General features: G+C 36.1%; 1 protein-coding gene and 1 long non-coding RNA gene across 2 annotated transcripts; both read left to right on the forward strand.

Annotated features, from left to right (window-relative positions):
- The first annotated feature begins 4,519 nt into the window (after positions 1–4,519).
- Positions 4,520–46,407, forward strand: PGAP1 (post-GPI attachment to proteins inositol deacylase 1). Its single transcript, XM_070956829.1, has 27 exons — positions 4,520–4,819; positions 13,854–14,007; positions 15,672–15,847; positions 16,394–16,565; positions 18,740–18,900; positions 19,875–19,927; positions 20,054–20,120; positions 21,180–21,285; positions 23,442–23,497; positions 24,833–24,916; positions 25,761–25,810; positions 29,494–29,545; positions 29,745–29,822; positions 30,216–30,291; positions 30,615–30,688; positions 30,787–30,838; positions 32,285–32,351; positions 34,739–34,844; positions 36,425–36,463; positions 38,799–38,892; positions 39,928–40,018; positions 40,196–40,381; positions 42,821–42,956; positions 43,606–43,656; positions 44,601–44,824; positions 45,406–45,510; positions 46,269–46,407. Exons 1-27 carry the CDS (start codon positions 4,520–4,522, stop codon positions 46,405–46,407), a joined length of 2,949 nt encoding a protein of 982 aa, XP_070812930.1.
- Positions 46,408–61,161: 14,754 nt separating this feature from the next.
- LOC139327122 (uncharacterized) lies at positions 61,162–70,269 on the forward strand. Its single transcript, XR_011601651.1, has 3 exons — positions 61,162–61,375; positions 69,188–69,238; positions 69,733–70,269. It is a non-coding gene; the product is annotated as an uncharacterized lncRNA (long non-coding RNA).
- The last annotated feature ends 1,338 nt before the right edge of the window (positions 70,270–71,607 follow it).

Here is a 71,607-nt window from a genome sequence, read left to right on the forward strand (position 1 = left end):
TGAGCCTTCAGTCTGGTCCTTAAAGGCAGCCCAATGCGGACCAAGTTGCAGTAATTTAAATGTTTCAATATTCCAAAAGCAGAACTAACGTAAATTGCAGGAAATAAAAAGAGTAGACCACATACTACTTTGAGTCAATTTTATACAGGTCTTTGAAATAATTTAATAAAATCACTCATTGCTATATTCAGAGAAAGTCAGAGATTAAGAATAGTGAATCTATCTTTTTGTTGCTTGAAGGCCCATAATCAATTTGACTTGAAAGCCCATAATCAATTAATTATTGGATTGTTAATATGTAAGAAAGGAAGTTACAGCTATCATTTCCAAACAAGAATAATTTGCTGGAAAATTTCTTATATTATTTTGTTTTGCAATTGTTTTTTCTTTTAAATCATCTGTTGAAATATGATTTCTATTTTTAAGGGTCATCTTTGAACATAACTAAAAAATGTCTGATTGAAACCCTTGTAATCCTGGTCAGAAAGTACTTTTTTAACTGAGTTTGCCTCATTTTTGGGATAAAAATACTGTAAATAATAGGGAAACTGTTTGCAAGCTTCCAGAAGACATCAGGCTGACTGCTGCTGGAACCATAATGTTGGATGGTTTTGCATTACCAAATTATTTGGTACATAAGCCAATTGTACAGAAAGTTACTGTTTGTAAGAAACAATTTTATATTTATGTTCTCTAAGCTTCATGGTTGGAATTTTATGTATCATTAAACTCTTAAGATTAATTTTTCATCATTCTAATTGCCTGATTTCTTCATTTCTTCCTACAAATGTGAAGCATGGGTATTTGATTTTTACAACAAAATAATTCATTGCACATTTAGCAATAGCACTTAAACTTATATACAGCCCCATAGTGCTTTACAGCACTCTTTGAGTGGTTTACAGAGTCAGCATGTTGTCCCTAACAATCTGGGTCCTCATTTTACTGCAGTCAGAAGGATGGAAGGCTGAGTCAACCTTGAGCACATCAGGATCAAACTCCAAACTGTGGGCAGAGTTAGCCTGCAATACTGCTTCTAAGCATTGCTCCACCAGTGCTCTTTTAGACAGAGCATTTTCACATAGTGATTCTATACTGGTTTGAGAAAAACAAGATCAAACCTCTGTAATGCCATGAGGTTGGCTCATTCAGGGACTGAGCTAATTTATTTCTAAACCACAAATATCTAGATAATTTAGATAGATAATTTTATTTCTATACCGCCTCTCTCCCGAAGGACTCAGGGCAGTGCATAGCCAAATCCCAATTAAATTTTAAAATTATTAAAATTATTACATTTATGGCCAAGTTTCATTAAAAACCCAAAAATTTAAAACTCCGAATTTAAAACTACTTTACAAAGATAGCCCTGCCTGTCAGAAGAGCAGGGTCTTGAGGGCACAGCGAAAAACTCGGAGGTCAGAGATTGTGCGTATTTCCGAGGGCAGTTCGTTCCAAAGGGCAGGAGCTCCCACAGAGAAGGCTCTCCCCCTGGGTGTTGCCAGCCGACATAGTTTGGCTGACGGCACCCTGAGGAGTCCCTCTCTGTGGGAGCGAACTTGTCGGTGGGAGGCTATCGATGGCAGAAGGCGGTCTCGTAAGTACCCAGGTCCTGAGCCATGGAGCGCTTTAAAGGGGATAACCAACACCTTGAATTGCATCCGGAAGACCACTGGAAGCCAGTGCAGCTCGCGCAAGAGAGGTGTTACATGAGCGCAATGGGTTGCACCCATAATCACCCGCGCGGCCGCATTCTGGACTAGTTGGAGCCTCCGAGTGCTCTTCAACGGGAGCCCCATGTAGAGAGCATTACAGTAGTCCAGCCGAGAGGTAACAAGGGTGTGAGTGATCGTGTGCAAGGCATCCCGATCCAGAAAGGGACGCAACTGGTGGATCAGGCGAACCTGATAGAAGGAACCCCTGGCCACGGCCGTCATATGCTCTTCTAAAGACAGCCATGTGTCCAGGAGGACACCCAGATTGCGAGCCCTCTCTGTTGGGGGTAAAGATTCACCCCCTATAGACAGCGATGGCGACAGCTGACTATACCAGGACTACGGAAGCCACAGCCACTCAGTCTTGGAAGAATTGAGCTTGAGCCTATTTCTCCCCATCCAGACCCGCATGGCGTCTAGGCAGCGGAACATCACATCAAGGGCATCATTGGGGTGGTCTGGGGTAGAGATGTACAGTTGCATATCATCAGCATACTGATGTACTCTCACCCCAAAACCACGGATGATCTCGCCCAGCGGCTTCACATAAATGTTGAACAGAAGGGGCGAGAGGACCAACCCTTGCGGCACCCCCCAAGCGAGGCGCCTCGAGGTCGACCTCTGCCCCCCTGCCAACACAAACTGCAAGCGGTCGGAGAGGAAGGAGGAGAACCACCGCAACACGGTTTCCTTCTATTCCTAACCCCCTCAACCGCTGCAGCATGATACCATGGTCGATGGTATCAAAAGCCGTTGAGAGATCTAATAGGACCAGGACAGAGAAGCAACCCCTGTCCCGAGCCCTCCAGAGATCATTGACCAATGCGACCAATGCCGTTTCCGTGCTGTATCCCCGCCTGAAGCCCAGCTGGTACGGGTCTGAATCTTCAGTACAACAATGATCTTTTGGTGGGAAACACACAACAGCTCTATGACTTTTTCTCAATTACAAAATCTTCTGCCTCACCCTGATTCCTGAATTTGCACATATTTCAAAAAGAAAGGACGCCTTTCCTTCTAGTAAGTGGAGGTGTTTTGCACACACCTCTCATAAAGAACATGAGCAGAGAATATGTGTTTCATTTATTTGTTAAACAGGCCTGATATTAACTAAGGGATGGGCAGAGATTTTTTTCACCATGATATTTGCATTTCAAGTTTGGCAGGTTTCAAGGTAATTGTGGAATGTCTTCAACTATCTTTTGAGAAAAAAGAGGGAGCAGAATTCAAGTAGAAGCATATACATAATTTCTTTTTAATCTAATGAAATTTATACAGTTCTTACTTTGAGGGCATTTACAGTAATTTTTTAATTGGTCGTATTTATTATTATCCAGCATAGTTTGAACAGAGATATGCTTATGGCGCAAATGAAATCTGATTATGCATTGCATATGATTTGTTTTGATTTTGCCTATTTCATAAATTTCTCCATAGTAGATGTCAACCACGATATAAAGCATAGGACAGTAGGTTGTGTAAATCCAGTCAATTGTGGCTCAGTCAATAGAATGCAAGTAGTCCTCAACTTGCAACCATTTGCTTAGTGACTATTCAAACTTACAAAAGCACTGAAAAAAGTGACTTATGACCGGTTTTCATACTTACACTGTTGCAGCATCCCCATGGTCACATGGTCAAAATTAGAAAACTTGGCAACTGTCATGTATTTATGATAGTTGCAGTGTCCTGAGGTCATATGATCACTTTTAAGATAGAAGCAAATTCAATAGGGAAGCTAGATTCACTTAACAACTGTGTTAGTAACTTAACAAGTGCAGTGATTCACTTAACTGTGGCAAGAAAGATCATAAAATGGGGCAAAATTCACTTAACTGTTTTGCTTAGCAATGGAAATTTTGGGCTCATTTGTGGTGGTAAATTGAGGATTACTGTATAGTCAAGCATAGTATGATGTAGCAACTCATCTATTCCAGATGTGACTCAGCCTTTTCAGTGAGCCTCAGTGTCCTTTTTTTCTCCTATCATTTTATCAACTTTGATTTTGCTATCGATCATTGTTCATGTTACTGCCAACAAGTTGCAAGCAGGGTTAATTTGGGTTAAACGCCACTAAATTTAATTTCTACACAACATGTGGCTTTATATAGTCAGGTGAAGGATTGGCCAGTAAGAGATTAGGAGGAAAACGGGTTTGATGAATCCAAACGACCAGATGACAGCAAAAAGTCAAAAGAGTTTCATAACTCTAGCAGATTGTCCGAATTTTTTGCAATCTAGCAGCCACAAAGCAAATTAGCTTCGCTCAGGGGTGATGTTCAAGAGTCATTCTTTCCTATGTGTTAATTATTATTTTGTTATTAAATAGGTGTTACGATTCAATAATACACGCTTCGTCCAACAAGCCGCTCGCGTCATCTTTCAAAGATGTGGCTTAATTTCCCAACGATAGTCGGAACTCTTCCTCCTTCCCGTTTTTTCATGTCCGTGCTCGTTTACGATTCGGGCTTAAATTGGTATTAGATGCAAGCCTCCGCAGCTGCTAATCGGGCTCCCCAACCTCCGATTCCCAGTTAGCGACCTCCGCGAAATCTTCCCCGCTGGAAGTCTATGGAGATTCTCAGTCATCCAGGTCACGGTTGTCCCAAAGGTGCTTAAAACAATAAAAGCACCTTCGGGGTTGGTTTCCCGCTGAAAGCCGCCAAGGCTCAGCCACCGGCCGTCTCGGCAGCCCACTCGCCCCGCCCACCCCGATCCGAGTGACCTTCCCAAAATGGCGGACGGAAAAGCTCCCTGAACCCCGCCCGAGAATTCCGAGGCGGTTTTGGGCCGACCTTCCAAAGATGGCGGAAGGCCGGGCTCTTTCCACGGCTTCGCCCCGCCCGGCGAGGGAGGAACTCGGGGCGGTTCCCCGCCTCTTGGCGGGTGTGGCCCGCCGGCGAGAGGGCAGAGGCGGCCCTGGCGGCGAGAAGGCAGAGGCGGCCGCCGATGAAAACGACATGTGGACGGCGGGAAGGGTGACCGGAATTTTGTTTCACGGGGTCTTGGCAGCTCTGGTGCTGCTGGGAGCCCGGGACGTCTTCTTTCAGTATGAAGAGAACCGGTGCAGCATGACCTACATGTTCGACTACCCGGAGTACCTGGTGAGTGGCTGGGTGACAGGCGGCGGCATCCTGCAAGGTGTCCCGTTCTGCCTTCCCCTCCGCCAGTTCTCCCTGAGCGGCTGGATCCGTCCGTCCGTCCCCCCCCCCCTTCCTATAAAGAAAGACCTGCTTTCTCTATAATGGAGTTCCTGAGGAACTTGGTCCCCGGCGAGACCAGAGCCCGCGAAGGCTCCTCTCCGCAGCCGACGGCAAAGCATCACCCCGGTCTCAGGGACAGCTCCTTCGGAGGAAGAGCGCCTTTGCCTTGTGCCCTTCATCCGCACATAGCAGCGGTAGCGGTCCCTTTTCAGCCCCTTCTCATCTTCGTAGGCTTGCTTGGTTTCCTTCCATCGGCGCCTGTCCGTCTGGGGTGTGTGTGTGTGGTCTCGCCTCTGTTCAGTGGGAGCCTATATAGCACCTATGTAGGATGCCCTAAAGCAGCGGTTCTCCAAAGGTGGCCGGGGGACCCCCGACACCATTTCAGGTGGGGTCCGTGAAGCGAAAAATAAATATTTTAAAATGTTTTGGGTTTTTTTATTATTATTATTTATTTGATTTATATGCCGCCCTTCTCCGGAGACTCAGGGCGGCTTACAGTGCGTTGATGCCTAATAGGGTAAATATTGATAGACATAACTACTTTAACCAAAACTCTTTGGGGTCCTCACTCATTTATTTTTTTGAATGCAAAGAGGGTATTTCTGTGGAGATTCTCAGTCATCCAGGTAAAGGTTGTCCCAAAAGTACTTTTTCAACAGGCATCTGGGCTTTGTGGGAAAAGTCCAGTTGCCTCTTGAAAAAGCACCTTTGGGATAAAGAGAGACCAGTTTGAGACCCACTGCCCTAGAGCAGGGGTCAGCAACCTGCAGCTCTGGAGCCGCATGTGGCTCTTTCACCCCTCTGCTGCGGCTCCCTGTCACTCAAAATATGCATCACAACCACCAATTGTGACACCCGCCAGCACGCGATTTATAGAGCTTTTCAACCCCCAGTAGGAGAATCATGGATAAATCCAAGAAATTAAAAGATTCAGAAGAAAACAGAATGTTTACATATGCCAGTTTTGTGGCTGCTCAAGAAATAGTCAGGCATGGGAAGGGTTTTGTGGCTCCCTGTATTTTCTTTTCTGTGGGAAACCGGGGTCCAAATGGCTCTATAAGTGTTTAAGGTTGCAGACCCCTGCCCTAGAGGAATAAAGCCTTCAGTAAATTGCTTAATTGTTATGAAAAACCAGCCCAGCTCACCTTTGTGGAGAACATGCTTTTCAAGTTGGCTTGACACTTGGCTCTCAAGAGTCAATGTTTCTATTTCCATGCACTAAGCCAAAAGTCAAAGCTGCATTGACCCTTGTTAACTCGCTAGAAAGTTACCAATTCGTTTGCTGTTTAGTAATTGCTTAATAGTGAGAGAATGTGGATGTTGAACTGTAAGGTTTCATTGGATTCATAGCAATAGTCACAAAGTATTTTCCCTGTGAATGTTGATAAAACTTTTCTTTTTCCTTGAAGTGAGTATTACAGGTAGTCTTGACTTACAACCACAACTGAGCCCAACTTTTATGTTGTTAAGTGAGACATTTAAGTGCATCTTACCCCATTTTACAACCTTTCTTGTTTCAGTTGTTAAGTAAATCACTGCCATTGATAAGTTAGTAACTCAGTTGGTAAGTGAACCTGGCTTCCCCATTGACTTGGTTTGTCAGAAGGTCGCAAAAGGTGAACACATGATCTTGGGACACAGCAACGGTCATAAATCTCAACCAGTTGCCAAGCATCTGAATTTTGATCACTTTATCATGGGGATGCTGCGAAGATTGTTACTGTGAAAAATGGTCATAAATCACTTTTTTCACTGCCATTGTAAGTTTGAACAGTCACTAAATGTATTTTGTTTTGTGGCTTCCTGGTTCTCAAAGCGTTCTACTATCATTATCTTTTTCTGAGGATAACTATGATGAAAAAAATGCAATGGTCTTTTCAAAAGCAGAATAGGTCAATTTTATCCTGAAAAGATTTGTGCTGGACATAAATCCTCCTTTCTGTCAGTTTTTCATATCTTCCTTTTAAAGATGTCTATAATGTCAGCAGTTTTACTATTATGAGTAATGCAATGCAAAATTTACAGACCAAAACCAGTGTAGACATGTATCACAAGTAATTGGTGTGATGGTATGATAAGAAAGCAAAAGCAGAAGTTCCTGAAACTCTTTTTCTTCAGTATCATTTTCTTTTCATGTGGTTGTTTTAGGCTTGGGAAGTGAACCAATTAATTTGCCTTTATAATTACAATATGTGTTATTCAAAAATTATTTTTGTCTATCTTGAAGTGATATTCTTTATATAGCATATTTAGCAAGCAAAAAACTGGAGGTGTTTTTTTTTCTTCCCAAGTTGTTTGTTTAAAATATCCCACATCCACAAAAAATGATTATTTCTAATGTAGGGAATGAACATATAATGAACATTAATACATAGAATAAAATATTAAAGCAAACAACTATGTAATAAATTGTAATTTGAGAATGCAGGGCCGCCCCTAATAATGTAATACTTTCCCCAGAAGAATACGGATTTGACTCCAAGGAATGTGCCTTGGATAGCATTCTGATTTTATAATTAATTTTTCTGGCAAAAGGATCTCAGAGATGGCCCTTATCCAGTGTTCATAATAAATAGGCAGGTTAATGTGAGAAGAAGTGGTATACAAGCTTTTTGGATCCCAAGTTGGTCGTCACTGAGTTACTACAGAATACACAATGTTGTTTTTCTAAAAGCATGTTCTTTCTGAGATGCCTTAAGAACTTTGATACTTAGCTTTAAAATGCAGGTTACTTTGTATTTGATATCTCCCATGCTATTTCTTGCTGATGCCTCTAATGGAAAAGGATCTTGAGAGATACGCTTCATATGGACTCCTGTAATAAAACAATTATAATTTTGTTTTTGGGGAAAAAAATGATTTTTTTTGTGGAAAGTATTTTAAAATATGTTATTTGCAGTGTAATATATGGAACTGATGCCACAATGTTGACCAGGACTCAATTTGTTTGATTCAATTTGTCAAAGCAAAAGTTTGGTTAACAAAGTAAATATTTAGCATGCTTTCAAATATAAAACTTATATAGGAAACAGTTCTACACTGTTAAAGTAGTCAATAGTAATAGTTTCAGTGAGATTTATTCCAGGCAAATGGGTATCAGTCTATAGGCCCTTGCCATATTCATATATATATATGCGGGAGAAAACCCGAATAACCAAAGACACATATATATATACATACATACATACATACATACATACATACATACATATACATATACATATACATATACATATACATATACACACACACACACACACACACACACACATATATATACACACACACATATGTGTGTGTGTGTGTGTGTATTTATTATTTATTATTTAAATTTCTATACCGCCCTTCTCCTTTCGGACTCAGGGCGGTGAACAGCCAAAAATAAAACATTTGTACACAAAAGTTAAAATAGTTTTAAAATAATTAAATAAAGTTTGGCCCATAATTTAAAACATTTCAATTAAAATTAGTATCAATTTTAAAAACTGATATAAAATCAGGCCAGCCCGGCTAACTGAAAGAAATAGGTTTTAAGGGCCCGACGAAAAGTCCGGAGGTCTGGGATCACTCGTATCTCTGGGGGTAGATTGTTCCAGAGGGCAGGCACCATCACAGAGAAGGCTCTCCCCCTGGGGGTCGCCGACCCCCTGGGGGTCAGCCGACATTGGCTGACGGCACCCTGAGGAGGCCCTCTCTGTGGGAGCGAACTGGCCGGTGGGAGGCAATTGGTGGCAGAAGGCGGTCCCATAGGTAACCCGGCCCTAAGCCATGGAGCACTTTAAAGGTGATCACCAACACCTTGAAGCGCACCCGGAAGTCCACCGGAAGCCAATGCAGCTCGCGCAGGAGAGGAGTCACATGGGAGTGCCCCGTTGCTCCCATAATCCCCCGTGCGGCCGCATTCTGCACCAGTTGGAGCCTCCGGGTGCACCCCAAGGGGAGCTCCATGTAGAGAGCGTTACAATAGTCCAGACAAGAAGTGATGAGTGCTTGAGTGATCGTGCGTAAGGAGTCCCGATCTAGAAAGGGGCACAACTGGCGTATCAGGCGAACCTGATAGAAAGCCCCCCTGGCCAAGGCCGTCATATGCTCTTCTAAAGACAGCCGTGCGTCCAGGAGGACGCCCAAGTTGCAGGCCCTTTCCGTGGGGGCCAATGATTCGCCCCCAATAACCAGCGATGGCGCCAGCTGGCTATACCGGGACACCGGCAGCCACAGCCATTCGGTCTTGGAAGGGTTGAATCGAAGCCTGTTTCTCCCCATCCATATATATATTCACTAGTTTCTAGGCTTTTTTTTTTTTTCTGGCAGCCAGCAAACACTCTGCTGCCCATTGGGAGACTAAGGAGACGAAGATAGATCTATTTCTATCTCCCAATGGGCAGCAGAGTGTTTGCTGGCTGCCAGAAAAAAAAAAAAAGCCTAGAAACTAGTGGATTGTGATTTCACTGAACTAGGGCTGCATAAAAATCTTGCCTTACGTAGGAAGAACCTGGCTAAAGAGAAATACACATAAAGCCTACAAAAAGGAAAGAATATATATATATAAATATATATATATATGTATATGTATATGATATGTATATGTATATGTGTGTGTGTATATGTATGTATATATATATATATATATATATATATATTCTTTTTTCATAGGCTTTTATGTGCATATTCTCTCTAGCCAGGTAAAACCTGGCTAGAGAGAATATATATATATATATATATATATATATATATATATATATATATATATATATATATATATATATATATATATATATATATATAGTTGTATTTCTTGTTCTGGTCCTTTTCATTGTTTATTTTATTGCTCTGTTATTTTACTTCTATTCACATTCTTTTCATTTCTTTCTTTTTATTGTTGTAAGCCAGCTAGAGCAGCCCCACAGCAAGATCGGTGGCAAACAAATTTAGCAAATAAATAAATAAATGATATACCTTGTGGTACAGCTTCCTGGTAATATATATCTACAGTGTTATTACCTAAAACAACAGAATTTTTTAAACAACACAATGAAATGGAGACTATTAAAAGACTTTAGAGAAGAGTTCTGCAGATGTTGTACTCATGACTTAAATTGGTAGTTGGAAGCTGCTGTGGGCTAAATTTGTTAAGTATAATAAATAGCTAGTTTAACATATGGTGGGTGTGGGAATGTCAGTATAACTAGAATTTTGCAGCAAATTCAACAGGAAAGACAAGTACTGGTTATCTTTATGATGTGTTTATCTGATTTCTGTCAAACTTAAAAAAAGCTATTGTGTTGTTTAAAATACTTTGGGTGAAATTAAGTAAAAGGCAGAAGATGTTTAAATATTAAGAGTTAATAGAGCTATGCAGTAATGCAAATTTGAAGTGGAAAATTGCTCAGAAAACGGCCAGAATTCTTTTTCTATATGCCTTGTATAATATGGAATCTCAAGGCAAGGAAACCATTTTATTTGCTATTTTTGTATGTAGTTTCAGATTGATTCTATACCAATTCTTATGATGTCATCCCTGATTGGTATAAAAATTGTTCAATTATAATAGCAAACATGTGACCAGGGTTGACTTTAGAATAGTAGAATAGATAAAATGCAAGTTACAATTTAAGCTAAAGTGGAAAAAGAAAACCAGACAGTTTCCAGTATATAATCTTGAGCATATCCCACCATTTTCAAGGAGACTATCAAGAATTACTTTGAAGGGTTGAGCCTCATTAATGAGGAACTAGAAGAATTATGGAATGAAATCAAATAAATTATTAAGGATGAATGTTAAAAGATGCTGACAATGATCAAGAAAGAGAAGAAAGCAAATGGATTATGAAATAAATGTTGGAAATTGCCAAAAATGCAAGAGAAGCCAATCAGGATTTCACGAAGAAATTTAACAAAGAATTCTTAATAATTCTTAACTATATGCTTGCTAGAAGCAAGAGAAACAATATTACATGAACATATTGAAATTGAAAACAGACATGGAAATACAGGGAAAACTTTGAAAGATCTTCAAACTCACGAAATACCAACCTCATGCTGGTGTAGAAAAGGATATCAATGGATAATTAATAACCAATTCCAAGAAAACCAACAAAGATGGAAGGAGAATTCTGAAATTTGATAGTAGATATGTCAACATGCAAGATAGCTTAGAAAAGTCATGTTACTTAACAAGAATATCTAATATAAGAAGATGAAATTAGATCAGCACTATGATCATTACCAAGGCATAAAGTTACAGAGAATTGATGGAATATCTACAGAAATATGAAGAAGAATCAATAAAGGTTTTTACCAAACTATGCTTAAAGCTAAGATAAAGTAGAAAAACATTACAAAATTTAATTACACAAAGGTATTGCAATATTAAATTAAAGCCTTTCATAGATCATCTTCATTTTATGTTGGTTTGATAAAACAAAAGAAGCTAGTTGTAATAGTTAAGGCTCAGACTTGGTAAAACTGCCTAATCTAGTTAATAGCCAAATTGGAATAGGTAGATTGTGTACCTCCAAAGAGTAAATTCCCATTAATCCACATCGGATTCTGAAATATACTATAGTCTTATTGCCTCGTTATCTCAATGTCATTTGGCAGGAAATAATTTTTATAAAGAATTGTTCTTTTCCCATGAATATCTTGAAAATCACATTTTACATAGAGCAGCATATGAAATTTATATGATTGTATACAAAGATATCTATACATTTACTATATTTACATATATTTATATATGAGGGGGTTTAGCATGGTGACTTGAGAATCCCAGAAATTAATAAGAGGTAACATAACAGCTATTGTTCCTTTTCAGAAATGTAGAAACTGAATTTATTTTAAAAAATATTTAATGATTATATGCCATCTAAGTTGGTCTCAAGTCTTAGCAACCACATAACAGATTTTCTTTTCTCAACCTGGTACTTCAAGTCTTATAGCGACACACCCTTTGGCTTTATAACTGAGTTCATCCACTTTCTTGCTGGTCATCCTCTTCTTTTTTCTTTTTGCCATTAAAAAATGCACCATATACAGTATATGATTCAAATAGTTTCTGTCGGTTTTCACAGGTGATTTTACTGTCTTTTGGGATTTCCTCTTTGCACTTTGTTTTCTATTTTGCGTTTTGTGTATTTCTACCCTGTATTTCTACAGGCACTTTCAAAATAGATCAGAATCATAACATAACAACATAGAGCTATTAAATATTGTACAATGTATAGCTTGTGTACATAAAAGCTAAATAACAATCCCCCAGAACAATTCCAATCAACTGGAATAGTTATTATTTTAATAGCAGAATTTTAAATCTGTGTGATGGAGTGTCTAACAGACTCTGGGGAAACAAAAGAGGAAGCAGAACCATTATAGGAAAGATTACATACAACCAGGAAAGGGGGAGGGGTAAATGGGATTCAGAGTGACTTATCTTAATTATTTTGGTTATAGATGGATCCGGAAAATTGCTTTGGCAAGCAGATTATGTTACACCACCCTACTAGCAATAAGTAGCATTCCAGCAATTCAAGTATTCCTTGATTCCTGAGTCTGATAGCTATGAAGGGCTTGGCATTTCTACAGTTTTTGCTATTCATCTAAGGAGTAGTGAAAAGACAAATACAAGTAGTCCTTGACTTTCAACTGTTCATTCAGGGATTGTCCAAAGTTACAATGGGATTGAAAAAAAAGTGATTTATGACCATTTTTCACACCACCATTGCAGCATCCCCATGTTCACATGATCAAAATTCAACCAGTTGGCAACTGGCATGTATTTATGACAGTTGCACTGTTCCAAACTCATGTGATCACCATTTGTAAACTTCCCACCTGGCTTCCAACAAGTAAGGTCAGTGGCAAGGGCCAGATTCACTTAACAACCACATGATTCAATTAACAACTGCAGTAATTCCTTTAATGCGGGCAAAAAAAGTCGTAAAATGGGGCTCAACTCATTTAACAACTGTCTTGCTTAGCAACATAAATTTTTCGTTTAATTGTGGTCATAACTTGAGGACTATCTTTACCCTTCTTTTGCTGTAATAATCTGCAAGTAGGCTTCATCTGCCTACTTCTCATAGCATGATTGCTAATAGAAAATAGTACACACAAGCATTAGATCTGTATGAGTATTAGGGTAGCTTTCACTGCTACGATTTGTGTTACACATTTCACTATTTCTGGCTGTTCAGCATGGGTCTATGACAATTTGCCATGGCCAACTTGCCACAGCTAATTCACCACGGCCAATTTGCCATGTAACAACTCACTGTGGGAAAAGAGTTACACTAATATCAAAGAAATGGTGGAACAGCATCGTTAAAGGATGCAAAAAGAGATGACAAAAATATTTTTTTATTTATTTTAAATAATTGAATTGTTAAATTGCCCTGTGGCAAGTTGTCTCGTGGTGAGTTGGCCATGATGAGTTGGCTATGACAAATTGGCCATGGTAAATTGGCCATAGTGAATTGACCATGGCGAGTTGGCCCATTCCAATTCAACATGCTGTCTACAGCTAATGAGAATTCCAAAAAAAGATTGGCTTGGGGAAGGCTGAACTATGTGTTTAAATCTGTTGGATGTGGAAAATAACACTTCCCCCTGCTAGTGCCATAAAGTTTATATACATACTTGCAAGATTACCTGTGTAAGCAAAGTTAAGTTTTGGTTCTCCATTTCAGAGTCTTCTCCAAAGTTACTGTCAGAAGGAAGAAGAATGCAAATGTTTCAGATTTGCAGTTCTTTAGTTACATATAGAAGATAGTGAAATATTAAAAAAACTGTCTTATTGTTTCAGACTTTTTTAAAGTATCTCTACTTCATATTAATAGCACAGTACAATTTATTATGTAAATTCTATTTACGTTGTGATTGTTTTCCTGTTAATACCAAAATGTTACCTTTCTTCTGCTGAAATACATCTTTTTTTCAGAGAATAAAATTACCTAAGAAAATATCCAAACGTTACCCAGCCTACGAGCTATATCTCTACGGGGAAGGAATTTCTGCAGAAGAAAACAGAAATCTAATCTTAACAGGAATTCCTATCCTTTTTCTTCCTGGCAATGCTGGGAGTTTTAAGCAAGGTAAGGTATCTCCGAAGGAATAGAAATATCTCTGTAGAATACCTAAAGAGGAAATAACATGGGTATAATAATCTTTACATGAATCTGTGTTTACCTGGATAATAAATGGCTTGCATTTACAGTATTTTGTTACATTTATTAATTACATTTTTAAAATGCCATAATTAAAACTAAAAAATGCAGAATAAAATGAAGTAACAAAGCCAGGCTATGACCTTACCAAGATGGAATCAAGGACCAAATGCCAACCAAAAGAGATCACTTTTGAAATATTTCCAGGTGGTAGCCAGATGAGTAGTCCACTGAAAACCATTCCAAAAGCAGTGCTAGGGAGCCACTCTGCTACTATATCCTTAAAGCAGAGGTCCATTTGTAGTTTCTCCTGGTCAGCTTGAGTTAGCTGGGCAAATTCCATTGAGAAAATGCAATCCTGCAAATAATTTGGAGCCAAACCACATACATTATGTAAGTTATCAGGAGCACTGTAAATTGCATTGGGAAATCTGTCTGTAACTATGTAGCACCCATAGCATTGGTGTAATGTGTTCCCTCTAGCAAATTCTGGTTAGCTGCTACATTGTGAATGAACTGAAATATCTGAGTAGTCCTCAAAAGAGCCCCATGTAGAGGTCTTTGCAGTAAGGTAAATGGATGGTAGCAAGGGGATGAGTCATTATAGTAAGATCCAAGGTAGGGTCCAAAACACCACCCAAAACTGGGAGAAGCCAGCACTGGCTGCAGTTTTCACCTTCTGTTTTAAATGGAGCCACAATCCAGAAAGACCAAAAAGTCACAGGCTTGCTTGTTAGTCCCTGTCAAGAGACTACTGGAGCAGACAAATATCTCTGTTGGACAATAAGTGTCTTGTTAGGATTCTCAATTTAAGCCTCCAAGCATCAGGATAGAGCTTCAATAAATTCTAGTTTGGTCTGGAGTTGATACTTAATGATATACAGTTGTGAATCATTAATGATACCCAATCCCAAACTATTGTATGACCTTTTCCAGAGGCTGCATGGGAGAAGACTGATATCTGGCTTCCACAAAGTAGTAGCCACAGGTCAGTCCCTCCTTCCCTGTCCTCCCTTCCCCTTCTCTGACTGGTACCACTACAATATATTACCCCCAATCTCTCATAGGCAGTCCAAAAGTATACCATGGATTACAATATTGAAGGCCATGGAGAGACCTAATATGGCATAGATAGGATACACTATCTTCATCTTGAGCATGGTAAAGATAAATTACTACTATCATTGCTGTCTCTGTTCCACAGCCAGGCCTGAATTCTGACTACAAAGGTCAGATAATCCACTTTCTTTGGAGTACCATACATTGAATCCCCACCACTGTTTCAACTGCCTTTCCCTGGTATTAATTGTTTAACATCTCTGAATCCATGGAGCTCACTAAAATTGCTGAGAATGTTTCAACTTTTCTAAGGTTCCATTTCAAAATAACATTGTTGTTCTCAAATTACACTGCATAGTAAGCATGGATTTTTAGAACTTGGAGTTTGAAGACATAAAAATTAGAATGAGGATTTTAAAAACAAATCCTCATAGTTTTGTTTTCTGCCTCCTCACTGCCTCTTTTAGGGATTTACTTCACCATCCAAATCCAGGGTTTTAATTATCTCTGCTTCTAATATATGCTTTTTTCAGTACGTTCTCTTGGATCAATAGCACTGAGAAAGGCAGAAGATATGGATTTCAAATATCATTTTGATGTCTTCAGTGTGAATTTCAACGAGGAACTTGTTGCACTATATGGTGGAAGCCTACAAAGGCAGACGAGATTTGTGCATGAGTGTATTAAAATAATTCTTAAATTATATAAGGTATGAAGATAAACACAATGTTAACTTTTTACTGTTTTGTGCCATTATCTCCATGATGCAGAAAATATGGAAGATGGCCTTGATGAACAGAGAGAGCCATTATCATGCAGTGATCAAATATATGTGGCTTGAGCCCATACCAAGAAAGTGATTTAAGAAGACACCTCAGACAGGTCCTCCCCCCGATTCACCTGAAAATAAACGGAGCACGGGAAGCAGATTCAAACTTGAAAGACTCTTGTTATTATAGCAGGGGTGTCAAACTGGCAGCCTGTGGGCCAGATGTGTCATGCAGACCATGCTCACCCCAGCTCCATGAATGGGAAAAACATTGCAAAATGTCACATGACAGCAACGTGACGCGGCGAGTTTGATGCCCGTGTATTATAGCTATTCTAATAAAGATAGCTTTAGGCAACAGTGTCTGTTCCTTAGTCTGGTCTACCTTAAAAGATTGACATAATAACTATTAAATGGGAAAGAATTTTTGCTTTTATATGTTTTCATTGTGCCTGATGTGAGATTATTTTTCTTTATTTTTTGAAGGGTCATGAATTTGCTCCCCGCAGTGTTGCAGTAGTAGGTCATTCCATGGGTGGTCTTGTTGCAAGAGCACTAGTGATTCTTAAACATTTTAAACCCGAACTTCTCAATATTCTTATTACTCAAGCGACACCTCATGTTGCACCTGTATTGCCTTTAGATCAATATCTTGCTGGTAAGTTCACCCCTAAGAATTTTTGGATTGGTCAAGTTTCGTTTTGCCTTTCCCCTCTATTTTGCTTTTGCTTTTTCACTTTTGAGTAACTGAATAAGCTTCATTCCCATTGATTTAATGAAAAACACTATTGGAAATTCTAGAAACTTCACCTTCTGTTATTATACTTACTATTATTAGCAGTTTCACCAGAAAAGTGTTGTAGAGTAGAATAATGTGGAAGATATCAATATTTTCTCTCAATACATACTTGTTTAATCATGGTTTGCATATACAGGTAGCCTTAAATTTTATGATGAAAATAATTGTACTTAAATATGTCCTGGCAGCATCAATGATGGCCACTTATGTGCCTGCACTTAAGCAAGACAGGGGCTTAAAAACAATCATATTCTATTTCTACATAGTGTTTGGATTGGATCACTAACTTTGGATTCTGAAAAATCCAAGGTACTCCAGAATTCTTCAGATATTATTTTCAGATCCCTCACTTCTGTGGGCAATTGGATGATATTGTGACATATCCATATCCAAGACTCTTAAAAATTAAAACAAGGGTTATTTCTGATATTAATTGGAAACAGACTACTAGGAGAGTCTGAGCATGAATATTAAGTTCTTACATATCAAACTAGAGACCACTTCTGATAGTTTATCTATTTGATAGCAAGGAATATCTCCAACAGTATCCCCAATTTTTCTTGTTAACCCAAAGCCAGTTTCTTGTAGCTAATCCTGTTTCTGGAGAATAGCATTTCTTCTGACCCCACAGTCTAGGCTTCACTTAAAAAAAACTAGTTTGGTAGAGTTAGACCATATCCATGCCATTAGCTAACTGATCCATGTTTCAGTATTTTATCTTTCATTTTTGAAAGAATCATATAAAATCATATAAAAGGGGGACAGAAAGAAAATTCTTTTGAAAGCCCACATCAAGTAGAATTTCAGTGTTTCTTATTGTTTCTATTTCCTGATCTGATCTACCTTGAAGCACTATCATGCATGTTGAAGGTAAATTATTTTTTTTTAATTCTCAAAATTTTCAAAATAGCCAGCTAATTTAAAGTATTTACCCCTTGCTTAGCACTGGCATTTCAGTAGAATATCTTCCCCACTATATTTAGTAGAATTGGGCTGCATCTCTTCTGGGGCCCATCGAAGAATATACCTTTTAAGATCTCGAGCAAGTAAATCTTTGGGGGGAGCCCCTTATCTTGAACTGTGAAGGCAAATTAATCAACATTTCATGTATTGTGGATTGCTTTACTTTAGACTTCAATAAATTTTTTAGCAGAATTCAAACACAGGATCTCAGATTCATTAAGATAAAGCTACATTTTTCCATCTCTATTATATTACAATTGCACCATCATTCAGGACTTACCCAGACTATCTTTTCTAAGTTCAGGCATACTTCACATAGGAGACATTTTTCTCTGGCCCAATTTGATGCATTATCTATTAGGGGAACAACTGGAATATATTTCAATCTCCCACATCAAAATGTTTTTTGTATATGTTCAAATAACCCCTTGGTCTATAAAAATGCCCACTTTATACACAATAGCAATTAAAACATATAATCCAAATTATTGCAATATATGTATGCATGTGTGTGTCTATGTATGTATGTATGAATGTATTGTATGTATGAGTAGGATTTAAAGTTTGTTTGATTTTTATAAAATACATGGATTTATATGTTGAAATATGTTTAAATCTATAGAAGTAATTTGAATGGATATGGTGAAATGTCACATTGGGATAAGATTACTGCTGTTAAAATGATTACAACTTTGAAATTAATGCATATCAATATGAATTTTCATTAAATATTTCTTACATATAGATAATAAAATGTTTATGGCAAGCAAAATTCTTTAGAATATCTTTAACCAACTTGTGATTATATTATATAGAATAGAGGTTTTAATCTGCCAGATTTAAATTATCTTAATTCTACATTTTTCTAGAATGAGATTTATTATTTTGCCTTATTGGTATGCTGAGTTGGCTTAGTTTTTTCTTGTTTGAAATTGGATAGTGGAAAAATGAGGAATTATAAGATATGCTGACATGTGCTACAAAATGATCTATATCTATACTGAAGATATTGCTGAACCTCAGGAAACAAAACTGCTAAAATGATATTTAAAAGAACATTCTTTTCATAGATTTTTACTCAACTGTGAACCATAACTGGATTCAGAAGGCTCAAGAAATAAGGAATCTAACAACCCTTTCTGTAGCAGGAGGATTTCGAGATTATCAAGTTCGCTCTGGATTGGCTTTTCTGCCCAGTTCAAATAGTCAAAATTGTGCTTTATCTGTTGCGGTAAATTCTTTAATTGTTGCTTTTAAGCCTCAGATTTTGATGACTGTTAAATATTACTGTTCATATTCCTGAATAGTTTAGTCCTTTCTTGCCCTAACATCTGCCGTAATTGAATGTGACATTCTAAATTGAGATCTCAATTTGAGTGAAAGCAGTAGCATTCATTGCTACATTTATCTGGAGATTCTTCCATCCTCAAGAAATAGCACTTTATATTTGATTTAGAATTTTATCTATAGAAGAAAATATATGTAGCTCAGAGTTGAATTTGATTGTTTTCTTACAGACATTTCATTACCCAACTAGTAAATGGAAACTACTATATATAAACAGGGAGTAAAACACACCTTCACTAGCACTGGTGATATTATCTAGTTGGGGAATGAAATGTTTGCAAGCAAAGAAACTCATAGAACAAAGATTCCACAATGTTCTTATTTTTTTGCCATGTCTAGCTTGGATTTTACTCCAAATCCCTTGAACAAAGAACCTGTTTAAAAGAGGATGTCTAAATCATATTAGCTGTAACTAAACTGTTGGCTCATGCTAAGAATTAGTTTGTATCCAATTTATATAATTGTACTCAGTTTTTAATCTTTATTGCTTCAGTGAATGAGGCGTCTCAAAAATTCATTGAATTAATAAAGAAATATGAATCTGCACCCAGTTTAAATTAATAATACAGAACTCTTATGTGAAGTATACAAGACCATATTTTCCTGGTGCTTCTCAAGCAAGAGTACAGCAGCATCCAAATGGAAAAATCAGCAGACATTTCAAAGTACAATAAGGCAGAATTGTCTGCTGTTCAAAGAGGGAGGAAAGAGTCACATGTTCTATATAACATGCTTGGTTTTTTGATTTTAGTCATAACAATGTAAGCAGGATTTCAGCAAGATATTAGCTTCTAGTAAATAAATAAATGTTTGGATGTTCAGTTTTAAAATGAATAATACAAATCTTCTTTTAATCAGAGTTCAGCAGTTCCTCGAGTTTGGGCTTCCACAGATCATCTTTCCATTGTTTGGTGAGTAGTTAAAAGCTTTTTGGTACAAGGACTGATATACTGCTGTTCAGATATTTTTATTTGACTATTATTTGCCTTTTAATTTGTCTGTTTTTTATAAGCTATTTCCCTTGTATTCTTTTTTAGGTGTAAGGAATTGAACTTGGCTACCGTCAGAGCATTTTTTGACCTTATTGACGACAATACTAAACAGGTTTGCATTCCTTGAAGATCTGTGCATGCTTTCTGGAAAAAGCATTTGTTTGATTTTTTTTTTTTTTTACATTCCTGCAAGTAAAGGAAGATAGCAGTGTTAGGAATATTACCTACATTACAGATCTCATTAGAATTATAAATACATTTTTCATTAACCAGGCTGTTACTGCCATTGTAGTGGCAGGGCTGAGTTCATAAAAGTGTAAGAGTCTCAGCGTGCTTTCTAAGAAGCCCACTTCATACCTAACTTTCCTCCAGCCTTGGTGTAAATATTTTTCAATCTAACGAGATATAGACAAAATTAACAATTAAAAAAGAAAACATAAAAATCCCTTTTCAACTTCCCTTTCATATTCAAAATACCCATCAGTAGTGGAAATAGAAATAAAAGTTATTCAAAAATCACAGATTTATACTGAAAAGGAAATCACATAGAAAAATTATGAAAGGCACTATAAGGCTCTGGGCAGATGCCACAGATTATAGATTTGCTTTTCATTTAGGATAACACTACTGTAAAAGAGCTTCCAAATTGCATTAAAATATGTAATATTCCAAATATGTATGGAGAACATAAACACCAGGAAAAAAAAATGAAGCAATGACCAGGCAACACAGAAATTAAAATTAGTACAAAATTAGTTACCTTTTCTCTATTCCTTTAAGGAATAGAGCAGCCTTGGAAATAATACTACCTCTATGTTAATTTTCTGCTGGAAAATTCTGCTACCTGCAGATTCCAGTTTAAATTTAAGCCTGAGGGAAAACAATCAATCCTCTTGACTTCCAACCTGTAATCCAAAACATTTGCTTTTTTTTTTTTTTTTTCAAAAGGAGAAACTTTTCTGTCTATCTTAGAAAGGAAAGGGGCTGGGGAATTGTGGTCTGCTTTTTGCAAATGTGCCCAAACCCATGTGATTCTACTTGAAGCTGAAAAGTTGTTGATCTTGTGTCTGGGAAGTATTATCTCCCAATGTTATTAATAATGGTTAGCCTCACATTAGGCCTCAAAAGCTTGTTAAAGTTTTTCTTTATGTGTTTGTTTGTTAATTGATAGATAACAGAAAATCCCCAAAGAAAAATTCTGGTCCTGAATCACCACTTTTTAAGGTATCCAGGAAAACTCTTTGAAGAAAGACCTGAATCACTTACTGAGTTAACAGGTTAGTGTGTCCAGTGTTACTGTGTGTGTATGACTTCCTTTGATGAGTAAGAGTAACATTAAATCCAAAGGAATTGAATCAATATATTCCATTCAGTTTTTTCCTCTTAAGTTATGGGAAGTAGCATAGGAACATTTTCTGCTGCAAAGCTCAGATCATTAAGCCATTCAAATGATTTAAAATCTTCTATTCAAAATCACTATTGTTAATTTAAAAGCTAATTGAAAAAAGAATAGGAGACTGAATTACAACACTCAGGTAGTCTTTGTTTAGTGACTGTCTTGTTTAGTGCTAATTTACAGTTACAACAGTGATAAAAAAAAAAGTAACCAATCCTCACATTTATGACCTTCACTGGCAAAGGAAAGCTGAAATACGATCATAAACATAGCACTGGTTTCATTTAGCAACTGCTTTACTTAGTGACCAAGTTGTCAGTTTCAATTATGGTCACTAAATGAGACTACCTGTAGGGTATCATAGATCAGATCTTGTCTCAGCTCTGAACTTGTTAGATAGCTGCTTCTTTTTTGCTAAGGTTCTCATGTGCAATGCTGGCGTAACATTGTAGCATTACAAAGCTCAAAGGCAGGGAATATTACTATGGTAAAACCCAAGCAATTTATTTCAAGATCAGGCATTCAAGTTTATAACTGCAGTTTTCCAGTATGAATACAAACCATTTTATTTAAAAAAAGCAATGTGTATAGGGTATGAATTGAGATTCCCCCCTATGGAAGACCGCTGGTAATATTTTCTTCTTATCCTTAGTTTCTACAAGGAAAGCCTCTAGGGATCCCCAAATAGTTTTGTGCCTGAAAAGGGAACTGACGCTAGACGCCATTTATGTCTAGCATCAGCCTGCCAATGGCGTAGCCACACTAAACGTCGGGCTGCGATGGAAGAAGCCAAGGATTTTGCTGCAAAGCGAGCTGCATTTAAAGTAGCATCTGCAGAGAACTGCACTGCAGCTACAGTCTTGTTCACGTCCTGTTTTATTCTTGAGTCATCTGGTGAAAGATTTTCCTGTAGCTGGCGAAGCCACAGAAGAGTTGATCGATTGAAAAATGATGCTCTGGAGGCGGATTTGATCGCCCAGGCCGCCCCTAAATGAGCCCGCTGCAGAACTTGCTCCGACCTGCGCTCTTCCGGCCGAAGTCCTTCCTCTGGATCACCAGGATCACCATGTTGAGGTTAATAAGGCTGCCACTGGTGTGTCGATGGAAGGCACTTGAAGCAGGGCAGACAATTCAGAAGATACAGTGAAATTCTTTTTGTCAATAGAAGAAGGTACCGGGACTGAAGCCGGAGAGAACCACCGTTTCTTAATGACATCTAGAAAAAGAGGTGGTGTTGGAATGGCCATCACATGTTTTGGTGGTTCGGCAAACAATGGGTTTAAGGCACCCGGAGCCGGCATAGGCTCTGGCTGTGAAATACCTCCGAGCTGTGCTGTATTCACTGCTTTAAATAACAGAGACTTAAATAGAGCTTGTGGAAACAAGCCTATGAATGTCAGTTGATCACAGCCCGACGTTTAGTGTGTCTACGCCATTGGCAGGCTGACGCTAGACATAAATGGCGTCTAGCATCAGTTCCCTTCCCTAATCGTAAGGTAGCTTTTTGTTTCCTTTCTGTAAATGCTGGAGTGTTTGCTAGGAACGTTTATCTCTCTGTATCTATGCTTATTCCTTCTCTGTATGATGTCTGGGCCTGGGCAAATGCATAGGTTAAATAAGTGTTGCTGTTCCATGTTTTCTCATAATGTTGTTCTAAGCAGACAGCATGATGGTATGACCAAAAAAAAAAAACCTTTTGAAGTAGGTTCCTATGTTGTTTTCATCATTTCAACCACCAGTGTTTCATGATTTAATGTTTGTTACTCCAGCTAAACTATTAAATATAAAGATGTAAAAGCTTTATGTATTTATAAAAATCTTGAAAAAGAATATTTGGTAATGTTTTACTAATTTGCCTACTCCGAACTAAAATCAGAGGAGAAGAATTTAGTTTTTATCATTTCAAAAATATTTGTTTTTCTGTTAAAAAGAGGCATGCTATTTTAGATTACACAACAAAATTATTGTGGTGTGGTACTGCAGGACAGCAGAAAAAAAATAATCCACTATGAAGAAAAGTATTGGTTTTTTTTCCAGAAGCATCAGTTTGGATTAATATAAAAACTTCAAAATGGTCCTACAAAGGATACAATGTAAGTAATATTTTTCACTTAAAATGGAATTATTTATTAGCTTACGTAAACATTTTTTTTATGAGGTCCTTTTTAAGTTTAGGCAGGTTTATTTTTCATTTCTAGTAGTGCTACTGTTTGAATTTAGCACCTTCCCTATGAAAAATATGTGCTCTACCACTTATTTACAGCTTTTTCTCTGATGGAAAATCTAGAATTGAAAATAGTATTGTAATTATTGAACCAAGGTTTCCACATATCCAATCTAGCCGTTGAGATGTGCAAAATCTTTGTAGGTTTGAAAAGTTTACAAGTCAAAAAGACAACCAAATGTTCCAAGCTCAGAACAAATCACTCAGGACAAATCACTCATTTCATTTTACATTTCACATCTGCCTGGATGTTTTTAAAAAACTGTCCAAGTCAACGAGATTTGACAAGTGGATTAGTGAATAAAAACAGCAGACATAATAAAAACAGCAGGGGAAAGCATGAGGGAGAATTATGTTACATCATCATAGTGTTCATAGGTAGGTTTACTGATGAATTAAATTCTTTGCTATGGAATTCATGAGTTGTTAAAGTACATTATTGTCCCTCTATATATTCCTTTTATATTAAACTGTCTTTTTCAGGCTTGTTTCAAAATGTAAAAGCATGTAATAGTCACATGCCTTACAGATGTTGTTGGTGCCCTGTTGAGCTTTCAGATTGCAAATAAAAAAGCTATTTTGCTTCATTGAATTTTGCAAGCAAATATAGAAGTTCTCTGTGCATATTGACGGAAAAGATGCCTCAAGCCAGTTGTCAAAAGAAGTGCAACATTGTTTGTGGGCTAGGTTGAAGCAAATCTATTGCTACCGGTATCAAATTTTAGCTTAGTTTAGTTTCATGGTTGTGCAGGCATCTGCTGCAACAAACTTGCTTAATCGTTGTTTCCATTTTTTGCTATGTAAATTAGAAATATTTTAATGATTCACTTAGCTGATTTTTCTGTAGTTGGGTGATAAGTACCCTGTTTTCCCCGAAATAAGACATCCCCTGATAATAAGCCCAATTGGGCTTTTGAGTGCATAGCAATAAGGCCAAGCACTTATTTCAGGGTTCAAAAAAATATAAGACAGGGTCTTATTTTCAGGGCAACACAGTAACATTTAACATGAGTTATCACTATATATTTGTGGCTTTTGCATGGAAAACAAAGCAAATAACATCCTTCAATTTCTCATTGTTGTCTATGATAAAATACTTTCAATGTTTAAATGTTTTACTCTATCATTTAAAATATTATAGCACAATTTCTCAGTGTAATAGTTTATTATGTTCAACTAAACATTTATGTCTTTTTCTAAATAGGAATCAGATGGAAAATATTTTAGTTTTTCCCTCTCAAGCCAAAGAAAATCATTCACTCATATTTACTGCCAAAACAGTATATTGGTGAGAAATTATTTCCTTCCTAACATTCATTTTAATTGTTATATTATAATGCATCTGTTTTAAGGAATTTTAAGGCAACAGCTTCTCTTAATCTCTACGTAAGATGGATGATGTCATAATGGGAAACTAGACCACAAACTTTCCATGACATCGTCTTTTTTTAAAAAAATTGGATGTTGTTTCAAAGTATTAGTAGCACTTGGAAGCATTAGGAAATGTTTTTAATGCCTGCTTCAACAGAATGTTCAATTGTTCTGTTCTTTTCACTCTTAGAAAAAACTATCACTATCCTAGCAGCACTTCAACAGTCCTTGACTTACAGCAGTTCATTTAGTGACATTACAATGACACTGAAAAAAGTGACTTATAACCATTTTTCACACAATCATTGCAGCATCCTCATGGTCATGTGATTAACATTCAGATGCTTGCAAATATCTCATGATGGTTGCTGTGTCTCGGGGTCATGTGATCATTTGCGACCTTCTGACAAGTAAAGTCAATGGGGAAGCCTGAGTCACTTAATAATCATGTCACTAACTAAACAACTACAATGATTCACTTAGCAAGTGTGGCAAGAAAGGTCATAAAATGAAGCAAAACCCATTTAATAACCATCTCACTTAGCAACAGAGATTTTGGGCTCAATTGTCATCGTAAATCGAGGACTACCTATATTTACAAAAGCTGTTTGCACCATTGCTAGTAGCCAGGGCTGCTTTTGATAAATATTTTCAGGAAAATTTAAAGTAAATTATTGATAGGTTATGTTAAAAAAATACAGTAGGAATCTACATACATTTTTATTTTCTCTTTATTGTTTTCTTCTCCTCTTAAATAAAAGGATACAAATAGCTGGATATTTGGTTGTGTAAACAGTACTTCATCAAAGTGGTAAGCATATTTTATTTTTATGAGATTATGAAAATAATTTCCTTTTAAAAATATTTATTTAATTGAATGAAAACCCCCTGGAAAAGATATGATATCTCCACAGGTATATGACTAGACTTTTGTCAGAAGTAGGTAAGATATGTGTTGTGTGGTCTCATTGAAAACTGATATTGTAGAAGCCATTAAGTCACAAATATTTTTCTACCCCTCGCTTAATGGATGAAAAATTTCAGTGTTCTTTTTTTATTCATGTCAGAAGTACCTTCAAATTCTAGATATTTAACCTTCAATACTGAGAAAATAAAATAGGTGTAAAATAGGTCATAAAAGTTTAGCACATGTAAAAAGTATGTAAAATTAAATAGAACTAAAATTAAATGACATTCGCCCAGTATTGGGCCACATCAACAGCATTTTCCCTCGCCAGTATGACGTCTTCCTCCATACATATTGAAAGACATTGTATGCTCCATAGCATATGTGAAATGGATTGTTCTTCTCCACATTCACTGTTAATGTATGTTCATCACATGGTTCTTATTTCCCGTATCAGGAATGATCTTTGACGATTATTGGTCAGACTAGCTGACTATTGTGAAAGGAAAAAACTGAGGATAACTTATAGTAAAACAAAGGTAGTGTCTAGCAGAAGAAATATTGAACACAACTGGACAATTACTGTCAACAGATAGAGGAATGTTACATTTTTAAATACCTAGGCATCACTTTTCATAAGTTCCTTATGTTAAAAATACGTTTAATTACTATCTTAACAACTGCCCAGAAGTTTTTATATTCTAAAGGAGGGCAAATGAATTTAAAATATTCCAGAGCAAGGTGATAGCCCAGATGCTACATGAAGCTAAGATCTGGGGGTGAGATGAAAAGATTATTGTTCAATTGGTAGAAGTCCAGGGAGATTTTGCAAGTGCCCCATTGAAGAACATCTATGTCCTTGTGGTGTTGGTCAAGTGGAAGGCATTGTTTATTATGTCCTCCCCTGCCCCATTTATAAGGAGTTTAGGGCCAAATTATAGCTGGTAGGTAAATTCAAGGATCAGATCTCAAACAATTAAACAGTCATGTTGCAGACTGGTTTCCAATTGTTAACAATCAGCTTGCTATTTTGCTCTGCTGTCATTTAAATTTAGAAATAAATTACTGAAGTTCTGAGTTGTACCTATGGCTTTATTTTGTTTTAATCTTCTTGCATACAATGCCCTTATTACTTTGCAATCTTACTAATCTGTTACTTTATTATATTTTATGGTATACTGTATGTTATGACCTATAATTACAACAATAAACTTAACTTGCCTACTAATAAAAAGAGTGATAAAGCCATCTTAAAATAATAAGATACAATACAATATAAAATATAATATAAAAGATGACATCTGAGGGAAAATTATAGTAAATAATCATTAAATAGCTCAATAATTATCATTAATGAAAGAACTGCTGTAGTGGGAGTGACTAGGCATATCATACAGGTAGTATGACTTAAGATCAATCGTTTAACAATCATTCACAATTATGACAGTCTTGGAATGGTTGCCGGGCATAAACCATGGTTCTGCCACCCATGGTCACATGACCGTAACTCAGGTGCTTGGCAATAGGCTGGCATTTACAACTAGTTGCCAAGCCCCCTCCCATGACCATGTGATTGCTATTTATAATCTTCACTGCTGGATTCCCCAGAAACTGAATGAGGAAGGTTGCAAGCAGAGGGGACATTAGTTTTCAGAATTTCAGCTGCATTCCTGTAGCCCCATGAAGGATTTCCCCTCCGTATGTAGAAAGAAGTCAAAACTCTTCGGTGACCTGCAGGAAGGTTTGAGAGTGAGAAGATTGCATGTTGCTTTAATTATGCAAAACAACCTTATCCCATCTTATTACTGTGTTTTCCTGAAAAATAAGCCCTATCCCGAAAATAAGCCCTAGCCTGAATTTTAAACATGATCCTAATATAAGCCTTACCCAAAAAATAAGCCCTACTTAAGGTTATCGTCAGCGGGGGGCATGGCCAGCACTGAAGGTGGTGAGGGTGTAGGGTCCAACGGTGTCTGGCAGCAGCCACAACCTGTGCAGCACAGGTGAGTTGATTACCTGTCCAAGCAGCAGGCAGAGGCTGGGGGAGGCATGTGATCTGGACGTGCTGGGTGGGCTGCAAGAAAGTTGAGAGATGGTGGGTCAAAGTGGGCAGGTGGCTGACCTTCACACAGCAGCACTGGCAGCAAACAGAGCCAGAGGCGGGGTAGGGGGAAGTCAGGTGATCTAGACGCACCATGTGGGCTGTAGGAAAGCCGAGAGTCGTTCGGCTGGAGAAAGTGGGCGGCTGTGGGAGGCTTGTCTTCATGCAGTGGCATTGGCAATAGACTGAGGCAAATGTGTAGAGGTGGAAGGCAGGTAATTCCAACACACTGTGTGGGCCACAGGCAAACTGAGAGATGCAAAGACAAGCCTCCCATGGCCATCCGCCCACTCTGCCCCACCATCTCTTGGCTTGCCTGTGGCCCGCGCACCACATTTGGATTGTATGCCTCCCCCACACCTCTGCCTCCATCTGCTGCTGGTGCAGTCGCGCAAAGACAAGTTTCTTGCAGCTGGCTGCCTGCTAGGGCCCACCGACTCTCAACTTTCCCACAACCCACATGGCGCAGCTGGATTGTGTGCCTCCCCCCACCATGCTTCTGCTGCCGTCTGCTGCTTGGACAGTTAATCAGCTCATCTTTGCTGCACAGGCTGTGCAACCCCAGAGTGGGCCTATTAATGGGCCAGTGGGCTGCAGCTGCTGTCGGACAATGTCGGCCTCCACGCGCTCACATCCTTTTGCCAGGATGCATGCCGGGGGTGGGATGGGGCACCCAGCTGGGCTGATCACCCTGAAATCATGTTTTCCCCAAAATAAATTCTAATGCTTATTTAGGAACCCCCCCAAAATAAGACCGGATCTTATTTTCAGGAAAATATGGTAGGTTATCCCATAAACCTTCCTAGCCTTCTCATCTGTTCTACAGCTCTTTTTCCATGACAGATCAGTCCATATCCCACTGTCACAAGTATCTATCTCCCAAGATCTTCCTGGTCCTTCTCTGGTGTGTCATTTTCAGCCTACTCTACTCTGCAAACTGCTTCTACTGCTTCTTAGATTAACTAATTTAGTTACTTCTAGGCCTGTTTATCTGCTGCCATCTCCAAAATGTACCTGCTCTAATAATACCTTGCTTCTTTCTTTCCTAGCTTCATCCTATGTTTATTTCCCAAAAAAAATTTGCAATGGTGTTTTTTGCAATATGTTTAAATCCTTATCATTATACATCAGAGTTGAATCCAAGCTATTTATTAGTAAATACAGTCTACTTCTTGTGTCTTTATCTCTTCGCAAATTAGTACCACAAAATACTCCTGTCCCTTTAAAAAAAATAGCATTATTTTTAATAATAAAAAATAAATGCTTTCTGAGAAACTGCTTCCTGTGGGCACTTTGTTTTTACTATGTCTCAGCTGCTGTTTTCAGTATTAATAATAGTGGAATTAAATTTATTTTCTAAATTTGTTGGTCAATTGAAGAAAAGCACTAGTCTTGAATGGATTATTATGCATTTCATTCTGAATACATATTCATGAATATTTTGTATAACAGCTCTAATATTTTCATTTTAATATACATTTCACAGTCTGCAAGCAATTGACTTGTCTTGGAATGCTGAGTTACTACCAACGGTCAAGGTATTTATTCTGAACCTCAAAATTCACTAGGTATGTGAATTTATAGGTATGTGACTTATTATGAAAAGTATCATCTCAGACTTAGTAAAATGTTTCGTTCTAATGTTATTATAGATTACACAATTAAATATTAGATAATCTTTAACCTCAATTTTTAAAAACATATTCAAGCATTATTATTATTTGCATTGTTTTTCAGATTGTGACTTTGAAACTTCAAGATTATCCATCTTTGACTCATGTTGTGCTTCATGTTCCAGTAGTTAATGGTATTAAGGTAAAAAAAAAAATTTAAACAGAATTTTCAGAAATGAAATGTGAGTATCCTAAATGAATTTACATATTACATCATGGTGAAATTGCTACAGCAATAATCTTACTCTGTTTGACCATAGCTGCAATAAATGCGGAGAGTTGATATCTTATATTTATAATGGATGAAGCCTTGCTTGGTTTCAGTTACAATGGTAAAGGGTGCATCACTGGAAGCTCTAAAGGTTGAAGAAAGATTTCTATATGGGTTACACAATTGATCAAGCTTTCAGGGTTTTTTTTCTTCAGTATCTGGGTTAAATAAACACAAGTTCTAAATGACATACTGTATTTGGAATGGATAGAAATCCACATATTAGTTTTAATATGACAATAAGTAATTTTGTTTGTCTTGCAGTTTACTTTGGACTGTGAGTTCTTTAATGAAGTTTCAAGAACAGTGCAACTCCCTGTAACCCATCTTTTTAGCTTTGGTAGGTTCAGTTCATTGCATTTGACATATGGATTAATTTTTCTTCTTCCTTCTCCTCCAATTGTGATTTTAAATCTATAATCCTATACAGACTTCTCTGAAAATTGCTCTCACTGTTTCTAGATAGATACAAATAAGATTGTGTTCTTGTCTTTTAACAAAACATTTTTATAAAATGGTTATTTTTTCCCATCTTATTCTTTATGTTTTATTAATAAGGAATTTGTGTGTCTCTGTACAGCTAACATTCAATAAGTCTTCTAAAAATCCATTTTAATTTTTATCTTTTGTTAATTCTAACTAACAAAGCAATAATTTCTGCAGGATTTTCTTCAAGCAAAATCATACTAAATTCAACTGGCCTTATTCACATTGTTCAGCTCCAACATTTTGGCCAGGTATTAATTTTTGAAGTGTATACATTATTTGTTTGGTAGAATCTAATATGGATTAGTTTTGGGAAGTAATACTAATATAGTATGTTATCTTTCTTTAGATATATCAGGCTTTTAACATCTTTATAGAGAGTAAATGCCAGATTCTCAAAGGTAAATTTATTTCCTGAATATTATTTCATATATAAAAATGCTTCTTGTTTATTACTTGCACATCTTATTGCATTCTTATCATTTGTTAAATCAGACTAGTCGTATCAAAACAAGACAAAATGAGAAATTACTGAAACCAATAACAGAATAACAAAATAACAAAGTTGGAAGGGATCTTGGAGATCTTCTAGTTTGTCCCCCTGCTCAAGCAGGAAACCATGTGCCATTTCAGACAAATGATTGTCCAGTCTCTTTTTAAAAACCTTCAGTGTTGGAGCACCCACAATTTCTGAAGGCAAATTGTTCCACTGATTAATTATCGTAACTGGGGGAAAGTTTCTCCTTAGTTCTAGTTTAGATTTAATCTGAAAGTATGTATTTAGGAGCCATAAATCAGTCAGTCAGCAGGGAATCCCACAAGTAGAGGGCCAACCACTGAGAAAGTTTTAATTCTTTTGCCTACCTATGTTAAAAGAGGGCTTATCATCAAGACCGCTACAGTTGATATCAGAGTTCAGGCAACTCATAGATAAGGAACAAATGCTTATAGTTTTTATACAAAAACGATGCATATCTCATTCTCAAGATCCAGCAATATATGGCCCAATACAGTCAGAAGTTATGACAACTGTTAAGTGAAATGCCCATGTGACTGCTCTTCCCAATACAGTCATTAAATGAAAACACAGGTTAGTGACACATGGAGTGACTCAGAGGCCCTAGGAGGTCTAGTGTAGACCCTGTCTAGGGCCTCCCAAAGCCTTCCCCACCCCCTTAAAGCATCCTGTGCTCCACTTCCCACTCCTCAGGATCCCTGCATGCCTTGGGTCTGCTTCTCACTCCACTGGGTCTGACACCCTCCTCCTTATCCCGTATCTCTCATCTCATACTGAAAATCTCTGGAGCTCAGATTAGGGAAGGAAGACAGGCCATTGCGTTGCTGGAAAATGGTGGCCACTTCCAAGATCACATCATGCAACCCAGCAATGGAGCGGCCTGTCCTTCTTCCCCAACGCAAGCACCAGAGTTCCAGGACTCTTTAAAAGGTAAGTGCTTATGGTGAGCTAGTGCAGGGGATGGGGGAAAATAGGCTGGGGGGGAGGGGCTGTACAGCATTGTTGCAATCTGTCATAAGGGCAACTGACTGGGGTGGGGTACTGCAGTGCCTGTAATTTTGGGATCAGGTTGTAAGAAACTTTTTGGGGGTCCGTCGTAACTTCAGGATTACAAGAATTACCTGTAATGGGATCTCTACACTCTACTTTCGGGATTGGGGATGTTCATAAACTTCCACAACTCCAAAAGGAGATTTTAAGAATAAATTGTTACTGTTCAAAACTATTCTTTTGATAGGAACTGATTGGGTATTACCCAATTATCCTTATGATTTGTTAAACTTGAAGTACTTAAAAATGATTTATTTTGTGCTTTCATTTGTCCCTTAAGAAAGAAAACCCAGTGTATATCAACTTCATATACCATGGTCACATGAAGATTCCTTAACTTTGTCACAGTAAGGATTTCTCATTCTTTATTTACATTGTTGAAATATAATAGGCTATAAAGTATTTTCTGCCTATTTTACAAAACAGATATCTTTTTACTTCTGATAGATAGATATGCTTCATGAAAATTGTAAGTTAAAAATCCAATTTACGTATACAGTCATTTGCCTAAACAAGTAAGTAAGGGGAATCAGGCAGGAATAACCAGGAATCTTGGCTTCTGACAGAAATTGGGACCGGATTTCTAGTCATTATGGTAAGTCATTATGGTAGTAAGTTGAGGTACCTAGATGACAAACCCAATTTTAAGACACTTGTTGTGGCACTTGTTAAGCAAAATCACCATGATCATTAAGCAAATCCATGGTTCTTAAACATGGTCATAAATGGAACCCATTCAGAATGCCGAACTGGAAACAGGCAAAAATACTGAAACAGGCAAAAAACAACGCAAATTGTGGCCAAGTGACAGTGCAACCAGTTGTAAAGGTAAGATGGTTGTAACACACCTGAAATGCATTTATGTGACTGCCAGGGGGGGTGGCACAGTATTTTATGATGGCTAAAAGTGCTTTACAGGCCATAAAGCACTAGTTCCAGGCCTCTTGTAATCTTGAATAGTCATTAAGCTGAGTACTATTTGAATAATTTATTTGGTTTACATCAAAACAGTCCTAATTTTCTTTCCCCAAAGGTAGCTTATAGATTTACCACAGCTTTCGTGTACTGATGATGTAGTTTTCCTGTCTGAGACCTTAACTGGATTAAAGTGTGCTTTGAGAGCCTTTGCCTTTTATTGTAAGGACAAAGAATTAGTAATACATTTTGAAAAAAATAAAAAATGAAAATCCTAATATTTGCTAAATGCTCTAGGTGGCAATTAAATGGCCATGTAATTGAGCAAATCAAGGCCTTTCAGTATCTTAGACTTATTTTTCAGACTTCCAGTAAGGGAAGTACTATGTCATTCACAATCTTCAAATATTAACTTTGGCAACTGGAACGTTCTGATTGGGAGTAGGGCATTACTTATCCTTATCTACCAATGTGCCCTTCCAGCTCTTACATGTTCATATGTATGTTGAATGTTTTACACTGTGTCTCAAATGTAGTCCTTTGTTAAGAGTGAAAGTAAAATTTAACTAATTTTTTAGCTATTGCTTAAGGCTTAAATATTGCCTGCAAACGTATCCCTTTTGATACTAGATGATTATTTCAGTGATAGTTAGAAGAGATATTTACTAAAGAAACTGTACTTCTTTGGATTTTATGAGGGAGATCATTTATTTGTTTTAGAGTTCTCTTTGAGCTTTTGGCTGAATTGGATTGGAGAAAACATTACTTATTTGATTTGCCTGTTAAGAGAGAGGTTATGGGATGAAGAGCTATTTGTCACCTCTTCCTAGTTAACAAATAGGTTAACAAGGAAGAGGTGAAGAGATTATGAAATTGTTTATACTTGTCACGGTGCAGATGGAAAGTTGCTTTCTTAGGGGGGAGGGTTTATTTTTGCTTTCTTGCACCTTTTTTTTCTTTCTTTTTAGTTTGTATTATCTTTTATTGTTCCATCTACAGCAGTTATAAATGTATTACAAAATATAAGCACTGTAGGTCCTTGTTTTATCAGTTTTTATTAGAATTTCAGCATTATAGCCTATTGAATATACAATATTTGTGTGCACAAATACATGCACATGCATGTGATGTTGAATATTTCAATTTTTTTCTTTACGGGAATTCTGAAAATATTCAAATGTATACATGCAGATACACACACACACACACACACACACACACACACACACACACACACACCATGGTGAAATTTCTCCATCAATCCATGATACTTCTCATTTGTATGTTATGGAATAATTCCAAAAATGACAGCAGTCTAAGAAGAGGCTGTATCACTCCCTTTAACTCTTATTTTTCCAAACACTTTCCATCTTCCATTTGCTGTTTTCAATCCTGGTCTGATTATTTTTATTTCTGACTAACATTAAGCAGGGTTCATTAGAGTTTTTAATTAGATTGTATCATCTTTTAAAGTTTCTTTTGCAGTTAAATGAGACTAAGGGGCCACTTATCAAAATATGAAATTGGACCATTCTAGAGGTTTTTGTTATAAAATGTATTGTTATTATTTTTGTTTATTTCTTGTGAGCTGCCAAGAATTTTTTGTGATTGCAGTAGGGTATACATTTGATTAACATATAATAAATAAAGATAGAATTGCACAAAAATATTTAGTGTATGCTTTTTTAAATTAAGTGTTAATGTTTCATGTAGTTGCTCCCTCGTGACTGTAGCACTTATCTCCATCTTAAGTTTGATTTGTGTTTAGATGTGATGCCTTACTTTGCAGATTAATAGTTTTTAAAATTAACTATTTTAGGGATTCTTTGACTGAGATTTCTGCAAAATTGCACATTGCACAGCCTGAAAATGACTCTACAGTTCCTTTGTTGAAAATATATTCATCTTCAGATTGTCAATATGAAGTAAGTAAAAACTATAAAAATGTTCAATTCCTTCAGGTTTTCTTCAGAATAAGGCAGCCTATATTGTTTATTTGTTTATTTATTTTATAAATTTATATAACACCTTAGTCACAAAGTACTTCTATGGATTGTATACAAAAATAATGAAAGTCTTTTGAAAAACTAAGGCTAAATGATCTTTGCTTTCACCTTTAATGTACTGTATTTGTGACTTACGGGCTCATTTTAAATGTATAGAGTTCAGTGACCATTCAAAGTGGCTTGTTGAATGAGTGGTCCTTGAAATTCTGGCCATTGCTGCAGTCAAACACTTACGAAATCCTGTAGTCATATGATTGCTGTTTGTGACTCCCCTGCATGCTTCTCACAAGCAAAGCCAATGAGGAAGCTGGCAGGGAAGGTTGCAAGTTGCACTGGTGATTCCCCCCAGTCTTTATGCACTGATACTGCATTATCCTCTCCCAGTTTTCCTGCACTCACACCAACCCAACAATCTTCTGCTTGCACAGTGCCACAGCACCAGCCTCCCCCAATTTGTGCATGAACTTTGTCAGTTTCCTCCACACACCTGTATACCCACATGCACCTTTCCTGATATTCTTTCCACTTTCTGTTTTAACAATCTGCATGTCTTGGGGTTACAATGGCAACTAGGTTGCTGGGATTGTCCTTGCTAAGCGATACAATTACATGATCTCTCACTTTGCAACCATGTTGCTTAGTGATGGCAATCCTGGTCCCAATGTCTTTGTGACTGGACGACTATTTATATTGTATTTCTTAAAAGATATAAAAATAGCAAGAATGAAGTACATCTATCACTGTATAAACGGCACAGCTGAAGCCATGAAACCAACATAATGACCTTCTAGTTCTAGTTGAACTTCTGGACTTGGAAAAGCATTAATGCTGATTTGGGGTGGGGAGAGGAGGGGTAGTTTCAACCTAATGGTGAAATAGGTAAAATAGTTTCAACCTAATGGTGAAAAGCATCAGTGTTCATATGAGTTAACAAGCTCTCTGGGAGATGTATGACCTGAGACACTCGATCCTTGGAAGACCTGACTTGGACGGTAAAAAAGACCCAAAGAATATCTGATTAGTATTAACAGAAGGACTTCAATCTGTACTTGGCAAGAGACTGGAAGCTTAAGGTAGTTTAATAAGAGAGAGAAGCTATGAAATTCAATCTTCAGAAGTAACTTTTATTTTTGTAAAGCATTTTAGTAACTTTATATGGAGATCACTTAAAATGTGGATCACTGTGGACAAGGAGTCTTCATCTACCGTGTTTCCCCCAAAATAAGACCCTGTCTTATATTTTTTTGAACCCTGAAATAAGCGCTTGGCCTTATTGCCATGGGTTTAAAAGCCCGATTGGGCTTATTATCAGAGAATGTCTTATTTTGGGGGAAACAGGGTAGGAGAGACTGGGCTGGGGTTGATGCACAATCTAAACTAGAAGGCATTTTGGTACTATGGGCACTTACTGCATTTAACTTTCCAGTAAAAGTTTTTAATTTTTTTATCTCAAATATTTGTTTTTAAATAATAACTCTTCAATGTATGTGTTGAACTAGGTAACTGTCAAGACCTCTTTTCTGCAGGTCCTTGGTCAGGTAAGATTTTATTTAATAGCTTATATACAATTATGTTTAAGTAGATTAAGAGAAGTAAAATTTGCAACTTAATGCAATTTGATACATTTTTTAATTGATCTGTTACTGTTAGAGCAGTGTTATTATTTAAGGCTTAATAGTGGCTTTAAAAGGTTAATCATGGCTTTATAAAGCCCTAAATAAAATTCACTTACTAGACTTCTCTATGGAAGGTTTGTGCCCAATAGATTTTGATGATATTAAAATTACTTTCAAACAATGAATTTGGGATATGGATCACCAAACAAATTTAAGCAAGGTGTCACACCCCAATATTCCAAAAGGGTTCACTCCAACCTCCTACTTATTATTCATTACAATTCTGACATTTCATAAGGCCCTCATCTTACCTGGGCCCTCAGCAGTTCTTTTGGGATGTTTAAAGGTACTCATGTGCACCTTTGGTTAGGTCCATGCAGTGCAATAGAAACTCTTAACTCTCATGCTAGTATGCTGCTCTCTATATCCTATTTTATTTGAGTATATCTCTTCTTAATTATTTAGATCCTATCATTGTTTTCTATTAGATATTTTATTGTATTTGGCCTTGGGGTCGTAATAAACTGATTGATTGAGGAAATTGTGTGAATAACTGATGCCTCCAGCTGCTTTTCAGTACTACATACTATATTTTTCCAACAAAATGTATCAGCAGAATGGGACATAAATCTGCCTCGTTATACTGTATTATAAATAAGCAATCATGAATTCATAGAATCCTCATTTTGTGTTAAAATAAATAATGTGTACCTGCCTGTTTTAAGGCAGAATTTAAAGTAGTTGTGTAATTACTGTAAAAATATTGTGGGAGGGAAGTGCACTAGGAAAATAATTTAAAATGGCGAAATGTTCTGAGCAAATGTAGTAGTTACCTTTGCCACTGGATATATGCACCTTCTCTCATAGGAGATTTTTTTTGTATATTCAAAAATCTTTGAGCTATGCTTAATGCAACTACTGTATATAATTAAACAATTGCACTAAATTGAATTTTGAGCTAGCATGTCTAGGGTCATTAGGTATAGTATAATATAGATCTGATCAGATCTGTTACTTGTTTACAGGAAATATTGAAATTATATATATATATATATATATATATATATATATATATATATATATATATATATATATATATATATATATATATATGCTGAAGTAGAAATTTAGATATTGAATAAAGCAATGTTACTATTTTTAAGTAAAAAGCATAAACTGAAAAAAACACACATTTCAGAAAGTTTCAGCAAGCTTGTAAATAGTATTGTCATTGCTACAGTGAAATTTACTGTAAATTATTTAAAGTAAGTTTTGTAGATGACACTTCAGTATTACAGATAACATTCTAAACATGTTGAAAAATTCCAATGAGCTGTTTTGGAGCAGGATGGGACAGCAACAAAATGGCAGCTGATATTGTCTGTTAGTGTATTAAAATTCCCAGATTAGTTTCATTTAAATCCATCTTGCCTTAATTTAAACATTTTCCACGTAAGTGGTCACATTCTAGATACTTTAGGTACACATATCACCGTCCATGCTTTTTTTAAAAAAATAATGAAGGTTAGATTCTGATCATTCAGTAAGACACTAATGAGTCCCAAAGTAATCTGAACATTTCCAAGCTTTTTTGTAAATTGCTAACCACACTTTGATATTAATATTTATGCTGATCTGATCTCATACATATTGTGATAGAATATCCACCTGAAGAAGCATTGGAAGGGAATCTTGGCAGCACAGAGCTTTCTCAGGAAGGAGACAGTATATTCCAGAGAGAAGCTCAAATTAAGAAACTGCAGTCCTGAGCTAGAATTTCTCTGGATATATCTAATAGGCTAGAGGGTTATAGCTTTAGCTCAGCAAGATTCTGTCCATTAGGATCATTAGGAGCAAATAAAGGATTGGACTAAATTGGATTTCACCGTGCCGTTTTTGGGCTTAAAGCACTTACTAAAGCTCATAGACATGTAGTTTTCTACAACTCATGCTATCTTGCTATTCTTTAATATTTATATTGGAACATATGATCTTCCTACAAATCAGTGAGAAAATAGATTCACTTCCTAATCTTTTTTGCTTAATAGATTTTTGCGAGTGAATTGGTTAGGATTGGAAATCTTTTATGCAAGTCTTGCTCTTTCCATGAATACTCAGAATGGTCTCAAGCAAGACACTTTGTTATATTTGTACAAAGAATTGTAAGAATGACTAAGGTAGTTAGTATAGGAATCAAGGAAAAGGTGGAATGAATTTTCCATGTTCTTGTTTTCCAAAAAACATCTTTGTTTTGTAGGTGATAAGATTCCATGGTGGCACTCTTCCTATGTACATTATTTCTAATATTCTTCTTGCCTACAGAAGACAGTTAAGGTCCCTAGTGTCAACAGGTAACATTACATGAAAAGATTTTTAAGCAAGGTTTGTTTATCGCTAAAAAAACTAGTTCACATTGCATTTAATTTTATGTTTTTTATGTTCTGTGTCATCGCTTTTAAAACAAGGCTGACATTTGTTAGAAACTATTTATAATGAAACAAATCCCTTTTAGAATGTAAAGAGATAAAATGTTTGCATTATTAGTAATTAGTGAATTATGAATATTTCATAGCTTATTGACTTTTACAGGATCATATTTTAAAATAAGGTTTTTACAACACAGGTAGTCCTCAAGTTACAATGACAATTGGGACCAGAATTTCTGTCACTAAGCAATGCAGTCATAAAGCTCGATTCCACTTGACTGCATCCCTTAGCAACAGCAATCCCGGTCTCCCTTTGTTGTTGTTGAATCCCACCAGTCATTAGACAAGGACCCATACTGATCCAAGCCATTCCTGTCTAGATCCCTCCCAGGCTCGAGCCTCAGTTCTTCCAAAGTAAGGGACTACCTCTCCTGCAATGCCCCCCAACTGCTTTTAAATCATCTGGGGTGGGGAGAACACAGGGAAGCAGGGGCCTGGGAGTGCAGGGGGCCAAAAGGGCAGAAATGGGGGAGAGATAGGTAAGTAAGAGGAGTTAAAGCATCCCTGTGGTTGATCTTATGGTCGTAACTTCAGGGACTGCACTTAAGTGCCATTTGTTCAGTGCCTCCGTAATTTCAAATGGTCACTGAATGAATTATCATAACTCGAAGGAATAAATCTTTTGAAAAGCATATTTCTAAAGAATTGCCTTATACTGGGCTTTTTAATAAGACTTGTAAACTGGACGTGGAAATGTATGCATGAAACTAAACATTATTTTAATTTAAATATAGATATTTAAATATCTGTTTGTGCTCAAGTAAAAAGATAGCCTGAGAAGTAATTGATTTTAATAGTATAATTTCTAAGCATTTTCAAATGTACTCTAAAAAGATAAATATTAACTTTATTATTTAATTTGTGAACATGTGGTTTCAGATATTTTTTCTTTTGTTCCAGGTCAGTGTTCAGACTTTGTTCCTGCACTTACTAAAGCAGCTAAGCCTTATAAAATAGAACCCATAGCATACATGATTAAGTTCTTGTTGGGGTATGTTTCTTTTTAATATTTTTAACATATTTTTATCTTAGTTACATAATTTTTCTCGAACATTTGCATTTTTGTAACTATTTACAACGTTAATTTTGCAGCTAAGATTAATTACTAGTTTTGGGAAATGCAGGTAATCAAACCAAATGACTATCATGCTATTTTTTTTTTTTTTAGACTTAACTGGTTTAAAGGACTCAGGAATTCAGAGCTGGATCGTGTCACAGTGAACAACCAGGACTTGTGGTTTCCTTTTGTATCCCTGATTCTCTTTATGTTTGGGACTGGCATAGCCTATTGGGGTGGCATACTTCTTGAATCGTCTATAAGGCTCTTATCTTCATTGCAATTAGTTTTGACAAGGTAAAAACCAATAAATAAATATCACAAGCACAATGCAAAGGTTTCTGATGTAGCCCCTAGTTTGGATAAGTAACACTCTCTGAACCTGTAGTTACTAGTATTACACACAAACCATTGTATAACTTAAAAGGCAACAGGAATCAATTATTTACTACATTTCTGTGTTCTACAGGCAACACTTGTACAAAAGGTAAAATGACTCCAGCAATTTGACAGATTGGAAATGGGTCATATTTGTTCTAAGTGACTTGATCGTCTTTTCTGAGAATGGAAAGTTAACAACACTTGAAATGACACACACACACACACACACACACACACACACATAACAGAAGTATTGCTGCCAAGTAAACTATTTGGATGTGTCTCAGATCACCAAGAATAGAACTTGAAAATGTCTTTATCTTTTAATAAAACAATAAGAAAATTGGAAGAAAAATCTCTATGTATTCATAATACATAGTAATTTTTTGCTAGGCCAATGAAAAATTCACAAAATTATGTGCAAACTTTTGAATTTTCTAGAGTTGTTAATTGGATTAGGGCAAAAAGGAGAAAGGGTAAGTAATTAATTCTGAATATCAATATTTTCCCACTTTTGGCATGTGGGAAGAAACTTCAGACATACAAATTTTGTCCTGATAAATGCTTCAATTCAAAGAAAATGCCTGTCTTCATTTCTTGCTTCATTGAGAAGCAAGAAAAATCCCTCCAAATAATCTAGCTGGGTTCTACTAATCATAGTTCCAAGACACTATGGATCTTGTTGGGAATTTTATTAAGGTGACCAACTTTTTTACAATGAGAAGGAGGACACGTGTGTGTGCCATGTCGTGTTTTGGTAAGAAGTAAACAAAGCCACTTGCACGCAGTGCACTCTCTCAAAACAATTCTCCTGTGCGGAGCGCATGTGTCTCATAATCACGTCTCGCCACATGGTACTGAGCCTTGACGAATCGTCATGTCAAATACAAATACATCACATCGCACGCAACGGATCGGATCGGCATCGATCAGATATGGAGATTTACAGATAAGTCTTCAAATATCGAAAAGGAGGACATGTAGGAGGACACTTTTCAAGAGAGGACAGAACTTACAAAAGAAGGACTGTCCTCCCTAAAGGAGGACAATTGGTTACCTTAATTTTATGAAATTGAAAAGTTGCGACTTTTAAAACTTTGTTGTTATTGTTATTAAGAAAGTTATTGATCTTCCTGAAAAGTACTTCTGAATTCAGAAACAGTCTTTTAAGCAAGGCAGGATATATTATGCATAGAATGTATTCATAAACAGACATGTTAAATTTTAAACTCATTTGGAAGAACTATAACAATATATAATATGAGTAAAATATTCTACCAATTAATTGATAAAATCCTCCCACCCTTATATCATAGACCAAGGATAGGAAATATAGTAGCTTCCAGATGTTTTAGATTTCACGCCTATCAGTGTAGGTTATCAAAGCTGCTGCCAATTTGTTAGGAGTATTTTAGTTTGAAATACTTCAGCCTGCCTACTCTTGCTATAAACAAATTTGTAGTTTAATTAAACGGTACTTTTAAACAGTAATTTTATGTTAAGTAGAACAACCAGCTGTTCATTTGTATCTTTTTTGTGTTCTATTGTTTCCCTCTTAGTATGTTATTACATACTAAGTGGAAAAAGGATAAGGTGGGGTGGGGTGAAATGAAATGAGATGAGACGAGATAGCCTTTATTGTCACTTTTTTCAATGAACACACTGGCTCACATTCAGGGGTTGGTTCCACTTACCTTTACCACTGGTTTGCAATGGGAGCGTGCGCACACACTTCTATCCATGCGCAGAAGCTTCTGCGCATGCGCAGATCGTCAGTAATGATGTCGGGGCGGATGGGCGGAGCCTCCCGCCACCATTACTACCGGTTAGCAAGAACCAGATTGAACCGGGAGCAACCCACCACTGCTCACATTAAAAAATGAAATTCTAATGCCTGCTTTCAAAAGAAAATAAGCCAAGATGTTGAAAATCCACCCATATAATGGTAAACTGTGCAACAAAATCTGAAACAGCTAATTGTAGGAGGGATAAGCTCATTATGCATAACCTGTGTCGCTATGCATTTAGGTATCATGGCAAACTATGATTAAGAAACTTAGCATTTCTGATTTGGCAAAGCCAAGGTTGCAATTAAATAACAAATCATTTCAAATGTTGACTCCTGCTGAGACTACTGAATCTCAATTTAATATTGAGTAATCAAATAATGGAAAACAGCCAAGCAACTTTCAACCAACATTTGAATGTTAGAGCTCTAAAAAGTCAGTCTGCAGCTTGAGTCACAATGGTACTTACCATAAACCACCGTTTGATGTGAAGTTTAAACTCTGTCATTTTGTTTTTTAATATAATTAATATTTTATTTCATAAATGTGTTTATTTTGTATTTGTTAGACCCTCTGGACTTCCATCTGACAACAGTCTGATTACCCGATTAAGGTTTTCTGTTGCGGTTTCAATGTTTTTTCTTAGCTGGACTACCTGTGGAGCACTGGCAATAATGATGACTTATTTTCATTATATATTCAAGGTATTTAAACAATAAAAGTTATGTGATATAATACAATACAAACATAGTATTGACATTTTTAGACTACAGGTTGATTAGTTAATTTCCCACTAGTTTATGTTAAGCATGGAAGATCATAGGCTTCTGCTAGTTTGGCCTTTAGATCATCCACCCTGCCTATATATGAGTCTATATACAACCTATGTGTAAAAATTTACTGCTGATGTTTCTGGTAATCAACACAGAAGTGTCTCTAGGGAAAAGTCAGAAGGAGAGAGCGCTTTTGGATAATTCTCAACCAAGTTATACAATTTGTCCCTTTGCCCCTGAAATAGGCTAATGCTCCCTGCTCATTAATCTTTCTATCCAAGGAAGAAAGCAGACTGAAATATTTTAAAAATGGATTATAAATAACGTAGCAGTAAAATCCCAAAGAAGGTCCAGGTATGCAGAGATTATATATGAATTCAATAATATGGTAAGAATGTAAAGTGCTCAAGCAATACAAGGAAACCACAAAGATGCCAGATAAGAGCTTTAAAAATATTTAAAGAGTAAACTGTAGAACAAAGAAGTACAGAATAGTAGAGCACAACCATTAACTTTAAGGAGCTATGATCATAGGCATATAATGTTGTGGCAGAACTAAAATATATGCTTGTTGTTACAGGTTGTTAATTTCCATTCAAATTTAAGATCTGAACTAAGTGTTTGTAATGCGGTAAGTCTGTTTATTGTATGCTTTTTGTGGTTGGCTTAAGAACATTCATGTCTTAACATATACAGAGTTCCTGTTCTTGCCTACTGCTTGCAGAATATTACACCACATTGTTTCATGGGGATTTACTATTTCCCCACCCCCATGGTGAAAGGCTGAAAAAAAATCTATTAGATCAGGTTTAGTTTGCCACTGTAATCTTTTGTCTCCAATCTCCTAGCTTCTTTTTAAAGAAGAAATAGATTACTTGCTGTTTTATTTTAGTGTTTCCAATGCTTGAATAAATCTTCATAACAATGCAGTGTCAAGATAGCACCATGAGAGGAAGTCCAAGCATTTGAGCAACTGAACACCATGAGAGGAAATGAGGCAGAAAATAGGTTCATATGAGCATTGGTTATGTCAGTGTTGGCTCTCTAGCTCTTTGTATATTATTTCTTTTCAGTTTATGTCCCATTCTTCCCCAAGTATTTTATAGAAGAAACAATAATTATAATTCTCAATCTTAGGATCACTATCTAAAATAGGGGTCTATAGGGGTTTGGAGACCCCTGATCTAAAAGACACAATATATAAGGGAAAGGATTGGAGAAAAAGAAATGATCTACTTCTGTTCAGGGCAAGGTAGTCCCTCAAAACACACACAAAGAGCTCATTATTTATTTATGTTTTAATGTATTTTTAGTATCTCCTGCAAAATTTTGCCGTAGAATGAGTGCTAAACTGCAAGAAATAACCAAGAGGGGGACAGCAATTAAAAATAGTAATAATCCTTCATCAGGAAGGAGTCTGATTTAAAATAAAACAATAATATATAATCTCATGAATTTAAACGACTGAATTATGTCATGCTATTATTAAATTATTTTGTGGGCATTTCAATTTACTCTTTATATTTCTATTAACTAATGCTGAAAATTTTTTGAAATATATTTATATTTTTATAGCCCATAAAGAATCCAGAACCTAAATCAGATGATTCAGAAAACGAAGGGAGGAACAGCTGCAGATCAGAGGATTGCCCTTCAGAAGCAAGAAACTCATTTAGCACCACCATGGCCAATGACAGCATTATAGATAGCCTTAAGATGCATGTTACTGTCATCAACTTAATCACATGGATTGTGCTTCTTAGTTGTCCATCTTTAATTTATTGGCTAAAAAATATCAGGTAATCACCCCAAATTTGCAAGTTTTATTTTATAAAATCTGTTATGAGATGGCCCTATAAGGTAATGTATGTGCTATTAGAAGACTTCATGAAGTATTTAGATGTGTAGATGAAATCAACCCAGTTGATTTATGAATGTGAGAGGCAGTCACAGTACATTAGCAGGCAGAAAACTAGAGAAAAAAATATTTAAAAGTTGAAAGAAAAAATGGCTGCAAGAAAATGTAGAACCACAAATGTTTTAAATTTTAGCATACTGGGAACCTATCTTGAAATGAAAAATCCATTATAAATATTTTTTCATTATCTTAAAATTGGCATTGGTTTTTTTTTACAGTTTCTGAAATATGAGGTAGTTCATAGTAATTCAATATTTTTATTGTTAAAGCAGCTTTAATTAAGAGAAAAAGTTGCATTTGGGCCATCTAATGACATGGTATTGTTTTCCCTATTTCTCTGCTTGTTTTATTTTCAAGAATCTTTTCAGCTCCTTACTGCATTTTGTTGTTGTTACTAGAAAAATAATTTTGCATGTGAGTAATACAAATTGCAAATTTGTATTTTCTTTCTTTTTAACTTAGATACCATATCAGACTTGATCCTGATCCATGCAGATTTGTTGCTGTTATTCTGATAGTCATTTTGGGTATACTCATGAATACAAGTACTACAAAACTTAAATCAAGGTACTTTAATTATCTTTGTTTTAAATTGTACTACATTGAACACTCTTGTATCACATTGTATTCCTTTCTTATAGTACATTATTAGGAGTTGGACCAAAGCAAAGAAGAATCTTTTAACTTTCAGAACTGCTTTAAATCCAACAAAAGCTCTCTGCAGCAAGAGGATGGAGATGAGATTTGTTTATTTTCATCTTGTTCCAAACCTATTTTTTTTTCTTTTCCTACACTAAAAATAAAGTAAATTTTACAGATCATTTCAGATCAGTTTGCAATTCTGCTAGCTGACAACTCTCATAGTAATTATTACAGAAAATAAAGAAATTCTATGAATTGCTCTCTTATAAACTGGTGAGGGAGGGAATGGAAGTCTATATTGACTTTATACATTGTTTTCTTTTAAATGTCAGCCATGGGGTAGATGGTTCTCCTACAAGCTGAGGTGATACAATTCCAATTTCCCATCTTAGCATATTCTAGGATGTTTTACTGCAAAGAAATTCTATCTTGAACATTACTCCATAGTATTGCTTCAATAATATCTGTTGTTTATTTGCTACATTAGCCTTTCCAGCTTGATTGCCCATCTACCAATAAATTGTACCTGAATCTCCAGTCAGCATAACCATGTTGGCTTGGGAATTGTGGGAGTTGAAATCAAATACCACTTGAGGTTAGGAAAGACTAAGACTAACAAAAGTACTCATACATCTTATTGCTTGAATAATTTTATTTTATTCTCTTTCTTTCTCTTCCTACAGTAAATTATTGAAGATTGCAGCATATTTTCCAGTTCTTTTCTCTGTTGCTGCTGTAGTTTTTGCACCTGTTTATTTATATCAAATGCCATACTTTGTAATAATTCCTCTTTTTTTACATTCATTGTGCAGCATTGTGTAAAATCTTTAGCTGGCCAAAACAGTAATAGATGCAGAAGTATAGATAATATAAGAAAACCTAAGCCACATCTTCTATCAGTGGTAGAAAATGGAAAGGCTTTAGGTTTCCAAAGAGATATTTCATGACAAGAGAACAATATTTTTACTTACTAATTTTTAAAAGAAATGCATAAATCTGTTACTCAGTAAGCTCTTTGTTCTTGATACTGAAGGAAAACATGGTTGCATCGGTTCCTTGGTATTGAAGCAAATGGCTTATACTTATTTATTTTAAAATTGCAAGTTTTTATGTCCAATATATTTCTGTGTACTTACTTCATTGAATCACCACTCCCATATTTATTTTGGCAATATTAATATTGGAGTAAATAAGATATCAGTTTGTATTGCAAAATAACTTCATACAACCAAAACCTTTTGCATAATTATTTGAATTCAAGAATTGAAGAATTAGACATCCAGCCACAGTAGAAATGGAACGTTAATAGAGTATTTTCTGCATAGAAGCCATTTTATTCAAGGGCAGTGAAACCCTGCATTGTGTAAATGATCATTTCTCTAATACATTTCTTTCTAGATACGTCACTGGACAATTCTTATAATTCGTAATAACCATGTTGGAAAGACTAGGTTAAAGATAGACAAACAAGACAATTCAGAAAACTTCCTTAGAGCCACATACAGAGATTTTAAAAATGCATCCAGGAAGTATTTCATTAGAGTAACATTTTGCTAATATCATTCAGCACCTCTTAGGTCCATCAGAACTTAGTATAGAGCTAGGCACTTCTAGTTCATTGGGAAAATCTTTCAATATTATTTGGATTGATAAAATGTAGGCGTCAAAGAAATCAATACTTATCTGTGTACAAAGAAGTTTTAAAAGGACTTGCCTTTCGACAGAACTATGTTAATGTTACATATAACCATTCAAAAAGCAGCAAATATTTGGTTCTTTAAATAAAATGTATAAGGCATTATATCTATAGATAAATTTTTGCTGCTTTTGCATATTGCCATGAGCTTAAAACTTGGCAATCATAGTATTTCTTAGCAGCTCTTTTACATAATGGCTAATTTCCTCTTCCTGGAGAGATTCTTCCTCTAAACAAAGTTATAATATGTATTTTCCTTACTTGTATCCACTATAATTCCTGCCTAAAGTGCCTTTGGTTAGGTATTTGTCTCTCTTGTTTATCATTTTTTTTACCTAATTTATTAAAAAAATATTTATAGAATTGTTCTGTAATATTAACAATTTAGTAGATTGTGCTATGTGTGAATCATTACATGTGTTAATGTTACCATCTTTACATGGAATGCTTCAAGGTCAAGCCAGTCTTGGTATTCAGACATACTTTTAATAGGATATTAAAACATTCTTAGGTAAGTCTCTTGAAAAAAGTCCTCCAATATCTAATTTTCAACTGATTTTATGGCACTAAATTGAGCTATCGGTATATTCTGTGTCCTACTTAATGGATGACTTACAACATCCGCAATGAGTTTCTTTTTTTACTGCTAATACTGGGCTTTTTGCCAACAGCTGGCAGAGCATTAAGTAGTGCAATCTATTCTCAGACCTCATTCAATGAAGACTGACCTTGGAAAGCATTTCTATGTCTCTCATAGCTGTATGCTAAATAGAATTTTGGCAGTGACCTTTTGTCTCTTGTCAGTGCTACAGCAAGGGAAATGGTACTTGCCAAATTATCCATTCTCAAGCAGAAGCTAAGGGCACAAAAGTTCTCTTCAAATTCATGCATTGGCATCTCCTGGGAAGCTTGTCCTTCTAATCAGATGCCGATGAGAACTTCAATTGTTAAAAGTCATAATAGATTTTAGTAAAGGCTCTGTTTGACTGTATAACTTGCAGTGCATATGGTGTGGATATGTGTGTGTCATAGTAGCTAATATTTATTAACATGGTGGTAGCTTATTGCATACCAGCTCATAATCTATGGCTATTCAGACTGAAAGCATTAGAAGTTAAGGAGCTATCCAATACACTTTAGAATCTGTAAAACACCTTTGGACAATCTATTATGGATTTACCGGTATGTATTACTAGAAAATCAAAGCTGCTGATTGTGGTCTGATACCTGTGTATGAGAAGTGGGTGAATTGAGAAATTTCTAATCATATTCTTAGTGAATGGCTGCTATTTTACATGCTATGTGAATTGTGCATATTTAGGATGTATAGTACTTTTATTATCCTTTTTACATATTTTTGTACCTGCCTATAAATGAATAATTTATAGTTTTAGATTGTATATTGAGAGTAGTTTTACACTTTTATCTGAAATGTTTTGCTTTTTTCCTATTTTGGATCCCCTTCTCTTTTTGCTTTTAATTTGGATTTACAGTGTCCATTAAAAAAATAAGAAACAGTGTAATTGTAACCAGGCTACGCACAAGAAAGCCCATTTGAATGACATTTTCTTCAGTTAAACATGCAACTGTGTAGGACTGTAGGTATTTCAGGAAAGTAGTCTAAGGAAATTTTAAAATTAAAACATCACTACTTTTTAATAGAGTCTAGGCCAGGGGTGTCAAACTGGCAGCCCGTGGGATGGATGCATCACGTGCAGGACATGTCCACCCTGACTCCGCAAAGGCAAAAAATGTCACAATACATCATGTGACGTGATCGGGTTTGACATCCATGATCTAGGCAGTCTCAAGGAATCAACAAGAGCAGCCATATTAAATTCCCACAGCTGAATTAAACATTATTATTATTATTATTATTATTATTATTATTAGTAGTAGTAGTAGTAGTAGTAGTAGTAGTAGTAGTAGTAGTAGTAGAAGATGGCAGTGTTACATTAGCCAGAAGAATACAGTGCTAATGCAGAGTATTAGTTTGGCTGCCAATCTCTGTTGTACACATTCAGGTGCACCACAGGAGGGTGAACTAGATTTGCACTAGAAAGAAAGATGAGCAGTTCTTCTTGCAGCTCTTCCTCATCCAAGGCCCCCTCCTTCTACCAGAGCCAACTCACGAATGGGTGTCACAACTGTTCAGGTTCAGAGCCAGCAGCATGAACTACCAGCTCATCTCCCCACCAAAGCAGTATTGGTTTATCTATTTGCATAGAACATGTTTTTAATTGCTAGGTGGGCAGAAACTGAGGCAAGTGATGGGAGCTCACCCCACCATGCAATGTTAGGGCTTGAAGCACTGGAGCAGAAACCATCTCCAGTTTCACAAAGCTACTGAGCCACCGCACCTCAATTAGACTTTGAGAAAATGCTTTTTCCTAAAGATTCAAATTGACATCTGTATATCTTTAGGATCAGAAACCAATTTGGAAATAAGAACTGTTTAAGAATAAAACTTTGAATTCTTACATGTGTAATTGGCATGGAGGGTTAAACAGTAATGAGAACTGTTGGAGAAACTAATAAGAAAAGAGGAGGGACCATATTCAAAATCTCCATGCCTAGGTCCATGTGATTCAGGGATGACTGTTTTTGGTTCTGGTTCCTGAAGAGCAACTTTCTCATGTAACCACTATATTAAAAACATGAGAAACTGAGTAGACTTTCGAAAATTTCAGAAGGGCCTGGAGGGTTGCAGTTGAAAGGAGGGCATGTTCCAATCCTTCAGCTCTTGAAATTATGCATTAAGCATAAATATATTGTGCAACTTTGATTTTCAAACCTGCTAGTTTTTTTAATATTGCTTAGCCAGCGGGCTACACATGCCTCAAACATTAATTTATAAATACCTCTATTCAGAAATGCTAGATGTATCCTTAAAGATTTCAATCACCATTTCTGATCTCTAGTGCCTCTAAAAAAAAATGAGTATCTGCCAAAAGAAATTATCTAGCAAAGAAATAATTTGCAGTAAAGGATGACCTGTTTACACACTTGGATCTCAGACCCATTTTGTGCGATACAGTTGATAGAATTATTCATTTCATAACTCATAGCTCTTAACATCTGCATGGGCTCTGTACTGTTCGTGCAATAAAGTATCTTTCTGTCCACTGCACTATATTCTGAACATTATGAAATATTTTAGTCCCTAAGTAGCCTAGATTTTAGGGTTAATTTTGTAACCTGAGAGATGCTTCTTCAGTTGCAATATTAATCTTTTGCTTCCTTTTTCTAAAAAATAAGATAGTGTAGCTAGATCAACATTAATATTAACTATTTTAGAAATACATGACGTTTGTTAAAAGTATTTGTAATTGTTAATATATTTCTGGATATTTATGCCAAGGAAGTATGAACAGCTTACCCATGCTTTGGAACGAGTAAAGAATACCTTTTTAGTTAATTTTTATAGATTTTTGAAACCTGATGCTAATCTGCGTGATAAATATTTAAAGTGAGAAACATACTTGAAATATTTTCATTCATTAAAAAAGCGTAGCTTGATTATTCAGTAGTGGCATTTTAGTGAACCAACTTGCAAAATATTATAGTTAAATTCACAGTTCTAGTGGTTTTCATCTTCTCGTGAACAATTGTTCACACAAGAGCATATGCTGTAATATTTTCATAATGAATACTATTTGAAAGTCCAGCAGTATGAATCCTGTTTCAAAGTACTGACCACTAAACTTGGACATCTAGATAAGTTTCCTGAATTTTAATAATAGCTCTATTTTCTGTGAATGACATGTTGCTTTTAAAGTTTAAAAAAAGGTGCAGACTATGATATTTCAAGGGATGGAGGGAAGTCAAAATTGTGACAGGAATATGTGTGGAAGCTCTGGGATGCAGCTAGATTTGTGATTTCAGTTTCTAAAATATAGTGGACAGGAAGCCTTGACTTATGATCTTATGACCCCAGAATTACAAGTAGTAAGTTGTGCTAGTCATTAACCATGTCACCATGAGACCATCCCCAACTTTGCTACGCGTAATCCTCAATTTACAACCACAATTGAGCCCAAAATTTTTGTGGCTAAGTGAGACATTAGTTAAATGAGTTTTGCCCTTTTTATGACCTCTCTTGCCATGGTTGTTAAGTGAATCACTGCAGTGGTTAAGTTAGTAAAACAGTTGGTAAGTGAATCTGGCTTCCCCACTGACTTTGCTTGTGAGAAGGTTGCAAAAGGTGATCATTGCAACTGTCATAAATATGAATCAATTGCCAACCATCCAGATTTTGATCATGTGATTATGGGGATGCTGCAATGGTTGTGTGAAAACTGGTCGTAAGTCACTTTTTTTATTGCTGTTGTAACTTCGAACAGTCACTAAATGAACTGTTGTATGTTGAAGACTATTGGTGTCTTTTTGCGGTGGTTGTTAAGTGAATGCTGCAGTTGTTAAGCAAATCCATTGTCCACAATGGACATTTTTTGCTGGAAAACGTAAGTAAATGCTAGTGTTTGTCAAAAAAATCATAAATTGCGTGCCAGTTGCCAAGTGCAATTACATGACCATAGGGGGTAGGGTGTGGGCTCTTTATGTATATGACTGCCCTGCCCCATTAGGCAACTGGTTGTAAATCAAGGATTATCTATATTGTCTATTTTCTATAGGCCACTGGATTAAGTCAAACTTTATTGGCATACTATCATAAAGAAAGTTGCCACAAGACTTTTAAAAATAGTAAAAGGGTAGAATCTGATATATCACTCATAATATAATTAAAGTTTAGGAGGAGGAGAGATGTTTAATTCCCTCTGCTCCCCTGTCCCTTTGGAGATTTTAAAAATCTTTTCTAAGTCTAAGGTAAAGGTAAAGGTTCCCCTCGCACATATGTGTTAGTTGTTCCCGACTCTAGGGGGCGGTGCTCATCTCCATTTCAAAGCCGAAGAGCCAGCGCTGTCTGAAGACGTCTCCATGGTCATGTGGCCAGCATGACTAAACGCCAAAGACGCATGGAACGCTGTTACCTTCCTATCAAAGGTGGTCCCTATTTTTGTACTTTAATTTTTTACGTGCTTTGAAACTGCTAGGTTGGCAGAAGCTGGGACAAGTAACGGGAGCTCACCCCGTTACGCAGTACTAGGGATTTGAACCGCTGAACTGCCGACCTTTCGATTGACAAGCTCAGCATCTTAGCCACTGAACCACCACATCTTAAGTATCCATTGTTTAAAATATTTTTTACTCTTTTCCTTTTCAAAAATTTACAGAAAATCATGTTGCAAAGGATTCCATCACTAGAAAAGAGAGAGAGAGAGAAATTGTTTCTTGAAACCCTTGATATACATACCCATAATGGCTCATATCCTCTTCATAATTTGATTTGAGTGGAATTTTTGTAGTGAAAAAAGCAAAGTGGGTACTTTTAAATAAACAATCCTGAATGAATTTTGCAGTACTACAGCATAGAAAGGAAGGGATTCAAAAAGGACTACTATCCTTTATCAAACAATGACATTACTTCACATTTTTACAAATATACATTTAAACATTTATTTAGTATAATTAATTATATTTACATGTAAACATTTACATGTAAACAAGTAACATTTAAAAATGTAAAAAGGGTTCATCACAAATGAAATAAGCCAATGATTAAAACAAATGTACAAAGATTTCCATCCACTAAAAAAAGTTTTAAAATGTAGATAACAGATAGATAAAAGTATTAGATAGTATCTCCAAAGTATTTCCAGATGTTGGAGACAATAAACTTCAGAACATTTTTATAGCAATGTATAAAAACAAAAATGTAAATTTCCTTACAATAAATTTTAGTTGTATTGTTGCTCAATAGTGAAATGGGCAGCATGTACATTTAATAAATTAATAAATACATAAATAAAAAATTCTGTCCCAGAGACACTTGCAAATTATATGTTCTTAATTATTTGAAGACAGAGTTCCTTAGTCTTTTGTAGCCACTAGGCATACTTGGAAATTTCAAAGCCTGTTAACAGGCATTCCGACTAAATGTTTGCTATGATCGGCATATCCAGTCATAACAGAAGGCAAACAAACACTGGATTTTACACACACACACACACACACACACACACACACACACACACACACACAAGCTCTTTATTTTTCAGGTTGGTCCCTAATATAGGGCTCAGAGGCATCATTAGAAATATAGGTTGGTTCTGGTTCTTGCAGCATGCTAGCTTACTTTAAAAAAATAAAGGACTACAAGTAAGTTGGGGAGGAAATTTATTAGCTGGGAAGACATGTTGACAAGCACAGTGCTGCGCTGGGTACTATTATTGGGGAATGCCAAAAAAGCCATAGAGGAAAGAAATGTAGTTCTCTTCATTCAGTTCCAGTGGAGGTTAATCTTCTCAATAGAATCTTTTAATTCCACTGACTGACTCCTTCATCTTACTTAAACCCTGTGTCAATTACAATAGGCATTTCTGTTACAAAATAGTGTACTGATGGAATGGCCAATATCTTAGTGTTCCTGTTACACAAGGTTCTCTTCATTTCTGGGAAGCTTGATATGCAAAGTCAGTTATTCTATAAAGTGTTACACTAAGCAGTTTTGACTGATTTTTAGTGGTTTGGTTAGGGTCATCTTATAAGCTAGAATAAGATTTGTTGTCTTTTACAAATATCCATGATTAAAGTTTGTGAAGCTGATAATTAGCTGAATTAAATATATTTTTGAGTTTTTAAAAACAATTATTTTTCATTTTTGTTAGATAAGTTCATTTTTGGTGCTAATTAACAATATAAAGATCAGTTTTTAAATAATCTTATTACTATGGTCAAATGCTTATTTGTAGATACAGATGCTGTAGTGCACATAATAGAATTACAGTCTCATAAATATGCTCCTTTTATGGATTACTAATTTCAGTAGATAAATGCAGTCCATTGCTAAGTTTCTCACCATGTTCTTGTTGAATCTTGCCATAAGCAGATCTGTGCATATTTTTGAGCCTACATGGATCTCTGAATGGAACTATTCCATTCCCTGAGGCAATATTACACATTTGAATCAAAGACAGTTACTATCAATCATCACTTAAATGATTCAAGGGTATCATATTTCTGTCAGCATTTGAATATATTTTCATTTCTGAAATATGTTTGTGTGTGTGTGTGTGTGAGTGCTAAATAACCTACACTATTCAATTTAATTCTCTATTTCAAATGTGAAAATTAAAATATGGCTCTCTAGAGAAATTAGGCATCTGAAAGTAATGTTCTTAACATAATTCTTTGTTGACAACTAGTTTCTCTTTGTACCTGACTTTTCTTATTAATTTCTTAAGACAATCACTGGCTTGATTGTAGGATTATGCAAGAATGAAAGAAGTGTGGACTTGTCTTCCATATCTGTCTATCACTTTTTTCAGTTGTAGCTTCCATTCTACAAACGTCACATTGCACATTCTGCAGATTTCAGAAACAGTTTTTAGAAGAAAGAGCAGGACTGTTCTGTTGCAAAAGAATTCTGCTCAAGCATTTTTGCACTGGTCATTCTTAGATTATAAATATCCGTTTCTGCAATGTGTTGATGTACTACTCTGAAAAAGATTACATTTGTGAGACCATAAACTTTATTTTCATAATAAACATGACTAGTTTTGTTGGCTTTTTCTGTTATATACAGTAAGTGACCATGATATCACTTGAAAGTAAAACATAGGATTTGATGTTTGTAAACACTATTGAACAGTGTAATTTATACTTGTATTTTAGTTTTCAATTATAGATCTGCAAATCAAAAGTTGATGTGATAGGCTTTTTACCTCAGATTTAGATTTGTAGACAATGGTGAATAGGGCTTTCTTTAGCTGTGTTGAATGTGGTTTATACATTATACAATTCAAATATGAATTACTGTTATGGGAATTCTGGAAATTTTGGTGGAGCAGTTAAATGTACCAAACATGCTTAGTTGGAGACTTTCAGCTCCTCCACCAGTACCGTAATTGCCAACATGTGATCTCCCAGAAGAAGATGGAGTCCTAAGACTGAAAGAAGTATTTCATCCTGCAGAAAAGGGAGCTGCACATGCTCCTTGAGAACAATTTTGCTCCAATCAAGCCAGCAATCACAGAATGGATATCAAAGCTTTCTTTTGTTTCAAAAAATGCTTACTCTTCTCTATGTCCAAATGATATTTTAAGTAGTCAATTGTAAGTGTGCATAATTTTCCAATATTTTATACATCAAGTTCCATTACAAATCATAGTATTGAATATCTTAGTACTTTTTCAATGGATTACATGAGATTTATGAAAAGTGCCACTCAAGAGACCATTTACCACAGTCTGTGAATATTGTTACCTGCATTTCTATTTTGCTCAAATGCTTTTGAATGTAATGATGAGTGTTTTTGCCTTCAGTCTGCTCAGGTATTTTATGTTAGAATATTTGGGTGTATTTTTTCAGTTTTAATATTTTGTGTATTAAGTAAAAGGAAAAAAATTAAATAATGTTTACCGTGTTCTTCAGCAATATAAAGCTAGCTTCAATTTTTACACACAGTTTTTTAAGCAGTGGGTAGAACTAGCTCTGAAAGCATTTTATTGCTAAATTATTTGTTCGCTTTTGTTTAGCAGTAACATGTTGTATTACAAACATTGATATAGGAAAGAATTATAAGGATTTTTAGCTTGGAATTACTTGGACTGTTAATTGACCAACAATTAATTAATTAATCCATCAAACTATTCTGTTATGGATAAGCAGTGTTATACAACATTTCCTGAAAGCAAAAGAAATTAAAAGCAGGAAATAAAGGAAACTAAATCAAGTTTACATCAATAGTTTTCACCAATACCTTTACTGGTAAGAAATATAGTGTAATAGAATGGATTAATCAGAATCCCTCCATTTATAAAGGCTCCATTTGCATGCAGATGAAGCTCTGTCAGGTCTCCATCTGGGAGAAAAGTGTACCAGTAGTGGCAGAAAGGAGTTGGCGGGGAGGAAGAGTAGGGGACAGGTGTCACAAACACTTTTCGCATCCAGGAGTTTCCATCGACTCTCCTCTCCCTCAAAGCAAAAGAAACCGTGGCAGAGAGGAGACAGATCTTTGCAAGGTGAGTCCGGTGTGGCAGGGAGGGGGAAGCCTGGAGTGGGTTGGGGAGGCCTTGGGGGCCTGTTCCATCACTATGCTCCCCATGGCCTTCCCCACCTCGAGATACCTCTTGTGCACTTAACGAACCGTGCATTTGCCCACGCATTAAATTAGAGAATGCGTGGATGAAAACAAGGAGTGATTTCATTCAAGGTACGAGATTCACTCCCACAAGTCCTCGAGGCATGAATGGAATGGGCAGGCTTCATTACATTCATAACTTGAGGACTACCTGTACTGCTGCTCTTTAGGCAGCTTTTGTTAATCTTGAAGCAGTATTTGACTCTATCTTGGATTAAGTTATAGAACAAGGTGTACAGGTAATCCTCCACTTCATTTTGTGACTGTTCGAAGTTACAATGCCCATGGTTATATGATAAAAATTCAGATGCTTGGCAACTGACTCTTATGATGGTTACACCGTCCTGGGTCTTGTGATCACCTTCTACGATCTTCTGACAAAGTCAGTGGGAAGTTAGATTCACTTAACAACCATGTTATTAACAACTGTAGTGATTACTTAACAGCTGTGGCAAGAAAGGTCATAAAATTGGGCAACTCACTTAACAAATGTCTCACTTAGCAACAGAGGTTTTGGGCTCAATTGTGCTCGTAAGTTGAGGGCTACCAGTATAACACCACCATTGCTGATTGTTGTATCTTATTTGTGCATTAAATGAAAAAAGAACACTTAAGATGCACCTATCAAGGATATTAGATAGCACCTTTTCAATTACCAAGATTATAAAACCAGCCTGCATGTTGGCACATCTCTTATTTAATCTTAATATAAATGATGTGAGAACCCAAACATACACCCACCCAACTAGCAGAGAGAGATATTACTATACTGCTATTAACAATCATGCCATTGAAAAAGTGGAATATTTTTGATACCTGTGAGTAATCTTCCAGGTTAATGGAAAAATACCCCTGCTATCTAGGCATCATAAACTGTACATAGGAATGCAGCAGCCATTTTAAGATTTCTTCACCACAGAAGTCATCAATATATACTGCCAGCCACAATGCTCTTTGAGGCCAAGCCCTTAGCTCAATTATAATATGGCTCTCAACTTTGACTACTCCCCAATTTTCCAAGTCTCTTGATGTGTCCCCAATGGTGCATTACACATGGATGGAATGATGAGACCGGAATATGACAAACTCTGCTATGCTACTGTTGAAACTAACACTTTTCCCTATAGGCTTAGTACCACTGACATTAGAGGGAAGATTTCAAAGTGGGTGGAAACAAGTTTACAACAAGCTCTCCTAGGACTTTATTCCACTTATTTACTGTCTCTGGACTATGAGCAAGCTAGGGTACACTTAAGCAGCATTTGTTTGACATACACCGCCAAATGGATAATAGTGGTACCACTCACCTTCCCAGGGCAGATAGTATGAGATGCTCTGTAGCACAGCTATCTCACACAGGTTAACATCCCAAATCAGAGAGTGGCCTTTACTTTAGCTTGAGGTAATGCTCCCCCTTCAGTAGTTCTGACTGGAAGAAAGAAAAAGATACCCTATCCATTATAGATATGTCTCTGAGACTCAGGAATATATTGAAACTATAGAACAATTTCTTCTATATTGCCAGTTTTATACAAAATTTAATTTAATTTAATTTAATTTAATTAATCATATTTCTATGCCGCCCAACTCCCAAGGGACTCTGGGTGGCAATCTTGGAATGCTCTAATTACCTCACTCCTGACCAGCAGAACAGGATTCACTACAGTATAAGCACTTTCTAACATTAACCCTAAAATGCTACACAAGGTTTTACATAGTGATATGAAAAATCAGGCAAGGAATCATTAAGAATAACAGAATCTGCATGATTATGGGTACTGAGAAATGGCTTAGGCTAAGCATTAACCATTGGTTAATTTTTAACTTTTTTATGCTTTGATGTGTATATCTCATGTTAATTATTATACCACATTAGCCCTTGATTTATGGCCACAACTGGGACAGGAGCACCCATTACTAAATGATTATGGTCATTAATCATGAATTGTGCCTGATTTTACAACCTATTGTCACAGTCGTGAAGTGAATCATGCTGTCTTTAAGTGAATCTGACTTCCCAGGTAGATTTTTGTTTGCTGGAAGTTCCTTGGAAAAGTTGCAAACAGCAATCGTGTGACTCTACGATGCTGCAATTGTCATAAATACAAGCTGGTTGCCAACTGCCTAAATTTTGATCATGTGACACTGCAATGTTTGTAAGTGTGGTTGTAAGTTACTTTTTCAGTGCTGTCATAACTTTGAGCAGCTGTTAAATAGTTGTAAATCAAGGACTATCTGCATATTCTCAGGTTTGACAGAGGTCTGTAAATATATAGGGTATATTTATAATCCTCAATCCCTTATGGATAATTTGAATGTTTTATCTATGATTTTTTTATACTTGCATTTTATGTTGCTATTTTAAAGATTACCACCTGGATTGCTATTTTTAATCTCTTTTCTCTTTTGTTGCACATGTGTAGCCTGAACAAGCATTTTAGCATTTTTCATGTACTGTTGTCTTTTAGCTAAAATTCTTTGTATGTACCTTTCCTACGTATCCTAATATGGTCAATTTAAACCAATTTAATTTGGTTATTTGAACACAGATTCCCTTGTGCTGGTTAATGAGAGCACTAAAGCTCTTTCCTTCAAATTTTCAGATGAAAAACAGGTTATGGCTGGGAAGATGCACAAAAAAACCATCTAGCCAAATCATTATGGTCACTACACTGATTGTGAACAAAGTCTGGGATTTGAAGTTCAAAACTTTGTCAGAAGACTCAGCTGGAAAAAAGCCATCTTTGACATTAAAAAATGAAATGTCTTACCCCTATTCTATTAAGTAAGAGATTTTTATTCAATGATATAATGGATGAGGCAGAAGTGTTTCATAATTTTGAGCTTGTTCACTATTTCAATGCAGTTTGGATAATGAGCCAGTAAGTATGGGGAGGTGTATACAAATCTGTTACTGCTTTTTGAAACCCCACTTGCAAGTCACTATCAATTACTGACTGTTATTTTTTCTAAAACTATAAGTAGGAGATATGACTTACTTGCAACTTAGTAAGCTGCTGAACAGAGACGGGAAAGCCAATATTTACTGGTAAATTTTATTTCTAAGAGGCTTTATTTTTAAACAATAGATTTGTACATCTGGAGGATTCTCACATTTTTTTCTGAATCATTCATTTTACTTAGCTTATGAATAGCATGGGTATTTAAGAACAAAAGCTTGAACAAGCAAGTTAAGAGTTGAACTATGCTACTGATATTCATTTGCTTACAAATGGATATTGCAGTAGTCAGAGTTTAATTATTTCTTGAGACAAATTATATAAATTCATGAACCAGCTTGCATAATTGCTTCAAATGTGTCCTGAACATTCATGCAGAGAATCCTTTGAGCTGTTGTTACTTGCCCGCAGTCTGCCAATCTTTCCGGTATATGGAAGCTGTTGATCTTGGTTCAGTGTACTATCCTGATGGTAACAGAATTGCCTTAGGATCCTCCCTTAAGGCCTGAGGAAGTATGGAAATCTTTGGATAACCCTAGGAACAGAGTTCTGGTAACGAAAACTTTGGAACAATCTGTTATACCAGTTTTTCTCAATTTGGTATGTTCCAGATGGATTGGGATTACAACCACCAAATTCTCATTCTTAAAGATGCAATGATTTGGGGTGATTGAGAATATACCATAAGTAATATTCAATTAATCTATGCTAGCATAGAATCACAATTCAGATGTGATAGAACAATATGACAATTATCTTATTTTTCTTTAATTAATGTCTAACAATTGCTTGATGAGGAGTGGCAAATGACCTGAAATAATCTTAGAACATATTAAATAACAAGCAGTTAATTAATGGCTATTCTAAGTAAGATGCAATTTTCATTGCAATTCTTTTATTTAATTACTCTATTAATTCGTGATAAAACCCAATGTGTGGATGGAAATAACATTTATTTGTCTTCTGTAGATACACTGTCAATCAGTGTCTGACAATCCAGAATTTGGAAGTAATACATGTGCACATTTATAAACAAAACAACTGTTTCTTGCACCTACTGCATTGTGTGAAAGTTCTGAGTCACCAAAAATAAAAATGGTGCCATTAAACTGTCTCAAAATAAGATAAAAAATTATCTTGCAAAAAATGAATAGAGATAATAGTTGAATGCTACCATTTCATTCTTCTAAAATCTTACATTTCATATAGTTTTTCAGAACTTTTATGGCTTACTTTTCTGAGAGAGAGTTTGCATTTGGAAAGTTCACAAATACCTTCTCATGAATAATGACAAATCAAATCCAGTTTCTTTTTACACGGATGTCAAGTTTCCAAGTAACACCACCAACCGATGAAGACTCCAAGGCCACCAGTTCCATTTTATTAAAGATGTCATATTGGCACATCTGGAAAGCCCAAATTTGAAAGCCCCTGGCTTTTCCCCACCTAAAGGAAAGTCAAAGTCCCTTCCCCTGCACCCACATGTCCATCACATGGTCCAATCAATTCACTGTCCCAATTGGAGATGTTCCCCCAGTCACGCCTCTCCAGGTGCAGGCTGAACCAGTGGTGAGTTGCTATTGGTTCGCCCCGGATCGGGTGAACCGGTAGTGGCGGCAGTGGGAGGCTCCGCCCACCCGCACATTTCTGTGCATGCGAGCGTGCCTCCAAACAAACTGGTAGCAACAGGTTTTGAAACCCGCCCCTGGGCCCTTGACTCCTAGAGAAAGGAATGTTGTTATGGCTATATATCTCCACCAACGCCATGCAAATCCCCTCCCGTTCTCCCACAGCACTAAGTGTGGCAGCCCTGAAGATCCATAGAAAAAGATGGCCTCCTGACAATGAAACCGGTTGCTTCTGCATTTAGATTATGAAGAAAAGAAAAACCCCTTTGGAAACTATCTCAGAAGCTGAAAAAGATGGATCAAGGTAAATTGTTTTCCTTATAAATCACCCCCAAATTAGGTATTAAATCTGGATCAGTTCCTGTTCTAAATTTGGTTCATGACCAAAGCTATAATACATTATTCCATCAATGAAATTAATTTAGAACCCCTCTCCCAGGCTTTGTCTCACATAAAACATAAGTATTTTATGAACATCTGTTTTTACACAAATGGGTTTTGCATGAGTATAAAATTGTTTTAATATTAAACCGTTGAACTCATATTATTCTGGAAGGTGTTCTGTAGATTGACTAAATCATATTGCTTAAAACCTGACAGTTTCCCTTTTACCTCAATAATGTAATGGAGAATATTGATTGCAAAATGAGAGATTACATGACAAAAAAAGAGATTTAAAGGATCCAATAATATCAGGAGCACCTCAAAATTAATGTTCTGCAGTGCACCTGCAGTCAAACACAATAATGTCCTAGTAACTATGACTGTTGTTGGTATACTTATGTTGCATGTTTTTCAAGAAATTAGGAAAGTTTCAGGAATGTATGAAGGACCATATGGGACTTAGGTTCTACAATCTATACTGACTACGTTCATCTCCATCTTTTCCTCCATTTTAGGCTTATTAAAGGGATGCGTAGAATGTCTCTAATTGGAAGTAAGTTCATTTTGAACCAGCCTGAGCTACACTGGGCCTGGGTTAGGATTATCCATGAAATTCATAGTCCACCAATGTAGTTTAAATCAGGGGCGGGTTTCAAAACCTGTCAATACCGTTCACTTGTGGGCGCGCGCTCATGCGCCGCTTCTGCATATGTGCAGAAAGGAGCAGAAGCACAATCAATACAGTTGCCAGGTCTGCTTCCAAAAAATTGCGGACAAGCGGGGGGGGGGGGGTTAAGTAGTAAAAAAATAAAAAAAAATTACAATTAAATTATATATTTTCTTACATTTTAACACGTATTAAAATAATCACTCAAAACTTTACTTAAAATTCAAAACATCAAATATATTATAATAATATGTAAAATATTAAATTACATTTTACTTTGCTGTCGTGTGTATTTTTTATTTGACTGTGCAGCTTTGATCAATTCTTTGTGTTTAAGGAATAATTCTTTAATTTCAGTACAACGTTGAGAAATATTAAAAAATATACAAAATTCACTTCGAACTGATGGTACAAGCAGTTGGTTACGTTCGTCAGTCCACAAATTTCCCATGACGCTGAAAATTCGTTCAACGTTTGCATTTGATACCAGAATTGATGCACAATACTGGAACAGTTTCAGTAAACTCGGAGCTGGCTCTTTCTTGAAAAAGTACGTCCACTTATCAAGGGATGAATTGCCCTGCAGATGAACATAAACTTCTTCTAAGGCAGAAATTTCATCGAAGAGAGTGTTGGGTGGAAGTTCTTCTCGCCATGGTGATAATAACCAGATGTTCGTCATTTCTTCTAAAGTTGGAGGATTATTGCGATCAATTAGATTGAAACAACTTAGCGTCTCATATACTGAATCGGTGAAATTATACCACTTTTCTAAGAATGCAATGGCTCTTTGATACACGTTGATGGCTTCTTTCTTGAACTTTTGTACGGCATTCTCAGGCAAGTATTTTTTACGTAAGGCAAATAAAACTTTCATCCCAAAAAGCTGCTCATCGTATTTTTTTTGCAAAGAATCATGCAGCTTACACATGATAATGTGAAGATCACATGCAAGAATTTTCTTGCTTTCCAGCTTCAGTAGGGTGTCTTGCATTATTGACATGAAGAAGATTTCAGAATTCTGAATTTCAATAATTCTGAAATTGTTGGTTCATCGTCCTTTGCGAGTTCATTTTCCTGATCCGAAATAAGGTTCCAGATAACCTTATGGCACTCATCAGATCCAAGAGAAATAAAATACGATTTTAGAGGTATCCAGTTTAAAAGAAGTCTTTCAACCGCTTTAAACAAACCTAACCAACGTGTCACATGTAAATGCCTTATTCTCTAATATGTAAATAGTATATGAACGGGATATCAGGGGTTAATTTATTCTTCACTTATTAATGTATTCATGTTTCACCACTCCCATACCTAGCTCCGCCCATTGTATATATAAGGAGCTGCACACACTCTCTTCTTTGCTTCTATCTGTGAATATTCAGTGAATATAGAATGCCTTATGTAAATAAAAGAAAATATATTTGAACTCTTAACTCTTATATAATTTATTGAGTCTGATCCTGAAAATATTGCAACAAGCTGGTAGCAGAGGATGGTTTAATTGACTCAATAAAAACTTAAATATGTCTAAGAGAGATAGGCCCAACACCAGGGCATACAGCAAAGAAATGGAAACGGATCAAGAAATAATAGATGAGTCCACAAATGCAATTTCGAGAGAATCTGAAGAATACACGACTGAAGAAGAAGAAATAATAGATGAAGATGATGACCGAGAGGAAATTAAAATAGAAAACAACGAACTCAGGTCAGAAATATTAAAACTGTTAAAGAGCCAGAAAAACGATGAAAGCCTCATCGCGAACCTCCAAGACATGTTGAAAAAGAGCGGAGCAGCGAGAGAGAAGCACATCGCTACCGAAAAATCAAAAGACTCAAAAATAGTAAGTGATACGACTACAGAAAAGAACGCTATAAAGAAGAAAAACGGTGATCCCGCGCAAAATTTTGAATGGCAGCCATCTTGGTTTCAACAGACCTCCAGAGTGAACGAAGCAGAGCCAATCAGAAAACTTGATTCAAAACTTCTGGCGCGAAAGGCACTACTAGATAATGAAAACGAAAAAGAAAAATCAAACACCTCAGAAGAATCAGAATCAGAAAGTGAAGGTGATTCAACAGATACTCAAATAAAGTCAGCAATGAAGACGCTTTTTGCTGCATTTGGACCAAAACTAAAAATTACCAAAAAGTCAACCAGAAAACGGACGAGCAAGCCAACGTCTCAAAATCTACCCACTCCCATCCTGACGACGAGAGCACCGACGCCTGAACCAAGGGAGCCCTGCAAATACCGTCCCACACCGCAGACCGATGCAAGCACCAACGCTCTCAAGAGAAGAAAAAGAACAACCGCCATCGTCAGAACCCCTAAGGTCGAGCCAGAGACCGATTCATCTGAAGAGGAGCTGAACGAGCGAGCCGCAACGACGAGAACCTCTCACGACGACTCCAGGAACGAAATGAGCAACGCGCATGCGCGAGACTACGCAGACGGCCCGGGAAGACTTGAGTTGCTGAAAGGACCCTGCAGACTCATTGAGAGCATTCCCACGCCGTTTTGTAATTTCCACCATTTACAAGACCACGGACTACCTCCGGTTGTAAGTAATGGACCTAATAATGTCGGAAACTTGCCCAGTGACTTCCCAAAGTTGAGAATAGATGGCATTAATTTACAAGAATGGTATCAGCAGCTCCAGGTTGTCTTTATGAAAGAAAACTTACTGTTTTTCATCACTAATCCCCCAAAAAGACCTTGGACTTTAAAGTTAGACTGCTTACACCATAGAGCATTTTTCTTATTAATTTCTAGTGTATCTCCTGCCATGTATCACAGCATTAAGCAAAATCTGACTGTCTCAGAAATTATTCAATGCATGTTCAATTTGTTTCACAGTGATAGTGTAGCTACCACCACAAGAATGTCTAAAGATTTCTTTTCTTCTAGGATAAAACCAGGGGTTTCCATAAGTGAACATTTAATATCTTTAAACAAAATAAGAGCTGAACTGCATTTAAGGGGGGAGGTGATTTCAGACCAAACAATGAAAAGTGTTATCATCAACTCACTTGACCCATCATGGAACAATTATATGTCACATTTAGACACAATCAATCTAGGATACTTATCCATAGAAAGTCTATCCAATAAGTTAATAGCTGAAGACAATTCAAGGAAGAGTCGCTCTAACAATCACATAGAACACAAACCATATAGAAAAGTAGCTTTCCAAGAAAGATATAATGAAACATTCAGATGCCACAACTGTGGATCCAGGGAACACAATAGAAGAGATTGTCCCAAAATTACAAAAGAAAGACATAGGTCAGAACACAGAAACAAATACACCTATAGACAGTCTTCCATTGATAGACATAGATATAGAAGCCCACCAAATTACAAAGAGTATAGAGGGGGCAGAGATAATTCAAAGGACAGAAAATCTGGTTCACTAAATGGACTAAACAAGCAAGACAACACTAACATACAGCAAACTGAGGATAATAATTGGCTTATTGATTCTGGAGCAACCAACCATACCACTAATAATAAAAATATATTATCTTCATTTATAGAAGATAAATTTGTAATAAAGGTAGCTAATCAAGAAAAGGTCCAAGTATTAGGTAGAGGGAATGTAACCTTACCTGGTCTAGGAAAAATAGAGGGGGTATTACTGATACCTGAGATACCTCATAACATATTAAGTGCCATAAAACTAAGCAGAGATTCAGATATTAATATTGTGTTTTCAAAAGGAAAAGCAACTTTGGAGAAAAATAAAACAGATATAGGTACAGTAATGATTAAAGGAGGCCTACCTTATTTAATAACTAAGGAGAAATGGTTACACAACATTGATTCAAATATGGAGGATTGTATTGAACCAGATAATGGAAACATTAGCAACAGTGACAATGATGAATGTAAAATAGCTCATGATAACAAGGACGCACATAATGAGAAAAAACCAAAAATAGGTAAGCCAATTCATGATGAGTGTGCTCATGTCTTACATAGGAAATTAGGACATGCCAGTTTTCCTGTAGTACAGAAAATGACTGAACACGCAGAAGGTGTTAAAATAAAAAATTGTGAAAACTATTTGGAATGCTCAGTATGTAAATCTACAAAACTAAAAACTAGTCCCAGGCCTAGAAAATCAACAAGGTCAACTAACAAAATTTTTGATTTAGTACACATGGACCTGGTTGGTCCACTAACTCCTTCAATCATTTACAAAAAACGTTACTTAACTATTGTGGATGACTATAGTCGCTATGGATTTGTTTACACATTAAAACACAAGGATGAAACCTTTCAGAAATTTAAAGAGTTTTACAAACGCGTAGAAACACAACACAATATCAGAATAAAACAAATAATGACAGATAGGGGATGTGAATTCATGTCTAAGGAATTCTCCCAATGGCTGAAGGACAGAGGAATGTTACATTACACATCTAGCCCATTTTCCGCGTTCCAGAACGGAATTGCAGAGAGGAAGAACTCAACATTACAAACCATGATTAGATGCACTTTGGAAGATGCTGGCTTGAGCAAACAATTCTGGTCAGAATCCCTACAATATTCCAATTACACACAAAATAGAACTTGGTCCAGCATTGTAAATAAGACACCATATGAAGTGATGTATAATAGGAAACCAAAATTAGCACACATGCATATATTTGGAGTCACCGCAGACGTACACATACCTAAACAATTGAGAAGAAAGGGAGAAAATGTGTCTAGAAGACTTAGATTTATGGGATATGAGACAGGTACAAAAGGGTACAGATTCATTGATAATAATAACAAATTTATAGTTTCCAGAACAGCTGTGTTTCATGAACAGGCCAACTGGTCTAAAATACATCTTAATGAAATATTCCCAAGCAACAACACAGATACAAAATCCCAAGAGAAAAAATCTGTAGAAAAGCAAAATGACCACAAATATAGAAACAAAACTAAAACATGGACAAACAGTCAACACAAAATAAAGACAGATACATTAACAAAAAAGGAAGCAAGATATTTGCATGACAATAATAGTAAACCTGAGAAAACAATTAGAAACACTAGAAACCAAATACCAAACAAAGATTATATAATGCATATGGATGGAGAATCTACGACACCTAACACATATGAGGAAGTGTTAAAACTTCCTCCTAAAGAAAAAGAAAAGTGGGAATTAGCAATGGCAAAAGAGATGGAAAGTTTACAAGGATTAAATGTATTTACACCTGCAATTGCACCAAAGGACAAAACAATTATTGGCACTAGGTGGATATATAAAATTAAAAATTTAGAGGGAGGCAATACTCTATACAAGGCTAGATTAGTTGCACAAGGTTATGCACAGAAATATCCAGAGGACTATACTGACACATACTCCCCCACAGTAAGAACTGAAAGTGTCAAAACGGCTCTAGTTGTAGCATCAGCACTCAATCTCGATGTATTCCAGTATGACATACAGACTGCGTATTTACACGCAAAATTAGATAAGGAAATATATGTAAGAGCACCTCACAGTCAATACACAAATAAGGATGAGATTTGGTTATTAAACAAAAGTCTATATGGGTTAAAACAATCTGGTAAACGATGGTATGATTGTTTAGTGAAAGTACTTAGAACCATGGAATTCAATGCTACTACTGCTGATAATTGTTTCTTTGTTAAAAAGGGTAATGATTACATAGAATTTGTATTAATCTATGTGGACGACATTTTATATATAGGTAAACATAAAGAAAGAAGAGAAACATTTGTAACTAAGTTAAATGAACATTTCTCATTGAAATCTTTAGGTAAAGTAAATAAGTATCTTGGTGTTCAAATTAGTAAAACTAGAAGGGGATTCAAGCTTTCTCAGAAAGATAAGATCATAGAACTTTTGAACAAATGTAATCTAAATGACGCAAAACCTTGTGACACTCCAATGCAAACTGATTTCCTAAGAAATGCTGATGAATCATCCCCTGAATTCAAAGATAACACGTTCTATAGATCAATCATAGGTTCACTTCTTTACATTTCTAATTGGACAAGACCTGATATCGCTTTACCCCTCAATTTATTGTCCAGGCATGTCAGCAAACCAACGATGTATCATTGGGAAGCTGTTAAAAGAATATTAAGATATTTAAAAAATACTTTAGATTTCTGCTTAATGTTAGAACCTAATAATGTCAAGGAACCGAAACTCACATGTTACGCAGATGCAGATTGGGCTGGAGACACTTCATGCAGAAAAAGTACATCTGGTTACTTATTTCTCCTAAACGGTTGTCCAGTTTACTGGTACACTGGCAAACAAGATTTAGTGGCCACTTCAACGACAGAAGCGGAATATGTTTGTTTATCTAAAGCAGCAAATAACCTTGTATGGTTTAATGATCTAATTTCTGATGTTTGGAAAAAACCTGCTCTACCTTTTGTCATGCATGAAGACAATAAAGCAGCCATTGAAATATCTAGATCTGACGCTATTGGACAGAGATCTAGACATATAGACATAAAATTTAAACATGTGAGACAATTATCTCAAGATGGATTTATTAAAGCAGTGCATTGTGAGACATCAGAACAATTAGCTGACATATTGACAAAGCCTTTGCCATCTAAACAACATAAATACTTGACTTCCAAGTTATATGTATTATATTGTTCTGAATCTGAATGTAATAGATGTAGCATATCGAATTGGCATTTAGAGGGGGATTTGTCACATGTAAATGCCTTATTCTCTAATATGTAAATAGTATATGAACGGGATATCAGAGGTTAATTTATTCTTCACTTATTAATGTATTCATGTTTCACCACTCCCATACCTAGCTCCGCCCATTGTATATATAAGGAGCTGCACACACTCTCTTCTTTGCTTCTATCTGTGAATATTCAGTGAATATAGAATGCCTTATGTAAATAAAAGAAAATATATTTGAACTCTTAACTCTTATATAATTTATTGAGTCTGATCCTGAAAATATTGCAACACAACGTGTTGGAACATGGCACAAAACTTCATGGAATTCTGACTCGCAAAACTAATGATTTCAACTCTTCTCGTTTCTTCGCAGAATTCGAAAATTCGGCAAAAACCTTCAGCACTATATTTTCGATATCAAAAGGTAACTGCTTTAATGCATTTTTTGCACTGTTGTGTAAAATGTGATTATTGCAATGAGCATTCGATTTTTGTCTCATTCTAACTTATGAAAAAAAAAGACAAAATGCGATTCTCCTATCCTTACTCTCTTAGACTGTACAGCTTTAGATTACGTACCATTTCATCATAAAGCTTTTGAATATAAAAAATGTCCACTGTTTTGTGAAAAAAAATAGTGAACATAATGTGAAAAAAGTGGACTGTCCACTCAAATAGTGGACACCTGGCAACCCTAAAATAAAATAAAACAGAGAGTAATGTCTAGTATGAGCATGAAAGTTTTTAAATTTCAAATATTAGAACTTCTCTTATATTCATTAAAACACAAGTCCTAGAGGTTCAAAGTAAAGAGAAGGAAAAGAAAGATAAATTAGCAGTCATAGTTTATGAGACCCATTTTTAATCTTACTAAAACTCTTGTTTATTATACTCTTCCTTTCTTTCTTATTTTTATAGGTGGCTGCTTAAGCATGCAAAATTATTCAGAAGCATCTAGAGAAAAGTATTTATAAATCATTCTCCAACAATTTTATTTCATGTCAGATGCTGGATGCATACAGATAGATATCTGAAACCTGCTCTGTGTTCACAATCTTGCATTTGCTTAAAGGAAAACAGAAAGAAATTCAAATTATACCTATTGAGACTCTCAGGAAAACAGTTTCTATAGCAACATATAAAATTGTTAAATGAATTGATTTTAGTTTTTTTTAATCATATACATTTGTGCACTATTATTTGGTTCCCTTACAATTCTGATTCCTTTCAAAATTAAGTATGCCATGAAATATCAATATCAAACATCTGTAACCAAATTTTGTAGTTGGTCATGCTTCAAAATGATATAATGATGGAATATTAAAAACAGCGTAATATGGTTCAGCGGTCACAAACACACAAAAACTTTGAATTACATGTCAATTTTCCAGTACAAAATGTGTATGTTTGTGTGTATATATTTTTAATCACTTCAAGGGTAGATTATATTTTTTAGAAATGTCAATTCAAAATAAACAAAAAAACCAAAATATTATTATTATGTGTACATTTATGATCCAGAATAGCAAAGAGCAAGACCCTGAAACTGAAAAATAAATTTACTAAGGAGTAGTGGAAGTGTTCCTCATCTAATGCCATGCTCTGGAAGAAGAATTTTTATATTTCTTGGTCCTGGCTCCATCCAACCTTATTCTAACAAAAAAATGGACAATGGGCTTTTCTTTTTTTTACTACTGTCTTTAGTTCAGTTGACTCCCATGCATAAAAAGTCTAGAAATGAAAATAAAAGAAAATAAAAGAAGAAAAGAATCCATCATCACCATATAGTCCCAAAGTTCATGGATTTCAGAGGAGGACCAGCAACTGAGTAGTGCATAATACTATGGACTACATTGGTGGCAACCAATGACTAGAGAGAAAGACATACACTGTACCTATTGGATTATTTACATATACGTGCAATGGAATGAAATGCAGCAAATGAAACATCATTATTTGTGCCAGCACAAGTGGGAAAACACTACTTTTGATGTGAGGCAGAAAAAAACTGGAGATGGCCTTTCTAGTAGACTGGAGAGATTATAGGATTGCTGCAGTTTTTTTGGCAAGATTATCAGAAGTAGTTTGCCATTGCCTTCAGACTAAGAGAGATGGAAGGGACCTTGCAAGTCATCTAGTCCAACCCCCTGCCCAAGCAGGAGACCCTACATCTATCTGCCTCTACCTAGGATCAAATTCGCAACCTCCCGATTGTGAGGCAAGAGCTCCACCTCTAGGCCACCAGGTCATCTTCTTCAGAGGATGTGATTGGCCAAAGTCACCCAACTGGTTTTGTGCCTAGCTCACAGCCTAGCCCAGAGCCCTTAACCACTATACCAAATTAGCTTTTCTACAATAGCACACATCTCCCCTTATTTAAAATCATCCAAGGGCAGCTTGAAGCTATATTTAATCCATTAGCATTTTGGATTTGAAACAGGCAGTAGAGACAGGCTAGTGAATGATAACAGGGACAGCAAGTTTTATTCTAAAATATTTTCTGTAAATCTAAGGATAAGTGGATAGCACTTAAATTCAGTATTGCAGAAAGACTCATAAAAAATAAGTCAGATGCAACTAAGAGCAAATCACTGGCATTTTTGTAGTAGCCAACACAGAAGCAAAGTGAGAAAAGGCAGACCATCCCTAATCTCCATGGAAAACAGTATTCCTGTAGTTTGGATGATAAAGTTCTCCTCTCCAAATCTTTGAAGCAACCTTGCTTGTCTTTTTTTTTTTTTTTTTTAAAGGGGGTAGGTTGTATTAGTTTTTCACAAGTGAAAATTGAAAACC

The sequence above is a fragment of the Pituophis catenifer genome, unplaced genomic scaffold, assembly GCF_029215685.1.
Source record: "Pituophis catenifer annectens isolate HBS135680 unplaced genomic scaffold, rPitCat1.0.hap2 SCAF_1, whole genome shotgun sequence".
NCBI lineage: Eukaryota > Metazoa > Chordata > Lepidosauria > Squamata > Colubridae > Pituophis > Pituophis catenifer.

Bases quoted from the DNA above. Each gene is read 5' to 3' on its own strand.
- PGAP1 (XM_070956829.1), top strand. From the start codon at position 4,520: ATGGCGGAAGGCCGGGCTCTTTCCACGGCTTCGCCCCGCCCGGCGAGG. The intron at 21,286-23,441 runs GTTAGTGTGTCC...TTTTTTTTCCAG, and splicing joins ATCACTTACTGAGTTAACAG to AAGCATCAGTTTGGATTAAT. The intron at 45,511-46,268 runs GTACTTTAATTA...CTCTTCCTACAG, and splicing joins ACTACAAAACTTAAATCAAG to TAAATTATTGAAGATTGCAG.